A 72,089-nucleotide genomic window follows, 5' to 3' on the forward strand; every position below is an offset into this window, starting at 1 on the left:
AGAGGGACGATTATCTAAGGAGGAAGTGTCGTTCAGCAAGAGGTATGGCAATAGTTTTGGTAAGAAGAAAGAGAACGAGACCAATGCAGTGTCTGTTCGGAGGAAGAGGAGGCCTCATGTAAGAAGAAGTCAACCACCCCGTCAACACCATCATCAAGTATCATCTGTGATCCCAGTATTTTCTAACAATCAGTCAACACCAATTCAATAACAACAACGTCAACAACCGCCACCACAACGAACAAACACCTACAACAACAACAATACCAACAATCATCAACAACAATAAAACTTTGAGAGGAAGAAGGTCTCTTTCGACCATATTCCTATGACATACGCAGAATTGTACCCATCGTTGGTTCTCAAGAACCTGTTGCAACCAAGGAATCCTCCGTAAATGCCTGAACCACTTCCATGGTGGTACAAACCAGAACTCTGTTGTGCCTTTCACCAAGGATCTCCCGATCATGATATCGAGAATTGTAGATGTTTTTGATTGGTTGCATTTTGTGTTAAAACACTTACTGTACTCTGATGTCTGGACTGATGTCATGACATGCTTGAGTAGTATGCTGCAGGATTAGCTAATACATGATTTACTGAATGTCAAACTGAATGTTATGACATTCATTCCTGACAGCAGATACTGAACTATAGGCTAGTTGGTTTTTCTGTTATAGTTCAGTATTTATTTCAGGCTGTTTTTCAGGAGAATAACAGACCTGGCACATAGCCTATTGTCTGGATGTCAAACTGAATGTTATGACATTCATTCCTGACAGCAGATACTGAACTATAGGCTAGTTGGTTTTTCTGTTATAGTTCAGTATTTATTTTAGGCTGTTTTTCAGGAGAATAACAGACCTAGCACATAGCCTATTGTCTGGATGTCAAACTGAATGTTATGACATTCATTCCTGACAGCAGATACTGAATTATAGGCCAGTTAGTTTTTCTGGTATAGTTCAGTATTTATTATAGGTTGCTGTTTCAGGAAACCACCAGCTGAGCTAGAATTAAAGTTGTCTAGCATATGGCCTATGTTCTGGACGTCAAACTGAATGTTATGACATTCATTCCTGACAGCATATGCTAAAGTGTAGGCTAGTTAGTTTTTCTGTTTCAGTATTTATCTCAGGCTGTTTTTCAGGAATCTAACAGCTGTGCTAAAATCCAGGAAACTAACAGAAGAGCTAAATTCAAGAGCCCTAACAAATAGCATATTTGTTAGCACCATAATATGTGGAAATTAGGTTAACTTGCTTAACCTTAATTTTAGGAAATTCAAGTACAAGGCCCAAGTGCTGCATTATAAAAGGATGGCAATCCTACTTTCAGCAATTCAGGGATTTCGAAGTGTGAAGCATTAAATACATCATTGTATTTCATAGCTGTAGTTTTGATTGTGTCTTGTATTAGGTTTTACTTGTGAGCCAAGCAATTATCACCTAGATGATCGCATTGGACTAGGGTGTTCATTGAGTTGTAATTGTTGTGTCACTCTAAGCTTTTAAGCGTTAGTGTTGTGTTTCTTGATTAAAGTTGTTAAGTACAATCAAGAGTTGTTTGAAGTATAACTTCGCCATTGACTTTAAACTAATTAAAGGTTGTAATCACTGTGGTGATTGAGGGGGAGTGAGTAGGAACTCTGGTCTTAGTTTAGATTGAAATTGCATTGGGTAGGTCTTAAGTGATAGGATTAAACAGTTGGTTTAAGTCCTGAATTAATACTGCTTATAGTGGATTTCCTCCCTGGCTTGGTAGCCCCCAGACGTAGGTGTGTTTGTCACCGAACTGGGTAAACAATTGTCTGTGTCTTTTACTGCATTTTTCATTTACCTTCTGCATACATTTCCTGTCTGTGCAGAATTGGATGTCATAACATCCAGTGTGACATCGATAGTCTGTTACTAGAATTTCAGTTACTTTGAACCTGTGTCTAATGCCTTATTCTGAGCCATTCAAGGAGTATGTCATCTGATACATGGGAAGATTAAGAAGAAGACAATGAAGTTGCTAGCTTGGATGTGGTTATCTTTATTTGATGCCTTGCTCTTCATAATGCTACTTACTTATTTATATTGCTTGATTTAAAGTCCAAAGGAAAAGTGGGTTTCTATATGACATTCTTGTCTATTGGATTGTATCACATTGGTCAGACCTTTTCAACTCTTAACTTTTAAATTTTTGCTTAGGATTAGTCTCTTCATCTCCTCCCATTTCTTAAATTTCAAATCTCTCCCCCTTTTCAAAATCTTCTTAGCTTGTGATTTCAAAACTTAGACTTTATTGCAAATTAGAAACTTTGGCTTTATGCCATTGCATTTTTAAACTCCTTTCTTAATCAAACTTGTAAATGAACTTAACCATATTGACTTAAAATTTCAAAATACAAAAAGAACTAACACTCATGCAAACTCTTTTAGGCCCTTTGTGCCTCTTTAAAATTTAAATTTTTGTTAAAAGCAATTCACTCACTTTGAAATTGTACCACGAACTACGAGGTTTTGATCCCTCATTTTTATGTTGGTACGTAGGCACAAGTCCGAAGGTCTTGCCAAACACGAAAATATAATTAATGAATTCTTTTCTCATCCCCACACTCTAATTATTGCAAACATCTTTTATACCAAAACACATACACACATAAAAAAGGGCTCCCTAGGAGTACCTAGGACACTTTGGGTGCTAACATCTTCCCTCTGTGTAACCAACCCCCTTACCTGTAATCTCTGGCATTTTATTAGTTTTGATTTAAAAACTTCTTATCTTTGGGTTTTGTTCATACTCTTCCCTTTTCCTTTGGAAACAATAAAAGCACGGTGGTGGCTTTGGTTTTATTGACGTTAAGTTTATCCATAGCTTAATGGTTATGAATTTACGGCTACAGAAATTAATTGGCGACTCTGCTGGGGAGTAGTCCTTAGTGGGTTTAGACTACTTTTTTATGTGTATATAATTGTATATATGATGTTTGTCTATTTGTTTATGTGATATAATTTGCTTATTGTGCTTGGTGATCTCTGAGTGGTGAGATAAGTTCTAACCCGAACTTGTGTGCAATTAAGATAGGAGGATGGTATAGTCATTGTAGCGGTAAATTCATGACCATCAAGTTATAGATAGGCTAGACGTAAATTAAACCAGAGTCGCCACCGCGCTTTTATTGTTTCCAAGGGAAAAGGGAAAAGTACGAATAAAACCCAAAGATAAGAAGTTTTCAAATCAAAACTAATAAAATGCCAGAGATTACAGGTAAGGGGGTTGGTTACACAGAGGGAAGGTGTTAGCACCCAAAGTGTCCTAGGTACTCCTAGGGAGCCTTTTTTGTGTGTACATGTGTTTTGGTATAAAAGATATTTGCAATAAATAGAGTGTGGGGATGAGAAAAGAATTCATTAATTATATTTTTGTGTTTGACAATACCTTCAGACTTGTGCCTACGTACCAACATAAAATAAGGGATCAAAACCTCATAGTTCGTGGTAACAATTTCAAAGTGAGTTGATTGTTTTTATCAAAATTTTAAGTTTAAAAGAGGAACAAAAGGCTTAAAAGGTTTGAATGAGTGTTATTTCTTTTTGTCTTTTGAAATTTTAAGTCAAGTATAGTTAAGTTTACTTACAAGTTTGTTTAAGAAAAGAGTTTGAAAATGCAATGGCATAAGGCCAAAGTTTCTATTTTGTAACAAGGTCTAAGTTTAGAAAATACAAACAAAGAAGATTTTAAAATGAGGGAGAGATTTGAAATTAAAGAAGTGGAAGGAGATGAAGAGACTAAGCCTAAGAAAAAATTTAAATTTTAAGAGTTGAAAAGATCTGACCAATGGGATGCAACCCAATAGACAAGAATGTCATATAGAAACCCAAATTTCTCTTGGACTTTAGAATCAAGCAATATCAATACACAAATAGCAAGATGAAGAGCAAGGCTTCAAATAAAGATATCCACATCCAAGCTTAGCAACTTCATGATCTCCTTCATAATCTCCCATGTATCAAAATCACATAATCCTTGAATGACTCAGAGAAAGGGATTAGACACAGGTTCAAACTAACAGATTCAATAAGACCATGTAGCAGATGAACTCAACTGAGATCTCAATACTTGCATCAGATGAAATTTTTCTTCATAAGCACTTGGTTTATGAGAAATTGACATTGGTCAAGTCCTTTTGCATAGGGAGTGTTGCCTAATTCTAAGTCCAATGTCTCAGATCAAAACCAACAATCCACACAAATATTTTTTTAGGATTTTTATTGTTATTATGTGCATTAAGGTCAAAAGACCACAAAACCAAAACAAGATACACAAACAAGTATATAGAATCACAATATAATCACAAAATAAAGCTCAAGTGAGAAAAGTGAAAATGGCATTAAAATAAACAAGTTAAATGGTATGAATAATGGAAAATGAATAAAGACTTGAATTTAAAGTGCATAAAAGTAAATAGCTTGAAATTAAATGTTAGTTGAATGTTAGTTGATTAGAAGTTAGTATTGCTCTTGCTTTTTGTTGTTTAAGTCATTCTTTGGAGAATACTCAATCCACTATTCACAAGCATGGATCCTTGAACCAAGACATCTTCCAAAGGAAGGAAAAAAGGCTAAGTTTCCATACAATACCATGAAAGAGGGGAGACTTACAATCTCACTTACTAGAATGATATGCCTTTTGTGTCAAAATTTAGCACTATGTTAAGCAATCGTAATTGGACTTATGTAGAAGTCACAACTATTTGAGGTCGGGCAATAGAAATTTTAGTGTTAATGCATGTTAGAGATATGGTATTATGAACCATACTCCTAAAACATACCACACTTAAAAGAAAATGGCAAAGGGGTGGACCTAATGTCATCCATACTTATGTTGATTTTGCAATCAACTAGCCTTAGGATATAGAGATATCATAGGTAAAAGAAATGGATGGGGATAGAATGGGATTGAGATGAAGAGGGAGGGGAAATAAAATCAACATAAATCGGTCAAAGGAGGACTTTTATCAAATTAAAATCATTCATTCATTTTGGGAGATGAAATTTATATTTCATCAATCCCCTAAACCCAATGATTTTAACTTAACAAAGTCAAATCAACCTTGACCAAGGCCCAACAACAATAGTCTAACTCAACAAGCCAACACAAATAGCTCAACACAAATTATTTGCAATTAAACAATTAAAAATCAATTAAAAAATGCATTAAATTAAATTATGGTTGGTCAAAATCCTAAAACCTCATCAAAACACCAAATAAATGGCCATGAGATTTATCATAGGTCAAACAAGGTCAAAGGACCTTGGAGAATTTTTTTCATAATTTTTGAAAACTTAAAAGTATTTTTAAACAATTAAAAATATGCACAAAAACAATTAAATCATGAAAAATATTAATATTGATCCAAAAAATAATTTTTATTTAGAAAATGAAAGAGAAAAATATTTGAGAACTCATGGTGAAAGTCCCATATTTTTTGGATCAATATTAAAATCAATATGAATTAATGAAAATAAGTCAATTAAAATAAATATCAGAAAATAAGAAAATACGTGGACCACTTGATCTCCATCATTAATTGAGGTGGCAGATCAAGTGGATCAGAGCGTGCGTTCCATGGTGTTCCTTGGTCAATGTGCCACACGTGTGGTAATTAGTTTGGACGCTCAAGATTTAAACAAAATGAGAGGATCATGTGGTCTGGAGACACGCCAACGCATCGCTGGAGCTAGAGCTCCGGTCTTCTTCTCCAGTGGACCTCACAGGATTGGTCCATCCTCAACCATCACCAAAATGAAAAAGGAGGACATGAATTTAAAGTAAAAATGCTCAGGAGCTCGATTTTGGCCTCAAATTTATCTAACTCCAAGTATATTGAAAGATACAACGAGTTGAATTTTGAGGATCATGACCTGAGTTGCTTCGATTTGACCTCTAAGCAACTCAATCTTGTTGCCTACATGGTATGACTTCAGACAACCAAAAATCAACAAGAATTATGGAGAATTGAGTGAGAATCAAAGAGATGAAAAATTCAGAAATTCACCTTCACTGTAGGTTCAAATGGACACGATCTTGCTTTGAATTGTGCTTGGCCTTGCTCTGGATGCTTGATGGAGTGGAAATGGATCAAGAAAGAAGTAGGACTCTTGGAGATTTGAATCTCAAAATAGTGGAGATTCAAACTCGATTTCCATGAAAATCCTCAAGGTTATCTTTTGAATGTGAGGGTTTAGGATTAGAGATTCAAAGCTGGCGCGCCAGGGTCTTCAATTTAGAGTGAAAGAGCTTCTATTTATAGGCCAAGGCAATGATATTTGCACACTTCTTTTCAAAGTTCAAAAATAGTAAAATTCCTTTGCATAGATGCATGAGCGTGTGATAGGCCTATGTAATGATGCATTCAGGTCCAAAATCATGTGCAAGCAATGTTGAAGTCATGCTAACAAGCCATGCATTCGTGTATGGAAAGTGGAAGTTCAAATATGCCAAATGGTCATTCAACTTTAAGCTATGCACAAGTCACTCATACTTTATCCAAATGAGTTGATTTTGGACTTTTTGGAAAGTTTAGATCAAGAGGAACAACTTTCATGTTGAACACTTTTTCATTTGAAGCTTGGATTATGATGAATTTTGAGGTGGAAGTTTGGAAAATCAAACATATAAAAAAAAAATTCTAAGTACCAAGCCATATGTTCACTTTTCCACCTTGAGTAACTTTATATATGGGCTTCAAATGAGAACAGTTACTTCATCAAAGTCGTAGCTCTCTCAAATTCCTTCAAGTTGGTCATGAATTTGACCTCATTTGGATTTTTCATGAAGGAGTTATGCATTTTAGGAGTTGAGGAAAATCACTTGTTCAATCGTATTGGTCCAAAATGACCTATAATGTTTCCTCATATCACATGCATTTAAAAGTTGAATTTTCTTTTCCTACAAACATAAAAGTTTAAGTAGACACCTTGAATTTGATTGTTCAACTTTAATGGCTTTCATATCATAAAAATTGAGCAAGTTATGGTCTTGGGAAGTTGGCCTCCAAATTACGGTTTAGACAAAATGACCTATAATCTTTCACCATAAAAAATGACTTTCCAGGCAAAACTAGCTCTAGACCTCAACATGAAAGTTGTTTGGAATTTCATTTAGAGTAACATTTCTCTTGAAATAATTTTCATATGACAAAAAGTGTAGGAGATATGGTCTAGGGAACCCCAGTTTTGACCAATTGAATTCCTCTGGTCAACCACCATGAACCAACTTGCTAGCTTGATATTCTATTGACTTTTGGGACTAATGGAGGATCATATATGCATAATATAGTGAAATATGAAGTATCCCTTGAAATATTTGATCAATTGGTGAAGAAACGTGTTGAAGAAGTCACATAAGGCACCTAGATGAATTAGGGTTTCCAAGGCAAACAAACTCCAAACTCTTGATGATTTCTTGATAAAAATAGCATGTGAAGATTATGGGGATTCATATATAATACTTAGAGCCATGTTAAACCAAATTTTGATTGAGCTCCTTGCATTGAGGGTCTCAAACCCTAGATATGAGATTGATAGATCAAAGGTGAGCATGTGCACTACCTACAAAAGAGTTAAACTATACAATGGCATATTTTTGGTATTTTGGTTAGTAAAATAAAGAAAAATGAAGTATGATACAATAAAATGGTGCTTGGTGATCTCTCCCAATGTAAACCCTATGAATGAGGGGTAAGGAGGATGCCAAGGTGTGATCCCAATGCCAATGCATATGATGAGAATAGCATGAGGGATCTTAGGGTCAAAATTGGGGTCTTATAGCTGCCCCTATTTAAGGACATTCTAGTTGAGGAGGTGAAGGTTAAAATCTTCGTATCGACTCAGTAGAATGGGCTTAAATAACAACATATAGAAACAAATTTTGGTCCCTAAGAGACCTCATGATGCATATGATATGAATGCAAAAATAATCTTTGTGGGGGGAAATGTTACCACAAAGGAAAAGAATCCAGAGATACTGAAAGTCTGCAGGAGCACCATGCATTCCGTAAGGAAAATTCACTAGGGAGACAGAGACTCTGGGGATAAAAAGGTTGTGCGTAGGCCAGGCTACGACTTAAAATTGCTGGGGGGACTCGAGGGATTCCATGAAAATAAATTAATGGAAGGACTCATCCGGGGAATAAATGGACATCCGCGGAGGAAACGAATAGATCAACATAAAGCTGAAATACTCAATCCGAACAGGAAAATGGCGATCTCACTGAGGAAATACGCACTCAAACTTATCTGGGGAAGAAAATGATCTTCAACACAGGAGGAACAGAAGTATATTATCCATTACCGGTTACTGGGTAAGGGGATAAGAAAATCTGATAGGGAGGACATTTGTTACCAGTTAGGGTAAAAATATCAAGGATGACTCGCTGAGGGCAACCAGGAGATGTATTCGTTACCAGTTACTGGGTAAGAATAAACTGCTGGAGAAAAGCCAAATAGGATTTACAACTACAGGCTACTGGGCATAAGACCAAAGAAAGAGAATACCCGTCACTGGTTACAATGAACATATCAAGGATAGACTCAAAGGAAAGGAAATTCGTCATCGGTTAGGATGAACATATCAAGGATAGACTTGCCTGGGGACATTAGGAAGGATATCTGTCATCGGTTAAGATGAACATATCAAGGATAAACCGCCTGAAAAGGTAGGAATTGCATCTATCAGATACTGGATAGAATACCATAAAGAAAGAGAATACACGTCACTGATTAAAGTGAACATATCAAGGATAGACTCAAAGGAGAAGAATATTTGTCACCTGTCAGGATGAACATATCAAGGATAGACTCCGAGGGGAAAAATAGGAATTACATCTATCAGTTACTGGATAGAATACCAAAACGAGAATATTCGTCATCGATTAGGATGAACATATCAAGGATAAACTCTACAAAGGAAGCAGGATTTACAACTACCGGTTACTGGGAAAAAGATCGCAAAGAGAAGGAAACCCGTCATCGGTTAGGATGAACATATCAAGGATTAACTCTCTGGGGAACAAAATAGGGATTATAGCTACCTTTTTACTGGGTAGGATACCAAAAAGAGAATATTCGTCATCGGTTAAGATGAACATATCAAGGATAGACTCAAAGCAAGGGAAGAAAATATCCGTCATCGGTTAGGATGAACATATCAAGGATAATCTTTCTGGGAGACGTGAAAACAAATCAGCTGGGGAGAAAAGGTTACTCTTGTCGGGTATTGGACAAAAGTGAAATACTTGCAAAATGAGAAGAATATTATCAATTATTGGGTAATAAACCCTCAGGGGGACCAAAAGCATCTATCTAGGTAAGATCTAGAAAGAAACGGTCAATCAAAGACTCAACCCAATGAGGATATATCTCAAGGGGAGTGATTCCATCCAGACTATCAACTTGGGAGGAAACTGAAATAATAATCATCCACGAGGAAATAACTAAGTGGGGAATGAGAAAGGTTAAATTATTTCTGCTTAATGGGCTGACACTCTACAATTGAAAGAGGACAGACAAACCAAATCTGCACGGGGGAAAAGTATACCATCATAGCAGAGGATCAGAAAAACAATGAATCACAAAGTGTAATAATGCAATAATGAAATTTATGAATGTATATGTATATGTATATATGATGAATATGCTGACAAAATGATCACAAGGGATACAAATGTCACGGGTTTGAATCATCGATACAATTTTCAGCCAATCCACACAGAGGGAAACATCTGTTAGAGAGAAACAACCATCTCGAAGGCTCAACCTAGGTTGGGGAGAAAGAGAGGATCTGCTGAGGAAACTGCTACATCAACTCTGCAGGGAATTTTAGGTCAACACCATATCAAATGAGGGGACAACCTTGTAGAGGATAAACACAAAACTGCTCAGAATCAGGGGTAACAGAGGTTAGGAACAACTCTGACAACGACTTGTGGGGAAATAAAATCTGCCGAACTGCGCGAACTGCTGCAAATAAAACGCCTACAACTCAAGGGAGGAAAAAACAAACTCAATTGGGGAAACCAACGAAACCCGACTCGAGATGTTGAAAAGTTGTTGGGGAATAAAATAGGATCACGCCAACTACTCGGGGAGAACCAATAATACTTCGCATTTATGGCTTACCGCTTTTCAAACCGCTGTTGATATTCCATTAATGAAATCGATTGCTCTTCTTAAAAGTATTTGCATTTATTATTTAAGAAAACATGCTTTTTATTTTAAAATTAAAATTTCAAAAATGATCACAATAAAGTTTAATTCTATCTAGTTGAATAAATAAGAGTGGAAATAATTGGATAAAAAGCTCAACTTATTTAATAGAATGGTAGTCTGTAAATGAAAAGACTCCATAGATCTTTACAAAAGTTGAAAGATGGTAATTTACATGGAAAAGGGCTACATTGAATACAATGATCACTCATCCTTCTACCGCCTTCAATATCGAATATGCTCTTAACTTTGGTTGAGAATGAATCAGAACCAAACATTGTGCTCAAGAAAGTCTTCAAGACTGAAGATCAACCAGCTTGCAATTACTTGCCATGATCCCTAATTTTTGCATAAATTTCCCCAAGGTGGGGTACTCAATTTATCGGGATAATTTTTTTTGTTTTATGTCTCTAATTTTTGCCTGGATCGCCCTTTCAGGTTTTCAATCCACCGAGACGCTCCTTTTTTCCTAAGTCGCTCTTTCGGGTTTTCAACTTAGCGAGCTGTTCTTTTCTTTTTTAGGCGAAGTATTTCTTAATTGCATCTGCGTTCACAGGACGAGTAAACTCTTCACCATCCATAGTTGTGAGAATGAAAGCGCCGCCTGAAAAGGAACTCTTAACAACATATGGGCCTTCATAATTAGGAGTCCATTTTCCCCTAGAATCTGGCTTGAAAGATAGAATCTTTTTTAGAATAAGATCACCTTCTCTGAATACACAAGGTCTGACCTTCTTATCAAAAGCTTTCTTCATTCTCTGCTGATACAATTGACCATGACACATGGCAGTCAACCTCTTCTCTTCAATCAAATTCAACTGGTCATACCTGGTCTGACACCATTCAACCTCTATCAACTTGGCTTCCACCAAAATACGCAATGATGGGATCTCAACCTCTATCGGGAGCACATCTTCCATGCCATAAACAAGTGAGAAAGGGGTTGCCCCTATTGAACTACAGATGGATGTACGATACCCATGCAAAGCAAACGGGAGCATCTCATGCCAATCCTTGTATGTTACAACCATTTTCTGAATGATTTTCTTGATGTTATTGTTTGCAGCTTCAACAACCCCATTCATCTTGGGTCTGTAGGGAGAAGAATTATGGTGTGCAATATTGAAGTCTTTGCAAAGAGCTTCCACCATACTGTTATTCAAGTTTGATCCATTATCAATAATGTTCTTAGTTGGCACACCATATCGACATATAATCTGATTCTTGATAAACCCCACAACAACTTGCTTGGTTACATTCGCATACGATGCCACTTCAACCCACTTTGTGAAGTAGTCAATAGCCACCAGAATGAAACGATGTTTGTTTGAAGCTTTGGGATCAATCATGCCAATCATGTCAATTTCCCACATGGAGAAGGGCCATGGGGAGTAAATGATGTTCAATAGTGTCGGAGGAACATGAATCTTATCTGCATAAATTTGACACTTGTGGCATTTCTTCACAAACTTGCTGAAGAAGAAGACCGATCCAAAACACAGCGGAATTAAAAAATTTCTCCTTTAGTGATCCTTACGAATGGGCATGATCAGTGATAGAATCGTTACCTCTTGTGGTGATTGAAACCTTTGATGCAGATCTACAGAGCGATCACGAACGTTGAATGGTGACAACACCTTTACTCAGTCCACACAAACGTATTCCTTCAATCTCAGTGCTAGCTGCTAGGAATGAAGGCTTTGAGTGAGAGAGAGAAATGAAATTACAACTGTACAAATGCTTCTGCACAAGGGTTCTATTTATAGAACCACTTGTGTGGGCTGCAAGCTAAAAAGCCCACTTAAGTGTATGTGGCCCATATCTTATATTATGTCAAAATCACTTAATCGCGTGGTACCTTACCATATTTCGTATTCTACTTAAGTACACCGTACCTTATGATGTTCTACAATTCACTTAAGTGCATCGTACCTTATGGTGTTCCTTAGTTACTCTATCTCTCATCAATCCGTCCTTTTGTGTGTGACCTTGTAGGTTTTCGCGGCATTGACAATTATATTAAATCACATATTTAACATAATAAACAGTGAGTGGTATCTAGCAACACATCCCTGCTACCCAAGACACGAAAATGTCATGTGATCTGACAAATCCTTTTGTGATAATACTTATGTGTGCAATTACCCTTTTGCCCTTATGTCTATATTAAACACAATGCATAGACCGTTTCATCCTTGTCCAGTTCAATATTGGGCCCATAGACATTTATCCTGTTATGCAGGATGGGCAAATTCCATCTAGGTCACTCATGTCCCTCAGCATGCTTCGTGGAGTACCCATCAACTGTCTTTATGGTCATCCAATCACGGATAATGTTTGATCAGCAATAAGGCCCTCGACTCTACATCTAGGGTCCATAGTGGTTTCAGGTCGAAGGGTGGTATACACCATTATCACCATGAGAATAACTTATGACACTTTGCATAACATTCTATATAGTATTCTCATAGCGGGTCAATCCAGTATAAATATTACTCTTAATATTCATACCTATGTTTAAGACTTGATAACTCCTTAACCATGATCCATGAGATATGATCATCAGTCTATATACATAATAGTCTTAATGCTTTAATGTTATCCCACTTCACAATAAAGCTCGACTACGGATACTTTAAGAATAGTGTCTTTATGTTTAATGTGATCTCATGATTAAGTCACACTTGATACATTAAACGGACTAGCTATTCTAGGGACTTTATTAAATAAAAATAATAAATAAAAAGCCTTTTATTATTAATAAATAATTTCGATACAAGTACCAAAAGTATTAGCCTATAGGGCTTACACAAACAATCTCCCACTAGCACTAGAGCCAATAAGGCATACCCCTAATGCCCATAGATCTAGTATGGCCATCATGCTTCTGCTGCGCAAGAGGCTTTGTCAGTGGGTCAGCAATATTGTAAAGTGTAGGTACTCTGCATATTTTCACATCTCCTCTATCTATTATCTCTCGAATGAGGTGATAGCGCCTAAGTATGTGTTTGGATCGTTGGTGAGATCTAGGCTCCTTAGCTTGTGTGATAGCACCATTGTTATCACAATAGAGACCAATGGGATCCACAATGCTAGGAACTATGCCAAGTCCACTAATGAACTTTTTGATCCAAACAGCTTCCTTTGCTGCACTTTAGGAAGCAATATACTCGGCCTCAGTTGTAGAATCAGTAACTGTATCTTGCTTTGAACTTTTCCAGCTCACAACGCCACCGTTTAAGAAAAACACATAACCAGATTGCGATCTAAAGTCATCCTTATCTGTCTGGAAGCTAGCATCGGTGTATCCAATTACAGCAAGCTCTTCCTGACCTCCATATATCAAGAATGTGTCCTTAGTCCTTCTCAAATACTTAAGGATATTCTTGACAACTACCCAATGAGCATCAATGGGATCAGATTGGTACCTACTCATTGCACTTAAAGCATACGAGACATCTGGTCGAGTACATAACATGGCATACATGATAGATCCTATTGCATATGAATATCGAATCTTATTCATGCGATCCCTTTCTTCCTTAGTTGAAGGGGATTGTGTTTTTGATAGACACATGCCATGTTACATATGTATGAATCCTTTCTTGGAATCATGCATATTAAAGCGTCTCAACACTTTGTCTATGTATGTACTCTGACTTAGGCCAAGCAGTTTTTGTGATCTATCTCTATAGATCCTGATTCCTAATATATAGGCTGCTTCACCCAGGTCCTTCATGGAAAAGCATTTCCCCAACCAAGACTTTACTTGTTGAAGGGTAGGGACATCGTTTCCAATGAGTAATATGTCATCTACATATAATACCAGGAAGACGATCATGCTCCTACTAACCTTCTTGTAGACACAAGGCCCATCTTCATTCTTGATGAATCCGTATTGTTTTACTGTTTCATCAAAATGAAGATTCCAGCTTCTGGAAGCTTGCTTCAATCCATAAATTGATCTTTGTAACTTACATATCTTTTGGACTTCTTCTGGTATGTCAAATCCTTCAGGATGTGTCATGTACACATCCTAGAGAAGATTCCCATTAAGGAAAGCAGTTTTGACATCCATCTGCCATATTTCATAATCATGATATGCACCGATAGCAAGTAAAATCCGAACAGGTTTAAGCATTGCAACTGGTGAAAAGGTTTCATCATAGTCAACCCCATGAATTTGTTTATATCCTTTTGCAACCAGTATTGCCTTATAGGTGTGTACTTTACCATCCATGTCAGTCTTCTTTTTAAAGACCCACTTGCATCCTATAGGGTTAACTCCTACAGGAGGCTTTACCAAGGTCCAAACTTGGTTTATGTACATGGAATCCATTTCAGATTTCATGGCTTCTAGCCACTTCTCAGACTCGGGACCAGTTATGACCTCTTGGTAGGTCACAGGCTCATCTTGATCCATGAGTAATACATCATCTTGATCAGTTATGATATATCCATATCTCTCAAGTAGGTGGCGTATCCTGCTTGACCTACGTTGGTCTTGTTCTACTTGAGCAGGTTGTTATTCCACAACTACTTGTGTTTCCTGCTCTAATTCCTCCATAGGTGTATCAATGCTTTGTGATTCTTGAATTTCTTCAAGCTCTACTTTTCTCCCACTGATTCCTTTGGAAATAAAATCCTTTTCTAGGAAAACTCCAGTTCGAGCGACAAACATTTTTCCCTCAGAAGGATTGTAGAAGTAATACCCTCTTGTTTCTTTAGGATACCCACAAATAAGCATTTGTCAGATTTGGGCTCAAGCTTAGTTGAAATTTGTCGTTTCACATAAACTTCGCAACCCCAAATCTTCATGTAAGACATATGTGGTTTCTTACCACTCCATATCTCATATGGTGTCTTCTCAACCTTTTTGGATGGAACACGGTTAAGTGTGTAAGCTGTTGTCAATAGTGCATGTCCCCACAAGGAGTTTGGAAGACCGGCGTGACTCATCATGGATCGGACCATGTCTAACAAGGTTCGATTTCTTCTCTCAGATACACCGTTCCATTGAGGTGTTCCAGGAGGAGTAAGTTGGGATAGGATCCCACACTCTTTAAGATGGTCATCAAACTCTAGGCTTAAATACTCACCACCTCGATCTAATCGAAGAGTTTTAATATTCTTACCTATTTGGTTTTATACTTCATTCTTGAATTCCTTGAACTTTTCAAAGGACTCTGATTTGTGTTTCATTACATACACATAACTATATCTACTGAAATCATCAGTAAATGTGATGAAGTACTGAAAACCTCCTTTGGCTGGTATGTTCAATGGTCCACATACATCAGTATGTATGAGGGCCAAAAGATCATTAGCTCTTTCACCTTTTCCTGTGAATGGAGACTTTGTCATCTTTCCAATTAAACAAGATCTGCATGTCTCATATGATTCATAATCAAAAGAGTCCAAGAGTCCATCTTTATGAAGTTTGGAAATGTGTTTCTCATTTATGTGGCCTAATCGACAATGCCAAAGGTAAGTTGGATTTAACTCATTAGGTTTCATCCTTTTAGTATTAATATTATAAATTGGTGTCGCAACGCGAAAAACAACCGGCGGGAAAAAATACAGAGCCGCCACCGACGCTATTCATCCTATGACGGAAAGGAAGCGCAGAACTAACCTAAGAAAGGGAAAGGAACGGTCTTACGACCAGAGATTGCAAGGTACGGGAGTCGGTTACGCAAGGGGAAGGTATTAGCACCCCCCACGTCCGCCGTACTCGACGGGATCCACGCTCAAAAGAATAGGAAAAGGTTGCTGATAAACTGCTCAAAGAAACTGCACAAACTAGAACAATAAACAGGTGAAAGAAAATGGAGGAAGTGGACTCGGCAGGATGTCGCATCCTTGGCCTACGTAGTTTGTCAGAAACAAACATCAGAGTCAACGTAGTTCGGGGAAATGGGGAACATGCTCGCTAGGACATCGCATCCTATGCCTACATATCTTCTCTATCTAGAGTAAGAATCAGAGCACTCGTAGCTTGGCTAACGCACGCCGAAACAAAACACCGAAAAGAGACGCTGAGACGCCAAAAGAAACACTCAAAAAGGAAACAGAATGCCAATACATGGACTTACATCCGACTCCAAACAAAAGCAAACAAGGAAACAGAATGCCAATACATGGGCTTACATCCGACTCCAAACAAAAGCAAACAAGGAAACAGAATGCCAATACATGGGCTTACATCCGACTCCAAACAAAAGCAAACAAGGAAACAGAATGCCAATACATGGGCTTACATCCGACTCCGAACAATAACCAACGCTAACCAGCGAACACCAAAAAAAAGGTTCTCCGTGTGAACCATAACAAAGTAACCGAATATCCAAAGATGAACCCACACAAACAAAAAGAGACGCTGAGACGTCAAAAGAAACAAAAAGGTTTCCCGGAGAGATCTCGCTCGATCTCCTGCCTACGTATCTCATCTGGTATGAGAATCAGGGCGACGTAGTTCCCCTTAACAGGGGTAAGGATGAACACACAAACTAATAAGGAGTCTGGAACTCGAGCCTAATAGTTGTCATGCAAACAAAAAGAGACGCTGAGACGTCAAAAGAAACAAAAAGGTTGAAAAAGAAAAAGGGTGCCCGGAGAGATCTCGCTCGATCTCCTGCCTACGTATCTCATCTGGTATGAGAATCAGGGCGACGTAGTTCCCCTTAACAGGGGTACAACTCTCTCCTAACCAGAGACCAGGGAAATAACAAACTAAAAGGGAGACTAACTCGGGCCTAATAGTTGTCATGCAAACAATAATCCCTAAGTTGAGGTCTCTAACATGCATCCTACTTCCTCAGAAATCAAGTCAATTCAGAGAAAAGCAAATAAACACATTAACATAAGTGAACAAGCATCACTCACTATATACAAACAAGAGGCTCAGACAAATGGTTGGGCTTTAGTCAAGAGGGGTCATATCAACCTCGACAAACAAGCCAAAACTGTAGGGGTATGCTGAAGCTCTTAACCACTAACATTGAGAGTTAGGGTGAAGCTGATCAAACATGGTAATGAGGATTAGACCTCACGCTCTTAACCCTGGCCTGGGTGAGCTCAAATCAAAGAAAACATGGGGGTCCAGAAAGAGGGACCCTATTCCACTTGACTGACTCTATACAAAGATCTTGAGTACATTGTTCAAGAGCATCAGCATGTCGTGCGAGCATAATGAACGACTCACTGAATAACAGGGGATTGATTGCTAATCCCTTCTATCTGTCAATTGCCTCTTCACTTAGGAGGACTTATCAAGTAACATGCCTCACTTGGAGGTCTTTGGCACAAATGTAAACATACACAATCAGAGCCTCTTAAGGAGGACTTCAGCCAAATGCCTGCCAAAAAGGTGGCAGGACTTCCAGACTACATGGAGAAAGAAAGTAACTACCTAAGTGGTGTATCAACCACACTCCAAAGCAAAGCTCAAGCAAGAGCTAGCAACTAATGTACCTGTACAAAAAGCCAAACAGTTAATATTGTATTCAGAAAACCAACAAACAACAGTGGAACTTTTCAATATCTACACAATGCAAGTCACAAGTGCAAGCACTCAAGTGGATTCATCACATCAATGGACCTACAACACAACAATAGTTAGTAATCAAAAGCATCTTGCATCTCAAATAATGAGACCACACCAACCATCAAAGCTAAATGCTCAAACCTGAAACACAAAGCACAATTAGTATGTGTACAAACCACTAGTACCAAGACTAGGTTCAAAAGCAAGTCAAATGACCAAAACAGAATTCAATATTTTGCACAAAGCACATTCAATCAATCAAGAAAAGGTCCTCAAAAGTACCAACATCAATTCATAAGGCAAAGGCATCAAATGATTCATGTAAAGCAAAGACCAACAAGTGAGCACAAAATGGACAATCAAATTAGAAAATCCAAATCAAAACAGAAAAGCAACCAATGGCCTTGATATTTTTTATGTGAACTCATCACGTTATAAACATACATCATGCAAAAAATTGGATCCAGAAGAGCTCAAATGATAGGTGAACAAAAATGCACAATTGCGACATCCAAAGTGTGACACAAATTGTCACACTACATCATCATGCATCCAAAACAGTGATAGAACATGATAAAAATTCCAAATCAAAGCTCAAAAATCATATCACATGTGAAGATCAAGCACACCAAATTTCAGATCAATTGGATCAACACATAGCATCTCACAAGGCATTTATCATGACATATCAAGTTAGCACATGGTTCAAACAAAAATTCCAAACTAAAAAACCAGAATCAAACAAATCATGAAATAAATGCTATAAAAAACTAGAGATCAAACCAAGAATGTGAAAAAAAAAATGGGAACAATTTGAAGCATTTTTCAATTTTTAATGATTTTTTAAAGATGCATGAAATAAAATGGAAATATGAAATGAAAGGGAAAATGGAATTTGAATAAAAAATCAGCATATGCACAAAGCCAGGTTCGAACACACGCGTCCACAGTCAAATGAGAATTCAACAATTAAATTCAGAAGCATGCATGCCAAGGATCAAGCTCACGCGTCCAAGGATGAGAAATCAAATAAAATTCAAAACATGTGCACGCCAAGAATCGAACACGTGCGCGCTAGGGAAATGAGAATATCAATTGAAATTCAGAAAAGCGCACAAGCCTGGAATCGAACGCACGCAAGGGAGGTCAGGAGCGCTCAAGCCAAAACGCTGCGTTTCACTATGCAAACCCTAGCATCAATAACCAGATGCCGGAACAGTGTTTTCGGTCGTCTTCTCCGGCCGTCTCCGGCGGAGATTCATCAGAAAATTTCCAGAAATTATCAAACCTTATACCATTCGAAAGATCTTTCAATGCATAATCCAAATCCATGATTAATTCATCCTAATTCAAGCTAGGTTTTAAGGATCGAGCGAAAACATTTTGAACATCCAAACTTTAAATTCACATATCATGCACAACACTCAACCAAATCAAGATCTAAAACTATCAGCATTCTCCGCACAACACGATCTACACAATCATGGCAAGAAATTGGCAAAATAAGAGAATCGTATTTCACCTACCTGAACTTGCAGTGATCTAAACTCGTGTCCTCAAGCTTCCAAACTCTCCAGATCTTCTTCCTCAACCTTGTTGTGAAGCTTTATGCACAAAGAATCCACTGAAACCTCCTCGATCCACTTCAATTTCAAAATCCGATCTACTTGATGAAGCTTTGGATCTGCACGAAATCTTGCTCAATTCTTCAAACCACGCGTTGATTCTTGCTCAGTGATGCTCCATGATCATCATTATGCAAAGAAATTGAGGACTTATGGGAAGAAATTTGGATTTTCGAAGAGAGAGAAAAATGGAGGGAATGTGAAATTTCAGATCTGAAAATGATGTTCTGAGCAAAAACAGTTAGGGTTTGGCTTTTATATGGTTGATCAACAATTCATAGAGACCCTCAGGCTTGAATCATGTAACATTTCCATCTTTTGAAAAGACTTTGGAGGATGACTTTCTTATTTTCATATGATATGCAAAATGCAATGCCTAATGTCCTAAGATATGAAATGCAATGTGTCAAACTAGTCCCAAGAAGAGGAGGGCAAATTTTGAGGTGTTACAATTGGCATTTCAAGATCAAGGAGATATAGTCCATTGTTCATTTGTGCAGTAGCATAGAATATATCATTCAAATAAATGGAGAAACAATTGTTCTTTATTATAAATGAAAAACCAAACTTGTCTAAACAAGAAACGAAAATAATATTCCTTCTAATTGCAGGTACATAATAACAGTTCTCTAATTGAATTATTAAACCACTAGGTAAAGTCAATACATAAGTTCCTACGGATAAAGCAACAACCTTTGCTCCATTGCCAACTTGTAGGTCAACTTCACCTTTTGCCAAATCTCTACTCCTTTTTAGCCCCTTCACATTGGTGATGTGAGAACTGCATCCAGTATCTAATACCCATGATGCAGAAGTAGATAAATTAATTTCAATAACAAAAATACCTGAAGTTGAAGTCTCTACTCCATTCTTCTTATCTTTCAGGTACTTTGGTAAGTTTCTCTTCCAGTGTCCGGTCTTACCGCAATGGAAGCAGGTGCCTTCCTTTGCTATTCCTCCACTAGGCTTCAAAGCAGCAATAGTGGGTTTGGGTTTGGCAACTTCCTTGCCTTTCCCTTTATCACCCTGCTTGGTGGGTCTTTTGTTCTGTCTCTTTCCATTTCCGATCATCAGAATGGACTTCCCTTTTGACTTCAGATTCTGCTCAGCAGTTCTTAACATGGCTAGCAGTTCGGGAAGATATTTGTCCATATCATTCATATTAAAATTAAGGACAAATTGACTGAATCTATCTAGAAACGATTGCATGATCAAATCAGTTGCAAGTTCCTTTCCGAGGGGAAAACCCAACCTCTCAAGGTTCTCCACATACTGTAAGAACAAAACTGTTTCTACAATAGATTTCTAAGATTTTGATGATAACAAAGGATGAAACCAAAAATGGCACTCTAACGAGATTTTTTCTAAGTATGCAGGACTCTGAACATTCATGCAGGAATCTGAACATTCACGCAGGACTCTGAACAGTTATGAAGGACTCTGATCATATATCAGATACAAACATATGTCAGATACAAAGTATTAAAGGATCAGACGCCGCTGAGAAAGGAGTACGTCCAAGAAGTTCTGATTCTGATCAAAGAAAGACAGAACCAGAAGCTCCAACATTCTACTGGTCGTAGACTCTGATACTTTAGAAGACTAGTACTCTGAGAAGCTTTGATGAAGTCAGACGTGATCATCCTCTGAAGAATAACTCTGGTACATCAAGACTCTGATAAAGATTCACAAGTCCAGAAAGCATAACGGAAAGGAAGTATTTTAAGAAAGAATTTAAAAGGGAGACAAAATGGTTATAGAAAGAAACACAGAAGTAATGACATTGAATACTCATCAAAGACCAAGATTCTGTCATCACTCCAACGGTCCTTCTCAACTACTATATAAAGGACAGTTTACCTCACTAGAGAGATACACAAATCTGCGACGCACAGAAACTTCATTCATATTCTCTCATTTTTTCACGAGCTGCTGCTCTTACGTGAAAAACTCTTGTTCTAATACTTTTCTGTAATACTCGCTTACTCTTAGAAGCGCTTTACATTAAAACTCTATTTTGCTTAAATTGTTTTTGTTCCTCAAGTGACTCTGCGCAGTCTGTATACTTGAGAGGGCTAAGAGATTATTCTCTTAGACGATTGGTTGTGTAATCTTTCAAGATTAGTGGATTAAGTCCTTTTTGAAGGCGAAATCACCTTGGCCTGGTGGACTGGAGTAGCTTTGTTTTCTAAGCGAACCAGTATAAAATTCTGTGTGTTCTTATATTTGAAAAAGCTTTTATTTCCAAAACAATTCAAACTCCCCTTTCTTGTTTTTCTCACCTTCACATACCCAATCATCTTGAGCACATGGGGACCTACAGGGGCTCCCTCAGCTAACTTGCCTTGAAAAATGGCTTTTGAAACTTCAAACCTTTCATGTCTTGCTTGCTCTTGATAGAGCATCTTCAGGTGTTCGATCGTATCGAACGCTGCCATATTCTCATGTTGCTTTTGCAACTCTGAGTTCATGGTAGCTAGCATGAGGCAAGCAGTTTTATTGGCATCATCGACATGCTTCTTATAAGCATCTCTTTCTACCTTAGGTGCAGAACTAGGAGGTTCCTCTTCAGGAACATGTTTCTCCAAGACATACAACTTTCTATCATGTTTGAGGACAATCCTCAAATTTCGGTGTCAATCTATAAAATTTGTCCCAGACAATTTTTCCTTGTCAAGGATTGATCGCAAAATGTTGTTAGAGGTGTTTGTTGTCATGGTAATCTACATGAAAATAATTAAAATATCAGTATCAATAACATATTTAATTAGGCCTTTAATTAAATATGCTCATACTATTTTACTTAAAACAAATGACCCTCACCACACTACAATATTTTTGACCTTACGCAATGGAAAAATAGGGAACTGCTATAAAACTGTAGCTTAAAGGGATAATAGGCTACGATTTTATATGCGTGGACGAGTTTCCAGCTTTGTGTTGAAAACCGTCCTTTATTTACTTTAGGCTACGATTATAAAAGTGTAGGCCTAACATAACCGTTTTTTATTCACTATATGCGGCGTTTATGAGATGTTGGCATAACGTAACGGTAGCTTATTCTTTATAACTAAGGTTCTAAAATTGTGGCTATAATAAAAGACTACAATTTTAAATTTTTATTTTTTTTAAGAACTTGATCCTTATCATTTGTAGACTACTTCAAGGACTGGGGTTCGATCCCCAAATTTGATATTTGATATTTTCTTAATTTATTTCACTTTTTATAAAAATGGAAAAAGTAATTTTATGAAAACAAAAACCATGAAATTGGAACCCAGATTTTGGGTTTTATATATCATTCAGACTACCACTTCACCAAATTTGTGGGTTTTTTTACCGAGATAACCCACTTTTTCGAAGAAATTCCCAAAATACCCCACTTTTCAGCAAAATTCCCAAAATACCCCACTTTTAGGAGGAGGCGCCAATTGGATTGGCGACCCCTCTTAAAAATTGCAAGGAGGCGCCAATTGGATTGGCTAGGGCACCTGCCCTAGCCAATCCAATTGGCGCCTCCTTGCAATTTTTAAGAGGGGTCGCCAATCCAATTGGCGACTCCCTTAAAAAAGCCTCAAATGAAAAAACCTCCAACATGAAAGTTGTAGATATTTTGAAGACAATGAATTTGGATATAAATTTTGCATCATTTGGATTTTTTATGAGAAAGTTATGGGCAGTTGAAGTTGGACTTCTGAGTTTTTCAACTGTTATCTGACCTATAATGTTTTGTATTATTGCATGTGTTTCTTTTAGGAATATGAATTTTTGTCCAACATAACATTTGAAGTAGACATCTTAAATTTTCCAATTCACTTGGTCCCACTTCAAAATAATTAAAAATGAGTGAGTTAGGTCTTTGCGAACTTGACCCAAAATTAGGGTTTATGTCAAAACATGTGTATGTGAATTTTGCCAAAAGGGACCAACTTCAAGCCCTTTTGTTTGAATGATAAAAGCCTCAAATGACAAAACCTTCAACATAAAAGTTGTATATATTTTCAAGATAATGAATTTGGACTAAAGTTTTGCATCATTTGCAATTTTTATGAGAAAGGTATGGGCACCTGAACTTGGACTCTTTGACATTTTAACTGTTATCTGACCTATAATGTTTTGTATTATTGCATGTGTTTGTGTTAGAGTTATGAATTTTTGTCCAACATAACAAGTGAAGTAGACATCTTAAATTTTCCAATGCACTTGGTCCCACCTCAAAATAATTAAAAATGAGTGAGTTAGGTCCTTGTAAACTTGACCCAAAATTAGGGTTTCTGTCAAAACATGTGTATGTGAATTTTGCCAAAAGGGACCAAATTCAAGCCCTTCTGTTTGAATGATAAAAGCCTCAAATGACAAAACCTACAACATAAAAGTTTTAGATCTTTTCAAGATAATGAATTTGGACTAAAGTTTTGCATCATTTGCATTTTTTATGAGAAAGGTATGGGCACCTGAACTTGGACTCTTTGACATTTCAATTGTTATCTGACCTATAATGTTTTGTATTATCATATGTGTTTATTTTAGAATTATGAAATTTTGTCCAACATAACAATTTAAGTAGACATCTCAATGGAGTTTTCAGTCAAAACATGTGTATGTGAATTTTGCCAAAATGGAGTTTAGACAAAGAAACCTAATGTTTGGAGTTTACACAAAGATAAATTTGATATAATACGAATTGATATTAATAAAATTTGGATTTTACACAAAGAATCCTAATGGTGATGACCGGGATCACCTAACCGACCTCCGGTCCCACATCCCCTAGCTACCCTAACCCCTGGCCCTAACACACGTTGACGATTCTGCACCGGTGTTTGTTCATCTGATGGTCCAGGAGCGTCATTACCTCCTACAGGAGAAGATCCGTTGAGGTATTCAGCCAACTCAGCATAGTCTTCAGTATTCAATGATGGTGTACCGGCGTAGCTGAGCTCATGACCCATGCCAGAGAAGTTGGGGTGTGGTTGACTCATGGATGGGCGACCAGGACGGTTGAAGGGAGACATGGGTGTGAATGATGGGTCTAGGAACGGTTGGAAAGGTTGTTGGGGTGTTTGGAAGAGATATGGTTGTGGGATGTTTTGGTATTGTGATGTTTGGGGTTCTTGGCTACGGTAGGAGGAGGGGCGGTTAGTGTTTTGGCTAAGACGACTTTGGTAGGGTGATGGTGTGGGTGCGAAGCGATGTTCGGTCTGAGGTTGATGGTCCATTTGTTGGTGGTGGTATGGGGGATGTTCTTGGTATTGGGGTTGGGTGAATGGCATGTTTTGGTTGTATGTTTGTGTGTTTGTGGAACGGAAAGTTTGACGGATAGGTGGTTGTGAGTAACCGGGTTGAGAATGTTATTGGGGGTTAGATGTTGATCCTTCTTGTGTGTAACTTGTCTGGCGTGGGTCGTAGAGGTACATATCATCGGCGATGAATTGAAATCCAACCGATCTGTACCAAGCCATATAAGTACGACTTGGTTTTACCTCATTTGGCATGACTGCGTCAATTAAGACATGGTCATGACGGTGCTTCCACTTGCGACACTCTGATCTTGCGAAGGTTTGCCAAGGGTTGTAGTTCCATTGGTCGTTCACTTTACGCATATGCCATTCTCCTAGGCTAGCTGGGGGGTCTGGGATATTCTGGACCATACCGAACTGCAGCTTCACACGATCGGTGTTGTGCATCTCCACTGTTGTGAACCGTATTATCGGTGTGCATGCTGTCCATACGGTTGCGTCTTCAGGGTTGACCTGATGCTCATGATCCATATTAAGGTATGGACGCCAAATGAACTGAAATGTTAAAGACGATAGAATTTAAATGAATGTAGAAAAAGTCAACATAATATGACGAATTAATGAAGTTATTTTGCTTACGTCTTTCGGTCGAAGGTGATCCAACAGGTTGCGATACTGAGTAATACAGTGTCTCAGACATCTGCTGTAATTCATACCACGTGCCGACCATCTACACCAAAAAGTTAAAATAAATTAGTTATGGGTACTAAACTGTAAGGAAGTAAGTAAAGATATAGCAATTTAAACAACTTACTTTTTTGCATATGGAAAAGTGAAGGGGTTGTTATTGACCGGTGCTAGAGACGGTAGTCTTGACCATCCCCATGCTTGTAGCAAAACAGCACATCCAGAAAATATAGATGTGTCTTTGTGGGAGTTTTTTCACAACGAACTATAGAGATAGGCTAGACATGCGGATCCCCAACTGTAACTACCTATTCTATCTATATGTCTAAGTAAAGGTAAGTACATAATATGCATGCTAGAACCACTACCTTCGGGAAATAAAAAGGATCCTAGTAACAACATAATGTAACATCTAGTTTTGATTATTCGAGCATCTTCGGTAGAATGCTCATCTAAATATAAACTATTATAATATGACTTTAGGCGTGAGAGTAGTATACCTTGACCTCTAGCATTATCATCTAACAAATCAGTGTCTAAAAGCTCCATGCAAATTGAATTTGCATAGTTGGTCTTACCATTAACAGCTTTGCCTTCAATTCGTAGTCCTAAAAGCATGTAGACGTCTTCTAACGTCACGGTACACTCACCGGTTGGAAACCAAAATGTGTGTGTCTCTGGCCTCCATCTTTCGCATAACGCTAGAATGAACTTGTTATCTATAGACCAAGACATAATCTTGCTAATGTGACCAAAACCGGCGAGTTCAACATAAGGTTGAATCATCGGGTCCATTGGGACAAATTCGTGGACTCGAGTTCGAAACCTTGATACATCCTATAATAGAAATAATATAACACTTGACTAAGTTGGTATTTCAAAATAAAATGGGGTTGGTGGAGATGAAACATAAAAAATTAGTATAAGAAAAAACTTACGTATGTTGCGATGTTTGCAACTGTTCCTTTGTGTGCTTCGCCCATTGTGAGTAAAGACATATTGTTGGGGAGTTGGTGTAGATGAAATTGGAAGATTTTGTTGAAGATGAAATTGTAAAAGAAGTAATGTAGATGAAGTAGTGAGAATGTTGGTGTGGAAGAATTGTTGAAGGAGTGGATGAATTTATAGGCAAATGGAGGAGAGCATAAAAAATTGTGTTTGCATGGTGTCTCCACCTCATTTGGCGACCATGTACAATAATAAAGAGGGGGCGCCATTCAAATTGGCGACACCATAGGGTACATGCATGCAAGGCTAGTTCTGAATGCTTGGTTTCGAGGACTGACTCCATGGGGGCGCCATTCAAATTGGCGACCATGTACAAGCCTTAAGTGTAGGCGCCAAACCAATTGGCGCCACCATCTGCATGTCTGACACGTGGCATTGTTGTCTCCTGCATGCTGAACAACTCACTTATGGATGGCTTGCATGATTGACACCTCATCTCTGACCATCTTAGGTGTCCGACACGTGTTTGTCTTGTCTCCTGCATGTTGATGACTAGCTTCTTGATAGCTTGCATGGTTGACACATCATGTCTGACCATCTTACATGTCCGACACATGGCTATCTTGTCTCATGCATACTGAAGAGTCACTTCTTGATAGCTTACCTGGTTGACACATCAACTCACACTGTCTTGCAGGATTGACATATCATCTCAGACACGTGGCTCTCTAGTATCCTGCATGCTGAAGACTCACTTCTGTCTTGACTAGCTAGCATGCTTGACACATCAACTCACACTGTCTTGCATGACAGACACATCAACTCATGACTAGCTAGCATGCTTGACACATCAACTCACACTGTATTGCATGACAGACACCTTATCTCAGAACTGACTTGCATGCTTGACACATTATCTCAGAGTAGCTTCAATGTCCGACACATCATCTCAGAACTAGCTAGCATGTGAGACACTGATACCATCTATTTAAGTGTCTTACTATCAACATCCAAGACACTTCACTCACATTCATCTGCACTTGCAAAATAGTTTTCATCTCCAAAATGTCATCTTCATCATTATACAGTGTCAACGTTCACTGCAACGGTGAAACTTTTGAGTCTAAGCTTCATGGTTTTTGTTTTAGAAACACTGATACCATTAGAGTCACGATGAAGAGAAATGCAACCTTTTTGCATTTGAAAAAAAGAATACAATCCTTTATAGGATCAGGTATTGTGTCAAAGATGACATATCAAAATCCTATATTTTTTGAGACTGGTCAATGCAAGTTTTCCCCCCTTAAGATACGAGACGATGAAGATGTTGAAAACATGTTTCTTAGTCATGAACATTCAGGCATGGATTGTATCGAGTTGTACATTACACTACAACCATGTATACCGTCTCAACAGTCTCAACTAACCGATCAGGATGCAGCTGGTGAAGATGCTGCAGATGATGCACAATGGTCAGATGAACTCAACCCAGAAGCAGAAGTAGAAGTCGACGTTGTTGATGAAGAAGAAGAGGAGACTGAGATACAGGTTGATCACATCCTGAACAACGACGATGAAGATGAGGCTCAACCACCACCAATACCTCCTAGTCATGCCTACAATCCTCCTCAACATATGACAAATATGGATCTTCACGATGATGAAACGTCCGACAGTGTCTTCTATAATCCGTATCCGAGACCAGTAGGCGAATTAAAGGTGGGAGACATGTTTCGTACCAAAGAAGAATGTGTCTTGGCAATCAAAAAATTCCACATGAACAACTTTGCTGACTTTACAGTGAAACGCACTGATTCTAGAAGGTATGTTATCGAATGTCGTAACATGCTTTGTAAGTTTCGTTTGGCTGCATCTTACAAGAAGAAAAATGACTCTTGGGAGATCGCTTCAATAGACCCACCATACAGTTGCGTTGCAACTAACGTTGAACAAGATCACCGTAAACTGAGCACAACTTTGATATGTCAAGACATTCTGCCATTGGTAAATAAAGACCCATCAGTGAAGGTGAGTATAATTATATCCCATATCCGAACAACATATAATTATACTCCATCTTACAAGAAAGCATGGATTGCAAGGACAAAGGCTGTTGAACAGGTTTTCGGCAACTGGGAGGATTCATTCAAGGAATTACCACGGTTTTTATGGGCACTAAAAACTTATGTCCCAGGAACTGTGGCAATTCTGGAGACAGTGCCAACAATGATGCCAGACGGAACCTGTGCTACAGGTAATAGAATATTTCACCGTCTCTTTTGGGCATTTGACCCGTGCATCAAAGGTTTCGCTTTCTGCAAACCTCTCCTGCAAATTGATGGCACCTGGTTATACGGAAAATACAAGGGTACTTTGCTCATGGCAGTTGCACAAGACGGTAACAACAATGTATTTCCCATTGCCTTTGCTCTTGTTGAAGGTGAAACAGCTGGTGGATGGGGTTTCTTTCTTCGACATCTCAGAACGCATGTCGCTCCACAAGCCAATCTATGTTTGATTTCAGATAGACATGCTGCCATTGAAAGTGCCTACAACAACCATGACAACGGATGGCATGATCCTCCTTCTACACATGTCTACTGTATCAGACACATTGCACAAAACTTCATGCGTGCTATAAAAGATAAGAATCTTCGCAAGAAGGTGGTGAATGTTGGGTATGCTTTAACTCAACCGTCATTTCAATATTATCGTGATGAGATTCGACTGTCTAATGAAGACGCGGGGAGATGGATAAATAACATCCCAGTAGAGCAGTGTACAAGAGCATTTGACGGTGGTTGTCGATGGGGCCACATGACAACAAACATTCTGGAATGCATGAACGGGGTTTTCAAAGGGATTCGAAATCTGCCGATAACCGCCTTGGTAAGATCAACCTATTATAGGTTGGCTTCTATGTTCGCAACCAGAGGTGAAAGATGGAGTGCAGTGTTAATGTCCGGACAAGTATTCAATGAGTGTTGCATGAAGGTCATGAAAGAGGAGAGCATCAAAGCTACGACACACGCTGTAACGGTGTTTGACCGTCATAGACAAAATTTCAGCGTCCAGGAAACATTGGGCAACAACGAGGGGAGACCAAATTTAGCCTACGTTGTTAGACTACACAGAAGTTGGTGCGATTGTGGAAAATTTCAGGCCTTCCGCATACCTTGCTCCCATGTCATTGCAGCATGCGCTTATACTCGTCAAGACGCTTACACCCATTTATCTGATGTGTACAAGGCCAGCACCATCATGAATGTATATAGTCAAAGCTTTTCAGTACTACCAATGGAGGATTACTGGCCTCCATATGAAGGAGATATTGTTTGGCACAATGAAGAGATGCGTAGAAAGAAGAAAGGAAGGCCAAACAGCACACGTATCAGAACAGAGATGAATTTCACAGATAAAATGATAAGATTATGTAGTATCTGTCGTCAACCGGGACACAACAAAAACAACTGTCCCAATCAAGGAGCATCATCTAGATCTTAAGATTTTTGTAACATTTTATCTAGATCTTAAGCTTTTTGTAACATTTTATCTAGATCTTAAGCTTTTTGTAACATTGTATTTCTGTAACAATCAATCATTATATATCATTAAGTTCTTGTTACAACGAGTTTCATAACCAACATCAGTACAAAACATCTGAAAACATAAATAATTCTAACTGATTACAACAATCAAATTAATGTCGTCTCGACCGAACATCATTTCCCTAGCATCCTTATCAGTCTTCATTCGCACCCAACCAAAGATACTGTCAAGTCTCTCAATACTTCTGATTTTTTCCCCTTCTGGTATTTTCTCGTCTAACCATCGAACCAGCTCCCTCTTCAGTTGATCTAACGTGGTGATGTTCTAAAACAGCATCAGTAATTGAGGTTTGTCTCTCGCATAAATCACCTTACCGTATCGGCGACGAACATCAAACATGATAGCCAAATGATTATATGAGTTGTGGAACAATAGGTCACACAACGCATCTATTTATAAGACAAAAAAGGCATTTTATGAGGGACTCGCCAATTGAGTTGGCGCCTCCTTTTAAAACCTACACATAGGCGCCAATTGGATTGGCTAAGGCACCTGCCCTAGCCAATCCAATTGGCGCCTCCATTCAAGTTTTAACAACAGTCGCCATATGAACAACTTTCATGTTCATCAAAAATCCATTTGAAACTTGGAAGCTCATCATTCATTTTAAAATATTATAGGTCATTTTGACAGAAACCCTAATTTTAGGTCAACTTCGCAGGGACCTAACTCACTCATTTTTAATTATTTTGAGGTGGGACCAAGTGCATTGGAAAATTTAAGATGTCTACTTCAGTTGTTATGTTGGACAAAATTTCATAACTCTAAAAGAAACACATGAAATAATGCAAGACATTATAGGTCAGATTATAGTTGAAAAACTCAGAAGTCCAACTTCAACTGTCCATAACTTTCTCGTAAAAAATCCAAATGATGCAAAATTTATATCCAAATTCATTGTCTTGAAAAGATCTACAACTTTCTTGTTGGAGGTTTTTTTATTTGAGACTTTTTTAAGGGAGTCGCCAATTGGATTGGCGCCTCCTTGCAATTTTTAAGAGGGGTCGCCAATCCAATTGGCGCCTCCTCCTAAAAGTGGGGTAGATTGGGAGTTTTGCTGAAAAGTGGGGTATTTTGGAAAAATTTTCGAAAAAGTGGGTTATCTCGGTAAAAAAAACCAAATTTGTGCTCTTGTATTTTTTTTCCTGATACATATTTATATATTTAATTGGTGTACTTTGTTTTATAAGATATTAAATTGTTTTACATTACTTCACTGTAGGTACTTTTTCACTCAACAAATATATTGTAAACAGTAATATACATGTCAATATTATTAATAAAGAATTCAAATAAATAAAAATAAATTAACTAAAATAGTAAAAAATTACGTTTTAATTTTTAATTTTATGTTTATTATAACAAAATATTTTTTATCAGAGAAGAAAACAAAAGGAAAACGCCCTTTCAAAAGGGAAAGAATCATAAACCCTAACATTGTGTCATCAAGAGCCCTAGTCTTAAGTATTTCCAATAATCTCTCCTTTCTAGTTTTCGTTCCGACCACTGTGAATCCTTGCTATCAGAGAATCACTAATGAAGAAAGGCCTCTTTCTAGTCTTCGTTCAGATGAATTGTCAATTTCACAAAGCATTTTAAATATGGTAAACTCTAAACTTTAATTTTGGATTTCATCTTCTGATTTTCCCCCTTATTCATATATGCTACACCATCTCTATATTGTCGATTGCAAGTGTTCTCATATGCTTCTTTTGTGTTTTGACTCCTCATCTACAAAATTTGTGTAAAGAGATTCTCAATGGTTCAGTGTTCTATTTTGCATATTTTTCTTCCACTGATGCAACTCACAACAAAATTGATTTGGTAAGTATAGAAAATTTTGTAGAATCATTCATTTTTTTAGGTTTAAGAGTTTTATTTGTTGTTTTGTAGCATAATGAGTTAATGTTTGAAAAATTAACATTTGAGAGTAGATAGATTGGAGTGTTGAACCACCGATACACCTTGACATTAATATTATATGTTTTGATTTGAAGTTAATATAAATTTTATATAGAGTTGAATTGTATGATTGTAGAGTGAGAATATTTATACCTTTGAAAAATTACAAGTGAGTATGTGAAACATGAAAGGGAAGATAATATTTATACCTTTAAAAAATTACAAATGAGTATGTGAAACATGAAAGGGAAGATAATATTTCTTCCTTTGAACCTAATACAAACTCAGAGCTTGTAGATTAACAGGGAAATATCTACAAAAGTAGTTTTAAACTTATAATCTTAGGATTATTTTTCCCTTTATATGTTTTGATTAATTAATGTTTAGATGTTTGACATATATCTTTCATGAGAACCATTTTGTATATATATATATATATATATATATATATATATATATATATATATATATATATATATATATATATATATATATATATATATATATGTATATATGTAGCAGCATCCAAATACTGAATTGTAAATGGACTACAAATTTTTATAGTTCTTCTTGGACCTTCCATTTGAAAACATAAATAGAATTCACCTTAAACTTAGAATTAATAATATTTGTGTGTCCAAAATACTAACATAAATATACTTTAGTTAAATCCTTGATTGTGAATAGATTCATTATTTCCAGAATGATTGTTAGTATATTTGGCCATGACATATGAAAATTTGTTTCTAATCGGCGATTTATGTTTTGGACAATCCCTCCCTTAAGATGAATCTATGATTAAGGGAATGAGGACTAAATTTAAGAAAGGTACACATGAAATTAGTTTATAATATACTTATTTATTTTCTATTTAACTGTCCTTGAAGTCATTAGTAGACACATGCAGGTTGCAATGTCCTTGAAGAATGAAACTAATAAGTTTTAAGCACTTTAGCTACAATGTTAAGTACTCACACTCACACCTTGTAATTTTTTAAACTGTAAATTAAAACTCATATTTATTATTGTTGAATGTATAAGTTATAGTTGTTGTATAAGTATGTATTAGAAGTATGCTTACTAATACTCACAAGTCATCCAAACAGCCCCAAAAAACATGATTCAACTCCTACACATGTTTTCTTTACTATTAAGGTTGAAAGAAAACTTCATAGAAATATATATTCTTATGCTATAGATTAAGTAGCATTCATGTTTCATCGAATTTGAAGTTTTCAAGTTATTGATCTTAATTTCCATTAATTGTGTATGTGGTTGTTGGCTCTATATGCTATGACAGGATCATCTTCTAATATTTGGTTGGTCTCATAATCATTATGTTGTCTCTTACATTTTACCTTTTATTGTTTAGTCTTAATTTATTTATTACTAGTCTTTTCTTAAATTATTGTTAAAGTTGCAGGAACCTTTTTGAAACAAATATACCTTGTCAAATTATTCTAGCTTATTTAGGTATAATATGTAGTTCTGTACTTAAAAGACTTCTATAAATAATTTTGAGAAGATAAAGTCTAAAGGGGTAAAAACTTGTAACATCAGAGAGACAAATCATAGAAAAAGTGACGTTTTCTTTATGGTTATGTGGTGATTGCAGAGAACATGGAGAAACTATATTCCAATAGCAAGAGACGGTGTTCAGTAAAGAGCGAAAAAAGATTGACAACCTAGACAAGGCTTCTATTATAACGGACGAATTATTATAATATAATTGAAAGCTTTATATAATTTGAATGAAGACTGTACCAGGAATTCTATAGTTCATGATTCTAAAATTCTATAATTTGTCTTACTTTATGTTTCTAATTTTTCTATATTTAGAAAAAAAAGTCTTGTAAGAGTACACCTGTATGTGAATTCTTATTAGTGGAAATTGATTCAGAATTATGCACTCTTCACTTATATGTTTTCCCAATATATAATTTCAGATAACCCTTAATGTATTCAATGTTCTTTAATGTTTTTCATATAGAAAAAGGCTAAAGAAATTTTGACTTTTCATAAATGTGCAGGAGGGTACTGAATTGATCTCTCCATTGTAAATTAAATTTGAAAAAAATAATTTCTTCTGCCCACGGTTTAAAACAGGAGCCCAAAACAAATCGTAGCTTTAATTTTAATTTTGAAGTCGTAGCTTAAATTTAAGGGGATGTTCTTTAGTGTAGTTAAAAATAAATCGCGGTCTAAACAAACTCTATAAACCGTGGACAATTGTCATATTTCAGGCGACACTTTTGAATTATTGTGGGCTAAAGTTAAAAAACCGTGCCCTATTGGAATATGCAACGACTGCTTACTCCACGCCTGGAAAACCGTCCTTTAAAAGTTTAGACTACGGTTTTCATACTTTAGGCTGCAGAATTCCGTTGTTGCCTAAACTTTTTTTTGTTGTAGTGCCATTTGATTCGGAAAATCCCATTGGAAGATTTTTTAGTGGGTCGAGATCCACATTTCACTTTGTTTTAAGTCCGCTTAGGTGGATTACACAAAACTAGGTCATTTAGGTAGGAACCCCTTCCAATTGTATCTAATACAGCTCTCGAATATTTTAGTTGGGCGAATAACTCCTTATTCCAATCCATCACATGGATCATTTCCAACTCTTGCTTCTAAACATATATAATCTTATTATAATTTGTTTAGTTAAGTTTGACCCATTGTTTTAGCAATTGGATATTACAATTATCCCATCGCACCTTACTAATATAGAATATGCATCTCGCGTAGGCGAAACTTACATTATTCGATACTAGTCTTGATGAGTGTTAAAACTTGGAAAGCATAAACTTAATATTTAATTTGAGGGAATTTGCAATTATTCTGATCTCACCGGCTTATTTATCATATAAATCGTCTCTCACATGCATCAACATACATTTACATGCATCAACATACATAATGAAACAATTATGGCCCCTAGCGCAATTGTTCTCCCAAGCCAATGAAAGAACCTAAGCTAACCTAATAATGATTTAAGCTTCTCCAAGCAAGATCTTCAAAGTTGTCCTCCTTTGATATTGTATTCTTCTCTTTCTTCATAACATTATATTACATAAAAGAAACTTATTTTACATACGAGGGAGTGAGATGAGAAAAGAAGTTACATTAAGAGATTAAAAGAGAGGCACAACACGCAGGTCGTATTTTAAAATCCCAAAACAAAATAAAGGAAAACTAAGGCCATGACCGATCACCACAAGACAATAAGAATAAACACATTATTATTATTAATTTAAATTCTGTTAATTAACTAAAACCAAATTAAATTTCGGCGACCGATCACACTACGCAGAGTTAGCCGGGGGTCCGCTGCCTGGTCAGCAGACGGGGGTTCGCATCAACACTTGATACTTTAAAGCACAACTCTTGCCCAGTCACAACCCTAATCGCATAACTCTTTGACAGTATAACCCTTGTGCAATCATGAACCCTAATGCACCAATTTCAGACCGTCAAACACACCTCGATTGTTAATTCAGTATGATTGATCAACATGTCATTGCTTCACCATACTAATGTCGGATCAAGAAGCAAATGACCATTGATCGCTCAAAGGAAAACAACCATTAAGTGTTTGAATGAACGAAACAGAAATAATATATCATATATATCGTATTTTGCATCAGGATTACTTATATCATATATATAACTTGATTGATCTCAATTGGGTAACCTATGGACGATCGATGTATCGTTGTTCACCATACTAACATCGAATTCCAAAGCATAGTCAACATCAATCATCCAAATCGTACACACATGATGTCAAATTTAATTACTCGTTTATTCTTTAATTCATTCTGTCTTTTAATCGTATTAATACAGAAAATACAGAAAATAAACAATTATCAGATGCATGGTTTCGTAAGTGGCTCTGATACCACTGAAGAAGAAGAGCGATCCAAAACGCAGCGGAATTTAAAAATTTCTCCTTTAGTGATCCTTACGAATGGGCATTATCAGTGATAGAATCATTACCTCTTGTGGTGATTGAAACCTTTGATGCAGATCTATGGAGCAATCACGAACGTTGAATGGTGACAACGCCTCTACTCAGTCCACACAAACGGATTCCTTGAATCTCAGTGCTAGCTGCTACGAGTGAAGGCTTTGAGTGACAGAGAGAGAGAGAGAGAAACGAAATTACAACTGCACAAATGCTTCTACACAAGGGTTCTATTTATAGAACCACTTGTGTGGGCTGCAAGCTAAAAAGCCCACTTATGTGTATGTGGCCCATATCTTATATTATGCCAAAATCACTTAAGCGCGTAGTACATTACCATATTTCGTATTCTACTTAAGTACACCGTACCTTACGATGTTCTACAATTCACTTAAGTACGTCGTACGTTACGGTGTTCCTTAGTTACTCTATCTCTCATCAATCTGTCCTTTTGTGTGTGACCTTGTAGGTTTTCGCGACATTGGCAATTATATTAAATCACGTATTTGACATAATAAACAATGAGCGGTATCTAGCAACACATCTAGCAACACATCACTGCTACAATTTCAGAAACCAAAAATACAAGAGAAAAGGAGACTAGTCATCCTAAGGACCCCTAAGCACAATATCAGAAGATCTGACTGCAGGCGCATACTTCCTTCGGATGCGCCGAATCTCAGACTCAAAAGAAGTCTTCATCTGAGTCTTCTCAAGGACAAGCTGATCAACAATCTTCTTCCAAGCGACGGAAGGTCGAGGCATACTAGAGGAAGATGAAACCTCTGGTCCTCTCTGTCTCTTCGTTACTCGGTCTTCAAGAAGCTCAATAAGTGCATCTTTGTCCTTAGACTCAAGCTGTAACTCCTCAGGCTTTCTGCTCAAAGCATGGAATCACTCTTCCCACATATCCTTCTCTTGTTTCATCTTGGAGAGTGCATCTTCCAACTCCTCTACATCTTAGGTCTCTCACAAACATAAGGCATCTTCAATTCCAAAGAGTGTAAGCTTCTAAAGCTACACAATTGCGTGGATCAAGTTCGGATCTTCCTTTTCTATGTACATTATGCCAAGCATGAATCATCTTCAACTTCAAATGTTGGGGATCTTTACCCTATTGATAGAAAATACCTTTTAACAAAGTGTTATTAGGTTTGTCTCTCAAGGGGAACCCAAGTTGAAAACGAGCCAAAGCAGGGTTGTAGTTAATTCCTCCTTGTGTACCAATGAGAGGCACATTAGAGAATTCACCACAACTATCAATAATATCCAAACTACTCAATGAATAATCATACCAAACTATATCATCATTAGTGAGAGACATAAGTCTCTGAGACTAACTTAGACATTATTTGTTCTCCACAAAAGCAGGCGTCTGAGGCAAGTGCAAAATAAACCACTTGTACAGAAGAGGAACACAACACACAATAGTTCCACCACCTTTAGAATTCCTTAGATGCAAAGAGAAATACATATCACCTAACAAAGTAGGCATAAGATTCCCAATCAAGAAAATTCTAATGGTGTTAACATCAACAAAACCATCAATGTTAGGGAACAAAGCTAAACTATAGATGAGCAATACAAAGATAGCTTCAAAAGCATCCACACTACCAGCTTGAGTAAAGGCAGTAGTTTCCTTGATGAGGAACTCAGAAGTCAATCCAAATAATCCTCCTTTCTTCACCCAATGAGCCTCAATCTCAGACTTCTTCAAAAGAAGAGCTTCAACTATAATATGAGATCTGGGAATCTCTTCCAATCCACTAAAGGGCACTTTGCTAGAAACAGGTATTCCCAAGAGATGGGCATACTCCTCTAACGTAGACACACACTAATAATCAGGAAAAGTGAAGCAACGATAGAGAGGGTCATAAAACTGAACCAACACACTCAAGAATCCTTCAATCACATCAGAAGACAAGATAGATAGAAGCTTCCCATGACGTTGCTTGAAGTCCAAAGGATCTAATACAAAGGATGATAGCTTCCTTAACTCTTTCAAATCCGGACATTTGAAACTGTTCTTCTTAGTGTTCCTTCGTCCATAATCCATGGTCTAAAAATATTTGCAAATAAGACCTTAGTTCCTTGAAATTTTCATGTGATGAATGTTATGATGCACATGAATACATGAATGCAAAAATCACAAATAAGGGATCACACACAAGGCAAATAAAAAAAGGTCAAGGGATGAATCAAGTCATTGTCAAGATCAATCATCCATTTTGGTGGATTATGGTTTACACCTTATCAACACCCAAGTTCCATAGATATTGACAAGACTTGATTGGATCAACCAAGAATCAAGGGTTTATTGTGAGTCACGAGCATGGAGTCTGGGTAAGAACCATCCTAAAGGAGGGTACTAAGGATAAAACCTGTAGATCGTGTTCTAAAAAGTTCCCAAAGTCTTAATTCCATCTATCGGATATTATAGGTTAGGATAACTGACTCATTAACCCATAATATTCTCAAGAGAAACTCGTCTGAGTGTAGTATCATGTAACAACTGTTATCAAGTCTACACCTGAATAGTCTCTGCACTACGTCCTAAATAGGCCAAGATGGGTTAAATGTTCTACGGTCCTTATCATACCCCAATTTTGTCCAGGCATTTTTAAATTTTCATAAATTTGATTTCATTTGTCATTTTGCATCATATGTACAGCATGACATGCATTTCATCATGAAAAATACCTAAAATATCCGTCGGAATAAATTATTGAAAATACAGACAAATTAGTTAAACCATTTCTCAAGTACGTGTAAATCGGCGGGTAAAAAGTTTCAAAATCAAAATTGCAGACACCGGTATTATTAATCTACGGTTCATGTAGTTTAACCTGGTTTACTCATTATATTTTTCAGCGACTTTTTCACTTGCATTTTGACCCGTCTGAGCCTTTTAACCGGTGAAAATTTATTTCAAAATTAAAAGAAACGCTGTATTTTTTTAATAAGTATATTTCATACTGGTCGTTTTAATGTATCCGATTTAATTTTTTGAGCAAATTTTTGCCCAACTTTTATTCATTTCTAGTCGTTTTAATTTTATTTTTCCGGCAAAATATTCAGAAAAAAATAAATAGAATTTTTCATGTCTTTAGTTTATTTTGAACACATTAATTTAAGGAGTTGTCAATTTTATTTGATTTAGTTGGTTTAAATGGTTTGATTCAATTAAATCATCTAGAAGGGGCATTTTAGACATTTTTAACGTTAATTATAATTTGTGTTTCTTTCATTTGATCTCAACCATTAAATCAGAAATAATGAATGACTCAGGCTAGTTATCCACACTTTTTCAATCAAGATAATTATTTAAAATGAATAAAAATTAAGAAAATCAAAGAAAAAATTCCTCTTATCTTGGGACAACTATCAAATCTTAATGGAGGATTTTATTTGATTTTTTTAAAAAAAAAAATATAAGTAAAACAAACTTTTCCACATTATTACTCTCTCTCTGCGTGGCAACAAGGGAGAAGAAGGGAAACGAAAAGCTGAAAGAGAAAAGAAAAAAAGAAATTGGAAAAGGCTCTCCAACGTCACTCTCACTCCACTCAATAACGACCCACTACCCACTCACCTGACCTACTCACTCTCATCTCGCAAAAAAGAGAAGATAAAAAGAAAACGAAAAACGGAAAAGAAAAAAGAAAAATGCTATTCTTACACTTAGTTCTACACCTACACCCATATTCTACTGTTCATCCGTACGGTGAACAGTAGAATATTATAATAATATATTATTTTAAAAAAATATATAAAAAAATATTATTTTTTAATATTATTTTTTATTATGTAAATGTTTATTAACCAATTTCATAATATTTTTAACCAACTTTATAACTTGTATTAACCAATTTTGATGGCTATTCAAAATTATTTTTAATGTCTGGACGTTCATTAACCAACTTCGACACTTCATTAACCAATTTTTTACATTTAATTAACCAACTTTTTTCACTATTTTAAGTCACTGTTCATAGACATTGTTCACGCGTACTGTTCATGTACTGTTCACGCACTGTTCAAAAATATTGTTCATAAAAATATTATTTTATTTTTAAAATACACTGTTCACCGTATAAATACGGTGAACAGTGTATACGGTGTAAGTATTTGGTGTAAGAAGTGGTGTAGGAATAGCAAAGCTGTACTATAATATCTAGTGGATTGCATTTTGTATGCAATACACTAGGTGTGCCAATTGTAAACCATCTCAATTCTTTTTCATTTACATCTATGTAATTAAGTAAATAGTCCATGTTACTGCATTGTTACTACAATTATTACTTGTGTTTACCTTTTTAGTTTAATAGACTTTTGGTCTGTTTAATTTTATATATATATATATATATATATATATATATATATATATATATATATATATATATATATATATATATATATATATATATATATATATATATATATGAGATTAATTGAAATAATTGAAATACGCTGTCAGTGTAAAAGGGTTGTACACCATCAGTTAATTATAGATGTTGATATTAAAAGAAGTTTGACTTTTATTTTAAAAATCTATAAAGTAATACAAACGGGTGATGGTGATGAACCGACGGTGTAAAACCTTTACACTGACAGTATATAGTAATTAATCTATATATATTACCTTCATTGTCAATATTGTTTTCATTTTATTATTATAATATTGAAATTTGGTTGTTTTCATTTTATTATTATAATTTTGAAATTTGGTGTTGTTTAATGTTGATTGCGCATTCCGTTACTGTATTGAGATGTTTGAATGGAGAGTATTGTCATAAATTTATAACATTGTAAATAGTTGCATTGGTGTTGTTTCGATTCTTTCTTCATTACAATTAAAATTGGATTAAACTCATGGATTCGGCAATTTCATGCCGCTATACCATCAAAACTTCAATAAATTAATAGAATATTTTTCACCGCGTTTGGATTTCGTGAATGACATTGGTCATGTTGTCATTTCGCACAAATCGGTTTTGAACACACCGATTCAATTCGATTATTTTATATCTGATATTGTCATTTATTTCTATCTCTTTTAATTAAATTAGTTAATTAATTAATTAATTTTTGTTAATTAATTATAATTAACTTAATTATTTGACTCAATTAAATATTTTTGATAATAAATCTTAATTAACTTAATTAATTGATTTAACCGAACATTAATCAATTAACTTTGGTAATTAAAAATTGATCAATTTATTTTACTACCATTTCAATCATTCTCAAACCAAGACCAATTCAATTTCATCGTCAATCCGAACCATTTAGAAAAATCACACAATTCTTGATTTAATGTCGAGCCCCTTTTTTCATATTATTGTAAGTCGACTGCTTTTAAGCATCACCATCAACCTCACATATAAATAATTTTACTAACATTCCGTACAAATTCAAACCATTTTCTAAAAAATTTAATTTCTAAAGAATTTTCTCTTTTAAACGTAAACTTGGGATGAAAAGGATATAGGAAGCATTCGCTTCACTATTTCTTAAGTATTCGAATGATTGACGGCCGTCATATTGCTCGAATTTTTATCACCCGACTAAAGCTTCAACCGCAATATTCAAATCATTTCTCTCAAATTAATACAAATTCTAAACCCTTTTAATTCTAAACCTCGGATAATAAAAGGATGGGAGGCATTCGCCTCACCATCTCTCGTATAATTGAATGATTGACGCTCGTCATATTTCTCAAATTAACGATCCCCGATTAAAGCCGTAATCGTACAAATTCAAATTACTTTTTCAAATGAACTAAAACTTCTAAAGACATGTCTTTTATAAATTAAATTTTGGATGATAAAAGAATGGGAGGCGTTCGCCTCACCATTCCTCGAATAATTAATCGATTGGCGCTTGCCATATTGCTCAAATTTTTGACTTCCGATTAAAACACTATACATAAACTTGGATAAAGGAATGAGTGGCGCACGCTTTATTGTTCCTTGAATAAGCAAGTGGGAGGTGCACGCCTTATTACCAGGCATATTCAAATTCCACAAACAAACTTTCAAAAATAATTCGAACGAAAGAGGGAGTAGAAGGCGGTCGCCTTACTATTCCTCGAAAAGAATTGAACGATTGGTGTGCACCACATCGCTCAATCTTTCGTCGTTCTCCAAAAAATATCTTAAACATACTGAACCTAATTTCTCGCTCCCGTGCAATCAAAACCGATCAAACAAAACATCTAACATATTAATTCAACTTGTCAGCCCGCGTGACCAAAACTCTTTTAAAAAAAACACTGTTTAATCCTTTGTAATGCACGCAACAAACTAGTGTTTAAGCCTCCACCGAGAGTAGACAAGCTGACGTTTAGCCTTTAGAACGCGATCTACACAGTCGTTCATTAAAAAACACCAGCCAAATCATAGTCCCCGAACTACGAATGCTCTGATTTCCTTATGGCACCATAAGGATACGTAGGCAGGAGATTGTTGTATCTTCGCGAGCACACTAATAAAAAAACTCCCTTTTCCCCCTTTCTGAGGTTTCCATCCATCTCTATTTTAATCTTTATCACTGGAAGAAAGAAAATAACATTCAACTAACATTCAAATAGCAAATTAGACTAAAAGGTTCTTGTTGAGTACAATGGACGTGAGGGGTGCTAATACCTTCCCCTTGCGTAATCGACTCCCGAACCCGAATATGGTTGCGACGACCATTATTCCATTTTTTTCTAAAGTTTTTATCAATATTTTCCTATTCCTTCATTGGGATAAATAAAGTTCGGTGGCGACTCTGTTCGAACAACATTTTCCGCGTCCATCGCGAGGGATCACATTATTTTTCGAGGTGCGAGAGATGGCGACTCTGCTGGGGACCCTGCTCCTAGCAAGAGATAGTCAAGCCTAATTTAGTCCAAATTGCTACGAATGTTAAAATGATATTCCTTTCTTCCGTATTGCTTCTTTGTATTTTGTTATGTTGCTTGTATGTAATGTGTTTTGATACTATGATATGGGGCTTGATGTATGCTGTGAGATAAGCTCCGTACCCGAGCTTCGAGAAGAACTTAGAATCCTGAGTTGTGTAGTATTGAACCGGGGGGTATACACCTCATTGGGACAATACGAAGACTCCACCTAGAGTAGATCTATTTGGAGTTTCCATCACAATATGGTTAGCCCATTATTATAGGGTAATTTTAAATACGATCCATGACTCTAGGAACCTCGCCTTAAACCCAAGTTTTGTTTTCATGATTGGCGATTATGTAGTATTGAACCGAAGGGTCTACACTCTGTTCGAACAATACGAGAATCCCACTTAGATTAGATCAATTCAGAACTTCCATCGCGATGAACTTCAACATAGGAGTATCAGACGTATATTATCTACTACCGGTTACTGAGTGAAGAGATAACAAAATCTGTCAGAGAGGACATCCATTACCGGTTAGGGTAAACATATTAAGGATGAATCGCTGAGGGCAACCAGGAGATGTATTCATTACCAGTTACTGGGTAAGAATAACCTGCTGGGGAAAATCCAAATAGGGTTTACAACTACCGGTTACCAGACAAAAGACCAAACAAAGAGAATATTTGTCACTAGTTAAAGTGAACATATCAAGGATAGACTCAAAGGGAAGAATATCCGTCATCATTTGAGATGAACATATCAAGGATAGACTACCGGGAAAAAGCAGGATTTACAACTACCGGTTACTGGGCAGAAGACCGCAAAGAGGAGGAAACCCATCATCGGTTAGGATGAACATATCAAGGATTAACCCTCTGGGGAATGAAATAGGGATTATAACTACCTTTTTACTGGGTAGAATACCAAAACGAGAATATCCGTCATTGGTTAAGATGAACATATCAAGGATAGACTCAGGGCAGGGGAAGAAAATATATGTTATCGGTTAGGATGAACATATCAAGGATAGACTTCTTGGGGAAACGTGAAAACGAATCCGCTGGGGAGAATAAAGGAAATATATTACTTTTACCGGGTACCGTGCAAGAGTAATATATTCGCAAATCGAGAAGAATATTACCAGTTACTGGGTAATAGACCCTCAGGGGACCCAAAAGCATCTATCTAGACAAGATCTAGAAAGAAAAGGTCAATCAAAGACTCAATGCAATGAGGATATAACTCAGGGGGAGTGATTCCATCCAGATAATCAACTAGGGAGGAAGCTAAACTAATAATCATCCATGAGGAAATAACTCAGTGGGGAATGAGAAAGGTTAAATTCTTTCTGCTTAAGGGGGTTGACACTATATAATGGAAAGAGGACAGACACACCGAATCTGCGCGGGGGGGAGGGATACCACCATAGCAGAGGATCGAAGAAATAATGAATCACAAAGTGCAATAGTGTAATAATGAAATCTATGAATGTATATGTATATGTATATGTATATGTATATGTATATGTATATGTATATGTTTATGTATATATGATGATTATGCTGAAAAAATGATCACAAAGGATACAAACATCAATGATCTGAATCATCAATACAACACTCAGCCAATCTCAACAGGAGGGAATCAACTGGAGAAAGAGAGATAAAAGAAGAACGCGAATTATCCATCTTAAAGGCTTAACCCTGGCTGGGGAAGAGGGAAAGATTTGCCGAGGGTCTGCACCATCAACTCTGCGGGGAATTTTAGGTCAACACCATATCAAATGGGAGACAACCTTGCAGAGGACCAGAAATATTGCTAAAAAATCAGTGCTAACTGAAATCCGCTGGCGACTTGAGGGGAAACAAAATTTATGTTGGATCTACGCAAACTGCTGAGAAAATGCACCTACAAATCAAAGGAGGCATTTACAAACTCAGTTGGGGGAACCAACAAAACTCGGTGGGAGATGCTGAAATGTTGTTGGGGAGGAAACAAAGATCACACCAACTGCTTGGGGAAAACCTACAATGCTTTGCATTTTAGGAATTACCTGTTCTCAGACCGCTGTTGATATTCCTTAAATAAAATCGATTTCTCTTAAAAAGTAACTGCTTTTATTATTTAAGAAAACATGATTTTGATTTTTAAAGTTCAATTTCAAAATGATCATTATAAAATTTAATTCTATTTTGCTGAAAGATAAATGAGAGTAGAAACAAATGGATAAAAAGCTCAAATTTATTTAATAGAATGGTAGTCTGTAAATGACAAGACTCCATAGATCTTTACAGAAGTTGAAAAATAGTAATGGAAAATGGCTACATTGAATACAATGATCACTAATCCTTCTACCGACTTCAATATCAAATATGCTCTTAGCTTCGGTTGAAGATGAATCATAACCGAACATCGTGCTCAAGAATGTCTTCAAGACTGAAGATCAACAGGATGCAGTTACTTGCCATAATCCCTAATTTTTCCATAAATTTCCCCAAGGCGGGGTACTCAATTTACCGGGATAATAATTCTGTTTTATGTCTCTAACTTTTGCCTGGATCCCCCTTTCAGGTTTTCAATCCACCGAGACGCTCATTTTTGCCTAATCCGCCCTTTCGGGTTTTCGACTTAGCGAGTTGTTCTTTTCTTTTTAGGCGAAGTATTTCTTGACTGCATCGGCATTCACAAGACGCGTGAACTCTTCAGCATCCATAGTTGTAAGAATCAAATCTCCGCCTGAAAAGGCTCTCTTAACAACATATGGGCCTTTGTAATTAGAAGTCTATTTGCCCCTAGAATCTGGTTTGAAAGATAAAATCTTCTTGAGCACAAGGTCACCTTCTCTGAACACACGAGGTCTGACCTTCTTATCAAAAGCTTTCTTCAATCTTTGCTGATATAACTGACCATGGCACATGGCAATTAATCTCTTCTCTTCAGTTAAATTCAGTTGATCATATCTGGTTCGACACCATTCAGCTTCTGTCAACTTGGTTTCCATCAAGACACACAATGATGGGATCTCAACCTCCACCAGGAGCATTGCTTCCATACCATAAACAAGCGAGAATGGGGTTGCCCCTGTTAAAGTGCGGATGGATGTACGATACTCATGCAAAGCAAATGGGAGCATCTCATGCCAATCTTTGTACGTTACAACCATTTTCTGGATGATCTTCTTAATGTTCTTGTTTGCAGCTTCAACAGCCCCATTCATCTTAGGTCTGTAGGGAGAAGAAATATGATGTGCAATCTTGAAGTCTTTGCAAAGATCTTCCACCATATTATTGTTCAAGTTTGATCCATTGTCAGTAATGATCTTACTTGGCACATCATACCGGCATATAATCTGATTCTTGATAAACCTCATAACAACTTGCTTGGTCACATTCGCATACGATGTCGCTTCAACCCACTTCGTGAAGTAGTCAATAGCCACCAGAATGAAACGATGTCTGTTTGAAGCTTTGGGCTCAATCATGCCGATCATATCGATTCCCCACATGGATAAGGGTCATGGAGAGGAAATAACATTCAACAGTGTCGGTGGAACATGAATCTTATCTGCATAGATTTGACACTTTTGGCATTTCTTCACAAACTTGCAATAGTCAGATTCCATTGTCAGCCAATAGTAACTTGCTTTCAACATCTTCTTAGCCAGAGCATGTCCATTGGAATGAGTACCAAAGGAACCTTCATGGACTTCAGTCATCAACATGTCTGCTTTATGTCTATCCACGCATCTGAGCAGAATCATATCGAAGTTTCTCTTGTAAAGCACATCACCATTCAAGTAGAAATTGTTGACTAATCTCCTCAAAGTCTTCTTATCTTTCAAAGATGCCCCAGGCGGGTAAATCTGACTTTGGAGGAAACACTTGATATCAAAATACCACGGGTTTTCATCTTTGATCTCTTCAACAGCGAACACATGAGACGGCCTATCAAGACGCATCACAGTTAGATTAGGAACTTCATTCCAAAACATCACCGTAATCCTTGAAGCCAGCATTGCGAGAGCATCTGCCATCCAGTTTTCATCTCGAGGGATATGATGAAACTCAACCTTTGTAAAGAAAGTTGAAATCCTCCTCGCATAATCTCTATATGTTATCAAACCGGGTTGATTCATCTCCCATTCACCTTTGATTTGATTCACAACCAAAGCCGAATCTCCATAGACGTCAAGATACTTGATTCTGAGACATAGTTGAGACCCAATCTTGACTTCCTTCACATCATCTTCGGAACCCAAGTTGACTAACACAATCTGCTCTTCGAATGGTTGAATGGCTTTTTTCCTCGTGCTCAAGTAGACGAGACAATTCATCAAACACTTCTTCCTCACTTTCTTCCTCAGCCTCAAACACATGGAATTCAAAGTTTGGAGAAGGAGTAGGATCATTGTAGTCAATGGGTTTAGAAACCAACCTGCATAATGATTTGATATTTTAATTTTAGAGAAGTGAATTGTGACAAAATACTATGCAGATGGACAAATATTATTTATTTATGTTTTATGTGATTACCATTTTAAGAAAAGCAAAAGGTAAAATAAAAACATCATAGATGTGGATGAACATAATTGCATTTTATTGATGATTAATTTGAAATATGCCCAACAATGTTCACTTCTCCCTTAGGCATAGGAGAAGGATTTTTCTAAAAATGATAAAAACAAATTACTTAGAGCAATGGATGATAACAGGAACATCAACATCAACCCAATTGTTGCAAGCCTTTCCATGCGTCACAAAATTGGTGCAGTCTTCATCTTCATCACCCTCGATCCCAACAGCTAAGTGTTATTCATTACTATGGATGAACCCTCCGCTATAGAAACTAGGTTGCACATCTTCATAAGACGACCCTCGCTGAAATCCTAATCCGAATATATTCTTGTTCTTGGCGACCTCTACCATTCGGCCCCACTGATCTGAACTGCCATCTTCAATAATCTTCTGAGCGTCTTTGAAAGAGGACACGAGTGCCCCGGTTTTTTTCACTTCAGCAATAGATAGAGCTTGGAACGGAGTTCCAACCTCCTCCTCAGCTTCAACATATGAAAAAGACGACAGATGGCTTACCAACAACGCTTTCTCCCCACCAACAATGACAAGCTTGCCATTCTTCACAAATTTCAATTTCTGGTGCAGAGTGGACGTTACTGCTCCAGCTTCATGGATCCATGGCCTTTCTAACAAGCAGCTATAGGCCGGGTGGATATCCATTACTTGAAAAGTAATTTGGAAATCACTCGGACCTATCTTCACTAGAAGGTCCACTTTTCCTATGACAAATTTGCGAGAACCATCAAATGCTTTGAAAATCACGCCACTGTACCTCATAGGGGCGCCTTGATAGGATAATCTGGACAAAGTTGACTTGGGGAGTACATTTAAAGAAGAACCGGTATCAACCAACACATTTGACAATGCATCCTCCTTGCAATCCATCGATATATGGAGTGCCAGATTGTGATTTTTGCCTTCCTCGGGAAGTTCTTCATCACAAAAACTCAAGTTGTTGTAGGAAATAATGTTAGCCACAATGTGGTCAAATTGATTCACAGTTACATCATGTTCGACGTAAGCTTTCTCCAACATCCTTTGTAATGCTTCTCTGTGCACTTCAGAATTCATGAGCAGAGACAACACTAGAATTTTTTATGGAGTCTGGAGCAGCTGCTACACCATATTAAATTCACTTTTCTTTATCAATCTTAGTACCTCATCATCATCATTGGGCTTCAAATTGCTGGATTCACCAGGCTGACACATTGGAGCACTAACCAGATTCACCACAGGCACATCAAACTTCTTACTAACATGTTCTACATCTTTTAGGAAAACGGGACCAAAAACACGACCGCTACGGATCACCTTTGTAACATCATCAATGTTCATAACAGAATTGGTCGTAGGCAACAGAACCTCTTGATCCTTCCCCACCATTGTTGCATTATATTGGTACGAAAGAGCTCTATCAGATGCATACGGGACGGGGCCTGCTAACCGTATTACTAATGGCGATACCGATCTATTGACGCTGTTACTACTGATGTTGTCAAACTGAATCACTACCCGCTCTGGGGCCTTAAACACTGGTACTATCACATTTACATCATCTATATCTGTAGATGTTTGATTGGCTGTATTTTATGGTAAAACACTAGCTGGATTCTAATGTCTTGACTGATGTCATGACATGCTGTGGAGATGTTTGTTTGACTGCACTGTGTGTTAGATCATCTAACTGTACTCTGATGTCTTGACTGATGTCATGACATACTTGAGTAGTATGCTGCAGGTTTAGCTAATACAAGACTTACTGAATGTTAAACTAGATGTTATGACATTCATCCCTGTCAGCAGATACTGAGGAATAGAACAGTTGGTGTTCTTCTATAACTCAGTATTTATTTTCAGTCTGTTTATCAAGGGAATAACAGACCTGGCACAAGGCCTACTGTCTGAATGTCAAACTGGATGTTATGACATTCATCATTGACAGCATATACTGAATAATAGGCAGGTTGGTTTTCTGCTACACTTTAGTATGTATCTCAGTCTGTTCTTCAGGAGAACAACAGACCATGACATAAGGCCTTATGTGTAAATGTCAAATTGGATATTGTGACATTTATTAATGTAAGCTGATACTGAAGTATGGACGGATTGGTCCTATACAGTACAACAAATTTGTACAGTCTGTTTTCAGGAAAAACAGACTTAGCATATGGTCTATGATGTGGACGTCAAACTGAATGTTGTGACATTCATTCCTGACAGCATATGCTAAATTGTAGGTTGTTTAGTTTTTCTGTTTCAGCATTTTTCTCAGGCTATTCTTCAGGAATTCAACAGTTGAGCTAAAATCTAGGAAACTAACAACTAAGCTACAATTAATGAACCTAACAAATAGCCTATATGTTAGTACCCTAAGATGTGGAAATTAGGTTAACTTGCTTGACCTTAATTTCAGGAAATACAAGTACAAGGCCCAAGTGCTGCAATATAAAAGGATGGCTATCCTTCATTCAGAACTCGGGGATTTTAGGCGTGAAGATTTTATTGTTTCATATACTTCACTGTTGTATTTTTGTGTGTGTCTTGTATTAGGTGTATCTTGTGAGCCAAGCAATTATCACCTAGATGATTGCATTGGACTAGGGTGTTCATTAAGTTGTAAGTGTTGTGTCACTCTAAGCTTTTAAGCGGATTCAGAAGCAGGATGTACTGGAGGTGATGAAAGCATATCAGAAGCCATAGCCATGCTTGGGAGACAGTTCAATAAGTTCGTGAAAAAGATTGATCAAAAAGGGAGACCAAATGTCAAGAACATCTCGTCTGACATCAGGAAAAGATCAACTTCTGAAGAAAAGTTCAACCAAGGCAAGGGAATCCAGTGCCATGGATGTGAAGGTTTGGGACACGTTAGAGCCGAATGTCCCACTTACCTCAAGATGCAAAAGAAGGGGCTATCTGTCACATGGTCTGAAGGAGAGTCTGAGAGTGAATCTGAAGGAGAATCTGCTAAACATGTCACTGCACTAACTAGTGTTTGTGCCACTGATGATGACTTAAGTGCAGATGAACTGACCTTTGATGAACTTGCTGCATCATATAAGGAGCTATGTGTCACATGTACAGAAGTGCGTGTACAAGGAGAAAAGCAGAAGAAACTCATCAAGGAGCTGGAGGATGAGAAACAAAAGCATCTGACAGTCATAGATGGTCTAAATGGTGAAATAACATTGCTGACCTCCAAGCTAGATCAAATGACGAAATCTATCAGAATGCTAAATAAAGGAACAGACACCTTGGAAGAGATCCTAAAGGTGGGACAAAAGTCTGGAACCATGTCTGGTTTAGGCTTTGTGAAGAAATCCTCAGCTGAACTCAAACGCTCAAAGGCTGAAGTTCAGAAATTCAAGCGGAGGTCACACCCAATGTCTCAACATCAGGGAACCAGGATGAGTAACCATCGGAAGAAGAAATTTCAGAGATGAAGATGTCACTACTGTGGTAGGTTTGGTCATATAAAAGCCTTCTGCTACAGGCTGCATGGTTATCCTAACCAAGCCCCTCATGTCAGACCTAAGCATAAGGCATATAAGCATAATGCCCCCATCAAGAAACGACAATGGTATGCTAGGTTAGCTCACACAGCTCTAAGGGCATCTACCAGAGAATACTGGTACTTTGATAGTGGCTGCTCAAGACATATGACTGGTATGGAGAATTTATTGGTGGATATACAACCTCACACTACCAGTTATGTGACCTTTGGTGATGGTGCTAAAGGAAAAATCAAAGGTGTGGGTAAGCTGGACAGCACTGGAGTTCCAGAACTGAATAATGTGTTGTTAGTAAAAGGACTAACTGCTAATCTCATCAGCATAAGCCAGCTGTGTGATCAAGGGTTCTATGTTCAGTTTACTAAGGAGCTATGTGTTGTGACAAATGGAGATAATCAGGAAGTTATGAGAGGATCCAGATCCAAAGATAACTGTTATCTGTGGGAACCTAAAGTCTCAAACTTTTCCACAATTTGCTCCTCAGCCAAATAAGAACAGGAGGTGAAGATGTGGCATAGACGTCTTGGTCATCTCCACTTAAGGGGAATGAAAAAGATCATATCCAAGGAAGCAGTTAGAGGAATCCCAAAGCTGCTTATTGATGAAGGAAGAGTCTGTGGAGAATGCCAGGTTGGCAAGCAAACCAATATGTCACACCCTAAGCTGGGACATCCTACAACATCCAAAACTCTGGAACTTTTGCACATGGACTTAATGGGACCTATGCAGGTTGAGAGTCTGGGTGGAAAGAGGTATGCCTATGTGGTTGTTGATGACCATTCCGGATACACTTGGATAAGCTTCATCAGAGAAAAGTCAGATGCATTTGATGTCTTCAAAGAACTGGGCATCATACTTCAAAGGGAAAAGGACAGTTATGTTGTCCGAATTAGGAGTGACCATGGGACGGAGTTTAAGAATTCCAAGTTTGATGAGTTTTGCTCGTCTGAAGGGATAAGTCATGAGTTTTCCTCTCCTATAACTCCTTAGCAAAATGGGATAGTTGAAAGGAAAAACAGAACTATTCAAGAATCTGCCAGAGCAATGATTCATGCAAAGAAGCTTCCTATGCACTTTTGGGCCGAAGCAATGAATACAGCTTGCTATGTTCACAATAGAGTTACCTTGAGAAAAGGAACCTCTTCCACTCTGTATGAAATATGGAAAGGCAGAAAGCCCACTGTGAAGTACTTTCATATCTTTGGAAGTAAATGTTACATTCTTACAGATCGTGAACAGAGAAGGAAAATGGATCCCAAAAGTGATGAGGATATATTCCTAGGATACTCAACTAACAGCAGAGCCTACAGAGTATTCAACTCCAGGACCAATGTCCTAATGGAATCCATAAATGTTATTATGGATGATAAAGAGGAAGGAGTCGATGTCATAGAGGATGTTGGAACATTCCTTGATACTCCAACAAACATACCAGTCAAGTCTGAAGAAGTACAGGAGACTCCTCCTGAATGTGAGGTAGATGCATCCACCAAAGTGCCATCTATCAGAATTCAGAAAGACCACCCTAAGGATCTTATCATAGGGGATCCCAATAGTGGTGTAACTACCAAATCAAGGGAAATTAGCTCAAATTCCTGTTTTGTATCCAAGGTTGAACCAAAAAATGTGAAAGAAGCCCTGACTGATGAATATTGGATCAATGCCATGCAAGATGAACTGGAGCAGTTTAAAAGGAATGAAGTATGGGAGCTAGTTCCACGACCTGAAGGGACTAACATCATTAGTACCAAGTGGATTTACAAGAACAAGTCTGATGAGAAAGGAGTAATCACTAGGAATAAAGCAAGACTAATGGCTCAAGGATATACTCAAGTTGAAGGGGTTGATTTTGATGAGACATTTGCACCTGTTTCTAGACTTGAGTTAATCAGACTGCTGTTAGGTGTGGCCTGCATTCTGAAGTTCAAATTGTTCCAAATGGATGTGAAGAGTGCATTTTTAAATGGCTACTTAAATGAAGAAGTCTAGGTGGAACAACCCAAAGGGTTCTGTGATCCTAACCAACCTAAACATGTGTACAAGTTGAGGAAAGCCTTGTATGGGTTGAAGCAAGCACCTAGAGCTTGGTATGAAAGGTTGACTAAATTTCTGACCTCTCATGGGTACAGAAAAGGTGGGATAGATAAGACCTTGTTTGTGAAGGATGAAGATGGCAAAATCATGATTGCCCAAATTTATGTGGATGACATTGTCTTTGGTGGAATGTCAGAGCAAATGGTGAAACATTTTGTTCACCAGATGCAATCTGAGTTTGAAATGAGTCTGGTTGGGGAACTGACTTATTTTCTTGGAATGCAAGTCAACCAAATGGAGGAGTCTATGTTTCTCTTCCAAAGCAAGTATGCCAAAAAAATAGTTATGAAGTTTGGTATGGATAATGCTAGGCACAAAAGAACTCCTGCACCTACTCATTTGAAGTTTACCAAAGATGATGGAGGTCCCAGTGTTGATCAATGCTTGTATAGAAGCATGATAGGTAGTCTACTATATCTAACTGCCAGTAGACCTGATATTTCCTATGCAGTTGGAGTGTGTGCTAGATACCAAGCAGAACCCAAAGTGAGCCACTTAAATCAAGTCAAGAGGATTCTCAAGTATGTCAATGGGACTTGTGACTATGGTATGCTATACTCTCATGGCTCTGAGCCTGTCCTATCTGGGTATTGTGATGCTGATTGGGCTGGGAGTGCTGATGACAGAAAAAGCACCTTAGGAGGATGTTTCTTCTTGGGAAACAATCTCATATCATGGTTCAGCAAGAAACAGAACTGTGTATCCCTGTCCACTGCAGAGGCTGAATACATAGCAGCTGGAAGCAGTTGTTCCCAACTTGTGTGGATGAAACAGATGCTTACTGAGTACAATGTCTCTCAAAATGTCATGACTTTGTACTGTGACAATCTCAGTGCCATCAATATTTCCAAGAATCCCATCCAACACAGCAGGACCAAACATATTGACATTAGACATCACTTCATCAGAGATCTGGTGGAAGACAAAGTGATTACCTTGGAACATGTAGCCACTGAACTACAACTTGCTGACATATTCACAAAGGCTCTGGATGCTACTTAGTTTGAAAATTTAAGGGGCAAACTGGGAATATGCCTTTCTGAGGATTTATAGCAACCAATGATGTTTGGGATGTATTGTTTAATATCTCAACCTATTAAACAATTGAAAGTGTGCTATGACTGGACAACAGATCACAACTATGTTACTTGCTGCAAGTGTGGTAACAAGATGTTGAGGGGATATCCTAACATGGGACAACCTATGTGCCTGCTGGACTTCAAGAAAGTGTTCATGCAGGAGTGGTTCAAGATGTCAGACTCAAAGTCATGGCATCTGATATGGGTGTACCTGCTGTAAAGCAAGAGTGTGTAACTACTTGATCAAAGTTGTGAAGCAAGATCAAGTGGGTGATGTCTTGATCAAAGCTGTAATGCATGATCAATAGGGGATATTCTTTATTGAAACTGTGAAGTAAAATCAAGTCTGTAATTCTGTCATTTGTGTGTAATTCTGTTTATTGTGGTCTTTAATTTAAAGTGTTGCTTTGGCAACATTTTTGACAAAAAAAGGGGAGTAACACCTGTGATGCCCCAGGACAACAGATTTTTTTCTAAACAGATATTGAAGATCCTCTAATCCAGAGGTTGTGCTGCAGCTGATGTTCCACTTCCATGAGTGTGAGTGTGTTTTTGTGTGCTGCTATTAGAAGTTTTTATTTAACTTCTGTATGTGTGTTGATATGTGAAGTTTTTATTTAACTTCTATGTGTGTGAGTGTGCTGCTACTCTGAGTGTATTAGCTAGGTCAATTTCCCTCCTAGATGTGTGTTTTCCGCTGCTGTGTACTCTGTTGTGAGGCCAAAGTGTTTTAGCCAAAAATTTGCCAAAGGGGGAGTTTGTAGATGTTTGATTGGCTGCATTTTATGGTAAAACACGAGCTGGATTCTAATGTCTTGACTGATGTCATGACATGCTGTGGAGATGTTTGTTTGACTGCACTGTGTGTTAGATCATCTAACTGTACTCTGATGTCTTGACTGATGTCATGACATACTTGAGTAGTATGCTGCAGGTTTAGCTAATACAGGACTTACTAAATGTCAAACTAGATGTTATGACATTCATCCCTGTCAGCAGATACTGAGGAATAGAACAGTTGGTGTTCTTCTATAACTCAGTATTTATTTTCAGTCTGTTTATCAAGGGAATAACAGACTTGACACAAGGCCTACTGTCTGAATGTCAAACTGGATGTTATGACATTCATCATTGACAGCATATACTGAATAATAGGCAGGTTGGTTTTCTGCTACACTTTAGTATGTATCTCAGTCTGTTCTTCAGGAGAACAACAGACCATGGCATAAGGCCTTATGTGTAAATGTCAAATTGGATATTGTGACATTTATTAATGTAAGATGATACTGAAGTATGGATGGATTGGTCCTATACAGTACAACAAATTTGTACAGTCTGTTTTTAGGAAAAACAGACTTAGCATATGGTCTATGATGTGGACGTCAAACTGAATGTTGTGACATTCATTCCTGACAGCATATGCTAAATTGTAGGTTGTTTAGTTTTTCTGTTTCAGCATTTTTCTCAGGCTATTCTTCAGGAATTCAAGAGCTGAGCTAAAATCTAGGAAACTAACAACTAAGCTACAATTAATGAACCTAACAAATAGCCTATTTGTTAGTACCCTAAGATGTGGAAATTAGGTTAACTTGCTTGACCTTAATTTCAGGAAATACAAGTACAAGGCCCAAGTGCTGCAATATAAAAGGATGGCTATCCTTCATTCAGAACTCGGGGATTTTAGGCGTGAAGATTTTATTGTTTCATATACTTCACTGCTGTATTTTTGTGTGTGTCTTGTATTAGGTGTATCTTGTGAGCCAAGCAATTATCACCTAGATGATTGCATTGGACTAGGGTGTTCATTGAGTTGTAAGTGTTGTGTCACTCTAAGCTTTTAAGCGTGAGTGATGTGTATCTTGATTAAAGCTGTTAAGCACAATCAAGAGTTGTTTGAAGTGTGACTTCATAATTATCTTTAATCTTAATTAAAGGTTGTAATCACTGAGGTGATTGAGGGGGAGTGAGTAGGAACTCTGATCTTAGTGTAAGATTGAAATTGCATTGGGTAGGTATTAAGTGATAGGGTTAAACAGTTGGTTTAAGGTCTGAATTAATACTACTAATAGTGGATTTCCTCCCTGGCTTGGTAGCCCCCAGACGTAGGTCATGTTGGACCGAACTCGGTAAACAATTCCTTGTGATTATTTACTGCACTTACTTTTTAAGTTCTGCATAATTCTTGTCTGCGCAGAATTGGATGTCATAACATCCCGTGTGACATCGAAAGTCTGTTAACTAGAATTTCAATATCCCTCGACTGTTGAATCTGGATTACATTCTCATCCATCAACTTCTAGATATCTCTCTTGACGATTGAACACCCACGGGGGTTTACACTGCAAATTTCACAACCATCATGGTCGTGCTCACAATCATTGATGGTACACAGGGTCTTATGCATTTCTACCAAGGACCGACTGTAAGACCCCAATTTTGACCCTAAGATCCCTCATGCAATTTCATCATAAGCATTAGCATTGGGATCATACCTTGGCATCCTCCTTACCCCTCTTTCATTGGGTTTGTTTTGGGAGAGATCACCAAGCACTTTGTGATTATACCATACTTGTATTTTATCATTTTACTAACCAAAATATCAAAAATATGTCTCTGTATTTGCCTAACTCCTTTTGTAGGAAGGGCGTGATCCCATTGATTCATCAAGTTCACATCTAGGGTTTGAGACCCTCATGAAAAAAGAGCACAACCAAGGATTGATCCAAGAATGGTTATGAGCATCATATATGAGTTCCAATGTTCTCTACATGTTATATTGATCAAGTTTTCTTCAAGAGTTTGAGGGTGATTTGCCTTGGAAACCCTAGTTTGACTGGGTATCTTAAATAACTTCTCCAACAAGTTATCTCACCAATTGATCAAATTTCTCAAGGGAAACTTAAACTTTCATCATCCTATGCATATATCATCTACCATGAGCTAAGAAATTCAAGAGAATTGGAATTTAGCAAGTTGGTTGATGGTGGTTGGTCAGATGGATTCATCTGATCAAAACTGGGTCTCCCTAGACCCTGTCTCCTACAATTTTCACCATATGAAAATTATTCCAAGATCAAAATTACTCTAAATGACATTCCAAACAACTTTCATGTTGATACCTAGAGCTAGTTTTGCTTCGAAAATCATTTTCTATGTTGAAACATTATAGGTCATTTTGTTTAAACCCTAATTTGAAAGTCAACTTCCCAAGGCCATAACTTGCTCAATTTTTATGATATGGAATATTTCCAAGTTGAACAATCAAATTCAATGTGTCTAATTCAACTTTGATGTTTTGAGTGGGAGCTAATTCAACTTTTTTGAGCATGTGATATGAGGTTACATTATAGGTCACTTTTGACCTATACCATTGATCAAGTGATTTTTCCAAACTTCAAAAATGCATAACTGTATCATTTCAAATCCAAATGACATGAAATTGGTGACAATTTTTAAGGTCTTTGATAGATCTACAACTTTTATGAAGACACTATTCTCATTTTAAGCTCACATAAAAAGTTAAGCAAGGTGGAATATTGAGACATATGGCTTGACACTTAGAAAAAATTTGATATGTCAAAAATTTCCAAACTTCCACCTCAAATTTCTTCAAGTTACAAACTCCCAATGGAAAATTGTTTAAAATGAAAGTTCTTCTTCTTGATCTCACCTTTCCAAAGAGCTCAAATTCTTTCATTTTGGACAAGGAATGCATAGGCTGCACATGGCATGAACATGGTGTCATCACTTGACAAGAATCAAACTTCAAATTAAAATGTATACTTGCCTTGCAATCCAAGCTAAATTCAGACTATCTAACATTCATTTGTGGACTTATGGCAATGATTTTATGGACCTATGCGCACCCGTGCATCCATGCATCATCAACGACCAAATTTGGAAAGTGAATTCAAGTGTGCAAAAAGCAATGGATTCAGTTATAAATAGAGCCTCATATGCTCAGCAATCAAAAGACATTCGCGCCAGCTTTGATCCCCCATCTCTAACCCTCACATTGTAAAGGATAAGCCTGAGAAATTCATTTGAATTTGAGGTTGAATTTCCACTGTTTTGAAATTCAAATCTCCAGGAATCCACTTCCTTTTAAGCATTCAATCCTTCTTCTGCAAGCATTTGGAGTGAGATCAAGCACAAGCAAGATCAAGATCAGTTGAATCCAGACCTCCATTGAAGGTATTTTCCAGAAATTTTGATCTCTTTGATTATCTCAAATTCTTGCTCAATTCTATTAATTCTTTGGTTGTCTAAAGTCCTACCAATGTAGGCAAGAAGATTGAGTTGCTTTGAGGCCAAATCGAAGCAAATCAGTTCATGTACCTCAAATTTCAACTTCATGTATCTCTCAATATACTTGGAGTTAGACTGAATTGAGGCCAGATTCGAACTCAGTGTCATTTTTACTTTGAAATCATGTCCTTGTTTTTAATTTTGGTGATGGTTGATAGTGGACCAGTCCGGTGAGGTCCACCGGAGAAGAAGACCGGAGCTATAGCTTCGGCGATGTGTTGGCATCTCTCACAACCACATGATCCATGTCATTTGTTTTAATCACGATCGTTCCTTTTGAATACCAATGTTATGGCACGCTGACTCATGTGCACGGTGGAACGCGTGTTTCGGGCCACTTGATCTGCCATCTCAATTAATGAGGGAGATCAAGTGGTCCACGTTTTTTCTGATATTTTAATTTTCATTTTAATTGCATTATTTTCAATAATTCATAATAAATTCAATATTGATCCAAAAAATATGGGACTTTCACCAAAAAAATTCAAATATTTTTCTCTTTCATATTCTGAATTAAAATTATTTTTTGGATCATTATTAATATTTTTCATTTGTTTTTAATTGTTTAATTTTTTAAAATGTCCAAAAATTATGAAATTTTTTCTCCAAGGTCCTTTGACCTTGTTTGACCTATGATAAATCTCACGACCATTTCTTTGGTGTTTTGATGAGATTTTAGGAATTGGACAAACCATATTTAATTTAAATGCATTATTTTAGTATTTTTAATTTGATTACTTGCCAAATAGTCTTATTGACCAATTGTGTTGACTTGTTTATGTTTGACTCTTGTTATTGGGTCTTGGTCAAGGTTGATTTGACTTTGTCAAATTAATATCATTGGATTTAGGGGATTGATGGAATGTACATTGCATATCCCAAAATGAATGAATGCTATTAATTTGGTAAAAGTCCTCCTTTGACCAATTTGTGATTTGATCCATACCCCTCCCATTTCATCCCATTCCCTTTCTTCATTCATTCATTCCATTTGGCCTATGATATCTCAAAGTCCTAATGCTAGTTGATTGAAAAATTAACATGAGTATGGATGAGATTAGGCTACCTCTTTTGCATCTTCTTTTTTGTGTGTGGTATGTTTCATGAGCATAGTCCATTATACTATGTCTCTAACATGAATTAACACCAAAATTCTATTGCTTGGCCTCAAATAGTTGTGACTTCTACATAAGTCTAATTACGATTGCTTAACATAACGTTAAATTTGTGACATCAAAGGCATAAGCATTCTAGTTAGTGAGATTGTAAGTCTCCCCTCTTTCATGGTATTGTGTGGAAACTTGGCCTTTTTTCCTTCCTTTGGAAGATGTCTTGGTTCAAGGATCCATGCTTGTGATAAGTGGGTTGAGTGTTCTCCAAAGAATGACTTCAAATTAAAAAGCAAAAAGCAAAACAATACTAACTTCTAACCTATTAACTGCTAACTTTTATTTTCAAGCCATTTATTTTAATGCCATTTAATTCTTATCTTTTATTCATTTGCCATTGTTCATATCATTCTAATTATTTATGTTAATGCAATTTTCACTTTGTCCATTTGGACCATATTGTGTGATATATTTTTTTTGTGTATACTTTGCTTGTTTGTGTGGTCTTTGACCATTAATGTACATAAAAATAACAAAAACCCTAAAAAACTTTTGAGTGGACTATTGGCTTGATCTTGGACAAATGGACTTAGAATCTAGGCAACCTTCATATGCTAAAGGACTTGGCCAATGCCAACTTGTTGAGAAATCAAGTGCTTGCAATATGAAACTTCATCTGATACATCATTCAAGATCTCTCTAAGTTCATCTGCAACATGATCATTGTGAAGCTGTTATTTTGAACCTGTGACTTGTGGAATTCATCTGTTACATGGGCTACTTTGAAGAAGATCATGGAATGGATAAGCTTGGATGTGGCCATCTTTATTTGATTCCTTGCTCTTCAAGATAATATAATTGTGCATTTGTGTGTTGCTTAATTCTAAAAGTCCAAGGGAATTATGGATTTCTATTGACATACTTGTCTATTGGATTGCTACCCATTTGGTCATATCTTTTCAACTCTAAACTTTTAATTTTGTACATAGGATAGTCTCTTAATCTTCTCTCCACTTCTTTAATTTCAAAATCTCTCCCTCCTTTTTTCAAAACCTTCTTTGATTGAACTTATTTTGTTCTAAACTTTGACCACTTTTGCAAAAAAGATAGAAACTTTGGCCTTATGCCATTGCATTTTCAAACTCCTTTTCTAAATCAAACTTGTAAATAAACTTAACTATACTTGACTTAAACTTTCAAAAGCCAAAAAGAACTAACTCATTCAAACCATTGTCTAGGTCTTTGTGCCTTTCTAACTTAATTTTTGTTAAAAACAATGCATCCACTTTGAAATTTGTATCACGAACTACGAGGTTTTGATCCCTCATTTTTATGTTGGTACGTAGGGATAAGACCGAAGGTCTTGTCAAACACAAAAATATAATTAATGAATTCTTTTCTCATCCCCCCCCATTCTATTTGTTTGTAAACATCATTTTGTACCAAATACATATGCACAAAAAAAGGGCTCCCTAGAAGTACCTAGGACACTTTGGGTGCTAACACCTTCCCTCTGTGTAACCAACCCCCTTACCTGTAATCTCTGACATTTTATTAGTTTTGATTTGAAAACTTCTTACTTTTGAGTTTTGTTCGTACTTTTTCCCTTTTCCATTGGAAACAATAAAAGCGCGGTGGTGACTCTTGTTATTTGATCTCTAGCTTGTCAATAGCCTGATGATCATGAATTTCCCGCTACAGAAATTAAGTGGCAACTCTGCTGGGGAGTAGTCTCCAGTGGGTTTAGCCTACTTTTTTGTGTGTATATATTTGTATATATGATGTTTGTATATATGCATGTGTGATATAATCTGCTTGTTGTGCTTGGTGATCTCTGAGTGGTGAGATAAGTTCTAACCCGAACTTAAGTGCAATTAAGATAGGAGGATGGTATAGTCATGTTCGACTTGTGTGGAGTAGTCCTTAACAAGTTGGTTTGAGACCCATATGCTTAGTGGAGACTCTTTTGGATTTGGAAATGTCACACAAGTATTTGTGGTTAGGCATTACTATTTCTAATTGGGTCCGATAAGCTGAGGACCTTAGAACATTTACCCCCTCTTGGCTTATTTAGGACGTAGTGCGAAAACTGTTCAAGTGTAGACTTGATAACAGTTGTTACGCGATACTACACTCAGACGAGTTTCTCTTGAGAATATTATGGGTCGATGAGTCAGTCATCTTAACCTGTAATATCCGATAGATAGAATTAAGACTCTGGGAACTTTTTAGAACATGATCTACAGGTTTTTATCCTTAGTTCACTCCTTTGGGATGGTTCTTACCCAGACTCCATGCTCGTGACTTGCAACAAACCCTTGATTCTTGGTTGATCCAATCAAGTATTGTCAATATCAATGGAACTTGGGTTTTGATAAGGTGTCAACCATAATCCACCAAAATGGATGATTGATCTTGATAATGACTTGATTCATCCCTTGACCTTTGTTTGCCTTGTGTGTGATCCCTTATTTGTGATTGTTGCATTCATGCGCATCATAACATTCATCACACGAAAATTTCAAGGAACTAAGGTATCAATTGAAAATATTTTTAGACCATGGATTGTGGACGAAGGAACACTAAGAAGTGCAGTTTCAGATGCCCCGACTTGAAAGAGTTAAGGAAGCTAGCATCTTTTGTATTAGATCCCTTGGGCTTCAAACAACGTCATGGGAAGATTCTGTCCATCTTGTCTGCTGATGTGGTTGAAGGACTTTTGAGTGTACTGGTGCAGTTCTATGATCCTCTCTACCATTATTTCACTTTCCCAGATTTTCATCTTGTGCCTACCTTGGAGGAGTATTCTCATATTTTGGGGATACCTATTTCTAGTAGAGTGCCTTTTAGTGGATTAGAGGAGATTCCCCGATCTAGTATTATTGCTGAAGCTCTTCACTTGAAGAAGTCTGAGATAGAGGCTCATTGGGTGAAGAAAGAAGGGTTATTTGGGTTGCCATCTGTTTTCCTCATCAAGGAAGCTACTACTTTTGCTCAAGCTGGTAGTGTGTACGCTTTTGAAGCTATCTTTGTGTTGCTCATCTATGGATTAACTTTGTTCCCTAGCATTGACGGTTTTGTTGATGTTAACGCCGTTAGACTTTTCTTGATTGGGAATCCTATGCCTACTTTATTGGGTGATATGTATTTCTCTTTGCATCTTAGGAATTCTAAAGGTGGTGGAACGATTGTCTGTTGCATTCCTCTTCTGTACAAGTGGTTTATTTTGCACTTGCCTCAGACACCTACTTTTGTGGAGAACAAACAATGTCTAAGATGGTCTCAGAGACTTATGTCTCTCACTAATGATGATATAGTTTGATATGTCCGTCCTTAAGCAGTTTGGAGATTATTGATAGTTGTGGTGAATTCTCTAATGTGCCTCTCATTGGTACACAAGGAGGAATTAACTATAGCCCTGCTTTGGCTAGTCGTCAACTTGGGTTCCCCTTGAGAGACAAACCTAATAACATGTTGTTAGAAGGTCTTTTCTATCAAGAGGGTAGAGATTCCCAACATTTGAAGCAGAAGATTGTGCATGCTTAGCATAATGTGCATAGGAAAGGAAGATCTGAGCTTGGTCCGCGCAATTGTCTAGCTTTGGAAGCTTACACCCTTTGGGTGAAGAAGAGAGCTTTAGAGTTGAATATGCCTTATCCTTGTGAAAGACCTATGTATATGGTTGTGGTTGAGCCATTAACTCTCCCTAACCAAGATGTAGAGGAGTTGGAAGACGCACTCATCAAGATGAAGCAAGAGAAGGATATGTGGGAAAAGTGTTTTCGTGCTTTGAGCAAGAAGCATGAAGAGTTGCAGTTGGAGTCTAAGGACAAAGATGCACTTATTGAGCTACTTGAAGACCGAGTGACGAAGAGACAGAGGGAGCTAGAGGTTTCATCTTCTAGCATGCCTCAGCCTTCCGTTGCTTGGAAGAAGATTGTTTATCAGCTTGTCCTCGAGAAGACTCAGATGAAGGCTTCTTTTGAGACCGAGATCCGTCGCATTCGAAGGAAGTACACGCCTTCATCCAGATCTTCTGATATCGTTGTTAGGGATCCTTAGGATGACTAGTTTCCTTTTCTCTTGTATTTTTCATTTGGTTTCTGAAATTGTACTTAGTGTAATCCTTTCAATTTACATAAATAAAAAGAGATTTTTGGTCATATCAAATTATTGAAATTGCCATTTAAATATATATATTTGCAAATGATATTGTAAGTTCCTTGAAAACAAAAATAAAAATAATCAAGCATTGCATTTCATGCATCATTTGCATAAGCAGGTTTTCGCCAGATGTCTGACTGATGTTTCTTCTGTGCTTTAGCCAAGCTGACTCACCGGTACAATACCCGAGCCAATCATATGAAAATCATGGAACATTTGGAGCAAGAGAACAGAGAGCTGAAGAACGAGATCGCCCGCCTGACTACCATGATGGAGTCAATTCTTGCTGCTCAGAACCAAGCTTCTCCAACACTTGTAACTCCTCCCGCGAGGACTGTTACTTCAGAGATAACTGTAGCGGGAAATTCATGATCGTCAAGCTATTGACAAGCTATAGATCAATTAACAAGAGTCACCACCATACTTTTATTGTTTCCAAGGGAAAAGGGAAAAAGTACGAACAAAATCCAAAAAGTAAGAAGTTTTCAAATAAAAACTAATAAAAGTCAGAGATCACAGGTAAGGGGGTTGGTTACACAGAGGGAAGGTGTTAGCACCCAAAGTGTCATAGGTACTCCTAGGGAGCCCTTTTTGTGTGCATGTGTATTTGGTATAAAGTGATGTTCACAAACAAATAGAATGGGGGGATGGGAAAAGAATTCATTAATTATATTTTTGTGTTTGACAAGACCTTCGGTCTTGTGCCTACGTACCAACATAAAATGAGGGATCAAAACCTCATAGTTCGTGCTACAAATTTCAAAATGAGTGTGTTGATTTTAACAAAATTTAAGTTTGAAAGGCACAAAGGCCTGAAAATGATTTGCATGAGTTAGTTCTTTTTGGATTTTTGAAAGTTTAAGTCAAGTATTGTTAAGTCTATTTACAAGTTTGATTTAAGAAAATAAGTTTGAAAATGCAATGGCATAAGGCCAAAGTTTCTATCTTTTTTGCAAAGTGGTCAAAGTTTAGAATAAAAGTAGTCCACAAAAAGAATATTTTGAAAAATGGAGGGGGAGATTTTTAAATTAAAGAAATGGGGAGAAGATGAAGAGACTATCCTATGAACAAAAAATAAAAGTTTAGAGTTGAAAAGATCTGACCAAATGGGTAGCAATCCAATAGACAAGTATGGCAATAGAAACCCAGAATTCCCTTGGACTTGTAGGATCAAACAACATACAAATGCACAATTATAACATCTTGAAGAGCAAAGGCATTAAATAAAGATGGCCTCATCCAAGCTTATCCCTTCCATGATCTTCTTCAAAATAGCCCATGCAACAGATGAATTCCACAAGTCACAGGTTCAAAATAACAGCTTCACAATGATCATGTTGCAGATGAACTTAGAGAGATCTTGAATGATGTATAAGATGAAGTTCAAATTACAAGCACTTGTCTCTTCAATAAGTTGGCATTGGCCAAGTCCATTAGCATAGGGAGGTTGCCTAGATTCTAAGTCCATGTGGTCCAAAGATCAAGCCAACAGTCCACACAATTTTTTTAGGGTTTTTGTTGTTATTATGTACATTAATGGTTAAAGACCACACAAACAAACAAAGTATACACAAACAAAATATACCACACAATATGGTCCAAATGGACAAAGTGAAAATTGCATTAACAAAAACAATTAGAATGATATGAACAACGGCAAATGAAATAGAGTGCTAAAAGTAAATTGCATAAAAGTAAAAGCTTGAAGTTAAAAGTTAATAGTTAGTAAGTTAGAAGTTAGTTTGCTTTGCTTTTGATTTCAAGACATTCTTTGGAGAACACTCAACCCACTTATCACAAGCATGGATCCTTGAACCAAAACATCTTCCAAAGGAAGGAAAGAAGGCCAAGTTTCCACACAATACCATGAAAGAGGGGAGACTTATAATCTCACTAACTAGAATGCTTATGCCTTTTATGTCACAAATTTAGTGCTATGTTAAGCAATCGTAATTGGACTTATGTAGAAGTCACAACTATTTGAGGTCGGGCAATAGAATTTTGGTGTTAATGCATGTTAAAGACATAGTATTATGAACTATGCTCATGAAACATGCCACACACAAAAAATATGCAAAAGGTGTGGCCTAATCTCATCCATACGCATGTCAATTTTTCAATCAACTAGCATTAGGACTTTGGGATGTCATTGGCCAAATGGAAATGAATGAATGAAGAAGAGGGATGAGATGAAGAGGGAAGGGGATGAATGAGATCACAAATTGGTTAAAGGAGGACTTTTACCAAATTAATATCATACATTCATTTTGGGAGATGGAATGTGCATTCCATCAATCCCCTAAATCCAATGATATTAACTTGACAAAGTCAAATCAACCTTGACCAAGATCCAACAACAAACAAGCAAACTCAAACAAGTCAATACAAATGGTCAACAAAATTTAAATGACATTTATTCAATTAAAAATAATAAAATAGTGCATTTAAATCAAATATGTTTTGTCCAATTCCTAAAATCTCATCAAAACACCAAAGAAATGGCCATGAGATTTATCATAGGTCAAACAAGGTCAAAGGACCTTGGAGAAAAAAAATCATAATTTTTGGAAATTTAAAAATATTTATAAACAATTAAAAATAAATGAAAAATCAATTAATTCATGAAAAATATTAATAATGATCCAAAAAAATAATTTTAATTCAGAATATGAAAGAGAAAAATATTTGAATTTTTTTAATGAAAGTCCCATATTTTTTTGATCAATATTGAATTTAATATAAATTATTGAAAAAAATGTAATAAAAATAAAATTTCAGAAGTTCTAAAATACGTGGACCATCAAATCTCCCTCATTAATTGAGGTGGCAGATTTGATAATCCAAAGCGCGCATTCCACATGTGCCTTAGTCAATTGTTCTGTATCAATGGTAATTAAAACAAACACTCAAGCTTAAAATGTGAGAGAAGGATCCTATGGTTCAGAAGCAAGCCAAGTCATCGTCGGAGCCAGAGCTTCGGTCATCTTCCCCGGTGAGCCTCACCGGACTGGTCAACTTGAACCATCACCAAAAAAAGAAACAAGGACATGATCTTGAAGAAAAAATGGCACTGAACTCGAATCTGACCTCCATTCACTCCAATTTCAAATATATTGAGAGATATGTGGAATTGAAATTTAAGGTACATGAACTGAGTTACTTCGATTTGACCTCAAAGCAACTCAATCGTCTTGCCTACATTGGTAGGACTTCAGACAACCAAAGAAATAATGGAATTGAGCAAGAATTTAGGAGAATCTAAGAGTTTAAAATTTCTGCAAATTACCTTCAATGGAGGTCTGAACACGATGGATCTTGATTTGGCTTATGCTTAGACTCACTTTAATTGCTTGCAGGACGAGAGTGGAAAGGTTTATAAGCAATGGATTCCTGGAGAATTGAATTCCAAAACAGTGGAGATTCAAGCTCAAATTCAAATGAATTTATCAGGTTTATCCTATGAGAGTGAAGGGTTTTCAATGGGGGATCAAAGCTGGCACAATGGTGTTGTTATTTCTGAGCAATTCAAGCTCTATTTATAGCAGAATCATGTGATATTTGCACACTCACTTTCACTTTCCAAAATTGGCAAATGATGATGCAATGGTGCATGGGCGCGCATAGGCCCATGAAATGATAGCTGAAGGTCCAAATTTAAAGGTCAGATTCTTTGAAGTTAGCTTAGATTGCAAGGCACCTGTACATTGATGTTTGAAGACTGATCCATGCCAAATGATATCAGTGTGTTTAAGCCATGCGCAACCTATGCATTTCAAGTCCAAAATGAATGAATTTGAGCTCTTTGGAAAGGTGAGATCAAGAGAAACAAGTTTGATGTTTAAAACTTTTTCATTTGGAGCTTGGAACTTGGATAATTTTGAGGTGGAAGTTTGGAAAAATTTGACATATCAAACTTTTTCTAAGTATCAAGCCATATGTCTCAATATTCCACCTTGCTTAACTTTTTATAGGAGCTTCAAATGAGAAAGGTGTCTTCATCAAAGTTGTAGCCCTCTCAATGGCCTTCAAAATGGTAACCAATTTCATGTCATTTGGATTTTAAATGATAGAGTTATGCATTTTTGAAGTTTGGAAAAATCACTTAATCAATGGTATAGGTCAAGAGTGACCTATAATGTAGCCTCATATCACATGCTCAAAAAAGTTGAATTATCTCCCACTCCAAACATAAACATTGAATTAGACACATTGAATTTGATTTTGCAACTTTAAAATCTTCCATCTAATAAAAATTGAGCAAGTTATGGCCTTGGGAAGTTGACTTTCAAATTAGGGTTTAGACAAAATGACCTATAATGTTTCAACATAGAAAATGATTTTCCAAGCAAAAATAGATCTAGGTCTCAACATGAAAGTTGTTTGGAATGTAATTTATAGTAAGTTTTCTCTTGGAATCATTTTCATATGGTGAAAATAGTAGGAGATAGGGTCTAGGTAGACCTAGTTTTGATCAGATGAATTCATCTGGCCAACCACCATCAACCAACTTGCTAGCTTCCAATTCTATTGACTTTCTTGGTTCATGGTAGATCATATATGCATAGGATGATGAAATTTGAAGTGTACCTTGAGAAATTTGATCAATTAGTGATATAGCTTGTTGGAGAAGTTACTCAAGATACCTAGTCAAACTAGGGTTTCCAAGGCAAATCACCCTCAAACTCTTGAAGAAAATTTGATCAATATAATATGTAGAGAACATTGGGACTCATATATGATGCTCATAACCATTCTTGGATCAATTCTTGATTGTGATCTTTGTTCATGAGGGTCTCAAACCCTAGATGTGATCTTGATGAATAAATGAGATCATGCCCTACCTACGAAAGAAATAGGCAAATACAAAGACATATTTTTGGTATTTTGGTTAGTGAAATAATAAAATACAAGTATGGTATAATCACAAAGTGCTTGGTGATCTCTCCCAAAACAAACCCAATGAAAAGGGGTAAGGAGGATGCCAAGGTATGATCCCAATGCTAATGCTTATGATGGAAATGCATGAGGGATGTTAGGGTCAAAATTGGGGTCTTACAGCTGCCCCTATTTAAGGACATTCTAATTGAGGAGGTGAAGGTTAAAATCTTCGGCTCGACTCAGTAGAATGGGCTTAAATAACAACATAGAGAAACAAATTTTGGTCCCTAAGAGACCTCATGATGTATGTGATATGAATGCAAAACTTAATGCTCTGTGGGGAAATATTGCCACAAAGGAAAAAGAAATCAGAGAGACCGAAAATCCACAGGAGTATAATGCATTCCATAAGGAAAACTCATTGGGGGAGACAGAGACTCTGGGGGATAAAAAGGACTTATGCTTAGGCCAGGCTACGACTTAAAACTACTGGGGGGACTCGAGGGATTCCATACAAAATGGAAAAACTCAGCCGGGGAAATCACAACATCTGCAGGAGATACGAATAAGTCAGGATAAAACTGAGGTATTCAAATTATGCAGGGGAACAACGATTTCACTAAGGAAATGCGCACTCAACTCAACTGAGGAAGAAATAATCTTCAACACAGGAGGAGCAAAAATCTATTATCTACCACTTGTTACTCAAGTAAGGAGACAATAAAGATCTGACAGAGAGAACATCCGTGACCGGTTAAGATGAACATATCAAGGATGACTCGCTGAGGAAAAGCCAGGAGGGAGTATTCATTACCGGTTATTAGGTAAGAATAGCCTTGTTGGGGAAAACTGTAGAAAATAGGATTTACAATTACCAGTTACTGGGTAGAAGACCAAGGGTTAGAGTATCCGTCATTGGTTAGGATGGACATATCAAGGATAAACTCGACAGGGAAGAAAATCCGTCATCGGTTAGGATGAACATATCAAGGATAAACTTTCCTGGGGAGGTTAAAGAGGATACCCGCCATCGGTTAGGATGAACATATCAAGGATATACCAACTGAACAAAAAGGGAGGAATTACATCTATCCAAAACTAGATAGAAAACCGTCGGAGAGAAAAATTTGTCACCAGTTAGGATGAACATATCAAGGATTAACTCTGCGAGGGGACAAAGTAGGATTTATAACTACCGGTTACTGGGTAGAAGACCAATCAAAGAGAAAATCCATCACTGGTTAAAGTGAACATATCAAGTGTAGACTCTGAAAAAGGGAGAAAAAATAGGGATTACATCTATCAGTTACTGGATAGAATACCATAGGAGAGAAAATTCGTCACTGGTTAAAGTGAACATATCAAGGATAAACTCTGCACAGGAAAAAGTAGGATTTACGACTACCGGTTACTGGGTAGAAAACCAATAAGGAGAAGAGAACCCGTCATCGATTAAGATGAACATATCAAGGATTAACTCTATGAGGAACAAAATAGGGATTACAACTACCTTTTTACTGGGTAGAATACCAAAACTGAGAATATCCGTCACTAGTTAAAGTGAACATATCAAGGATAGACTCCTGCGGGGAATAGATCCACTAGGGATTCTGCTGAGGAGAAAAAGGGGTACTTTTGTCGGGTATTGGGCAAGAAGTAACAAACTGCAAACTAAGAAGAATATTACCAGTTACTGGGTAATAGACTCTTAGGGGACAAAAAAAATATCTATCTAGGTAAGAGCTAGAAAGAAACAATCAATCGAGACTCAACCCAATAAGGACATAACTCAAGGGGAGTAATTCCATCTAGAATATTTGCTGGAGAGGAAATTGAAATAACAACCATCCACGAGGGAACAATCTCAGTGGGGAAATAGAGAAAGGTTAAAGTCTTTCTGCTTAAGGGGCTGACACTCTACAATTGAAAGAGGACAAACACCAGATTTGGTATGGGGATAAAGTACCGCCATAACGGAGAATGATAATCTCGAACAAATCAAATATGAAGATGCATGATATATATTATGAAATTATATGAATGTATATGTATATGTATATATGATGATTATGCTGACAGAACGATCACAAAGGATACAGAGGTGTTGCAAAGAAATTGAACCACCAGTACAATCCTTGATCAATCCACAAAATATGGAGATTACTGTTGGAGAATAATGAAGATCACCATCCAAGGGCTTAACTCTAGGTGAGGACGGAGGAGATCTGCTGAGGATGGAACATCCATTCTGTGGGGAATTTCAGGTAAACACCATAAAAATGGGAGACAACTCTATAGAGAAAACAATCAACAAAGACTCCTCAGGAACCAGGAGGAAACTCTGATTGGGAGTAAAGATACATGGAAATTGGTGGGGATACCAATGTGATCTACTGGGGAAGATCAAACATCTCCTGATGACGATCCTCCTGCTGAGGAAATACGAACTCCGCTGGGGAAGGCCGAAACTCCGTTGGGGACAAGGACACGCCGCAACCAACTCAGTTGGGGATAAAGAAGGAAGTTCTGCCGGGAATCAAATACTCCGCCGAGGAACTGAATCAACACAAATGTCTAGGGATACCCGAAGGGTTAACTGCTTGGGGAACCTCTGATGCTTCACACTTAAGGACTTGCTTTTTACTGAAATGCTGTTGATATTCTTTTTACTTGCTTTGGAAAAATTCTTGCTTTTATATTTTAAAGAAAACTTGATTTTGATTTAAAAAGTTAATTTCAAAATGATCATAATAAAATTTTAAACTATTGGCTGAAGTAAATAAGAGTAGAAACAATTGGATAAAAGCTCAACTTTATTTAATAGAATGGTAGTCTGTAAATGACAAGACTCCGTAGATTTTACAAAGTTGAAAATGGTAATTTACATGGAAAAGGGTTACATTGAATACAAATGATCCTTAATCCTTCTACCAACTCTTGATATCCACTGTGTTCTTGACCGCTGCTGGGATGATGAACTGCTGTCAACCCTTGTGCTCAAACAAATCCTCAAAACCTTGAAGATCAGTAGAATGCAGTTACTTGTCATAATCCCTAATTTTTGCATAAGTTGCCCCAAGGTGGGGTACTCAACTTATCGGGAAATTCTTTATGTTTTATGTCTCTAATTTTTTCCTGGATCGCCCTTTCGGGTTTTTAATCCACCGAGATACTCATTTTTGCCTAAGCCGCCCTTTTGGGTTTTCAACTTAGCGAGTTGTTATTTTATTTTTAGGCAAAGTATTTCTTGACTGCATCTGCGTTCACAGGACGAGTGAACTATTCACCATCCATAGTTGTAAGAATCAATGCACCACCCGAAAAGGCTCTCTTAATAACATATGGGCCTTCATAATTGGGAGTCCATTTTCCTTTGGAATCTGGTTTGAATGACAAAATATTCTTGAGCATAAGGTCGCCTTCTCTGAACACATGAGGTTTGACCTTCTTATCAAAAGATTTCTTCATCCTTTGATGATATAACTCACCATGACACATGGCAATTAATCTCTTCTCTTCAATTAAATTCAGCTGATCAAACCTGGTCTGACACCATTCAGCTTCAGTCAACTTGGCTTCCATGAGCACACGCAATGAAGGAATCTCAACCTCTACGGGGAGCACTGCTTCCATTCCATAAACGAGAGAGAAAGGGGTTGCCCCTATTGAAGTGCGGAAAGATGTATGATACCCATGTAAA

General features: G+C 37.1%; 1 protein-coding gene across 1 annotated transcript; it reads left to right on the forward strand.

The window, feature by feature from the left end:
- Positions 1 to 26,905: 26,905 nt before the first annotated feature.
- LOC127136484 (uncharacterized) lies at positions 26,906 to 33,716 on the forward strand. Its single transcript, XM_051063032.1, has 5 exons — positions 26,906 to 26,969; positions 31,134 to 31,166; positions 31,292 to 31,515; positions 31,664 to 31,735; positions 33,429 to 33,716. The coding sequence occupies exons 1-5, from the start codon at positions 26,906 to 26,908 to the stop codon at positions 33,474 to 33,476; spliced, it is 441 nt and encodes a 146-aa protein (XP_050918989.1). The 3' UTR covers positions 33,477 to 33,716.
- Positions 33,717 to 72,089: the final 38,373 nt, after the last annotated feature.

Source organism: Lathyrus oleraceus, chromosome 4 (genome assembly GCF_024323335.1).
Source record: "Lathyrus oleraceus cultivar Zhongwan6 chromosome 4, CAAS_Psat_ZW6_1.0, whole genome shotgun sequence".
In the NCBI taxonomy this organism is placed as follows: Eukaryota; Viridiplantae; Streptophyta; class Magnoliopsida; order Fabales; family Fabaceae; genus Lathyrus; species Lathyrus oleraceus.

Excerpts from the sequence above, each read along its gene's own strand:
- LOC127136484 (XM_051063032.1), top strand. The coding sequence starts at position 26,906 with ATGTCCGACACATGGCTATCTTGTCTCATGCATACTGAAGAGTCACTT. Across the intron at positions 26,970-31,133 it reads ACTTCTTGATAGCTTACCTG|GTACTTTTTCACTCAACAAA; the intron begins GTTGACACATCA and ends ACTTCACTGTAG. Across the intron at positions 31,736-33,428 it reads CTCACAACAAAATTGATTTG|AGAACATGGAGAAACTATAT; the intron begins GTAAGTATAGAA and ends TGGTGATTGCAG.